Below are 72,089 nucleotides of genomic sequence, written 5' to 3' on the forward strand. Positions count from 1 at the left end.
GGGAATCAGTGAAAGGATGGCAGACTTTCCATAGTTAAATATTTCTTTGAAAAAGTTATCTCTCTCTGATGCAGTAGGCACTTCAATTTGAGGCCGCTTTTTTTCTGCTCTTTGCTTGGATCCGTCTGGTTCTTCAGGCTGTTTTCGTAACTTATTTGCCGAAGTTAAGTCCATGTCACTGACTGGCATGTACGGGATCTCTTTAACATAACTCGGCATTATCCGTTAGCTTTTTTCTCCATGTGCTCAATGGTGTTGTTCTGGTTCTTTGCGAGTGATTTACCCTCGCGGTAACAACAACTGAATTCGATTCAGCGACTTTCTTGGTGAATACAGTATTGACCCATCCGGAAACAAAGAAATTATACGCGTCTAAAGCTTTGTACGCCTTCATTTTTTCTCCTGTTGCCCACGAGGTTTGGAGGACGAGATAGTTTACAATATCCGGATATTGGATGCTCGGAAAATATCGTACATCATCACTACATTCACTATTCTTTAAAAGATATGGGTCGAAACGACATAAATTAACTTTCTGACGATATCTAGCCTTCGCAGGTCCAGTAAAAGACAAGTATTTTTGAGATAAAGCTACACCATCGTTAGTACAAATGTTTCCGTCCGCCATCTTGAATTGGTGCTATGGTCCACCAGCAATGGCGTCCCCTATTACGTAGTCGATTCTAGACACGTGATTGCAAACGAAGAATAGGTATTACCCAGAGAGAGTAAAATATAGGATTAGTGCAAAGAGGACTTTTTTTTTCAGATTTCAAATCTATGTTTTTACTAAAAAATGGACAAACTAAAGTTGCAGTCTAACATCGTCCATCAATGGCAGAGCCAAAGTGATAGAGCGATGGACACTGTAGCGCTGGGCTGAACCACTGGGTCGCTATCATTCATGGCAAGATGGTGGAAAATAACAGCAGAAGAAAGAAAATAAACTTGGTGAATGCTTGACATTTTCCTGTCCTGTCTACAAACCAAACAGATTTTTCCGAAACTGAATATCTTTGCATGAATTATCATATCGTTTGAATGATGTACTGTTCATTGACAGACGTGTCTAATTGATAGAGAGATGATAGAGATCGGATGAAAATAATTCCACGTTCCTGGTCTTAATCAATGTCCTAATCCTCCTCTGCTTCTCATTATCGATTAAAAAGAGTTACTGCTACGATTAATTTGTAAAACATAAAAAACCATGATGATGTTTTAGTGAATATGCAAACATTCGCGTCGTTAGCTCCGACGAAGGGCTAACGCTCGAAACGTCAGCTTTTTTAATCGTTACGGTGGCCAATTTACCATTTCAACTTTGTTGATGTATCCAAATTATTTCGTTACCCCCACTGACGCAGCCCCAAACAGTTTCTTTAGAAACTAACAGCCTTTAAACATGTAAATAGTTCATTAAGATATTTTTATTGTTCTTATAGTAATTGCAGTTTTAATTCATTATTGATTGTAAAACTAGCCCTTTAGTTCAGTTTCCATTCATGCAAACATGTAAATCGTTAATTAAGATATTTTTATTGTTCTTACAGTAATTGTAGTTTTAATTAATTATTGATTGTAAATTTAGCCCTTTAATTCAGTTAATTCTGCAATGTGGCAAATAAACGGAATAATATTATATTATTATTATTATTATTATTATTATTATTACTTGATAAGTCGCAGGACCTCTATGAGAAAACTCTTAGTTTGAATAGTTAAATTTTTAACGGCTCCTAGTCAAAAGTTAAAAGGATCCAGAGTTCACGCGAATCACATAAGTGACAACATTCATGATTCAGAAGGCGTGAATTTGATTCAGTCAGTGGAAAAATTAATTCTAAACGTAGCAGTCTGAATCTTAATTTGACAACAGAAAACACCTTTGTGGCCAGAATAAAGGAAAAATCCCAAAAATAAATCGTAACCTTAGTCTTAATTATTTGTCTTTAAGAGTAACAATGCATGTGGGTCATAGGAAGCTCCTTTCACTTGTTCCCAATCTCCTGTCGATTTCAGAGTATAAGGATTAATACTCACTTTTTCAGAAGTCGGGGGGGACATCCATTTTCCTCGAAATAAAAATTTGGCTGAACCAATGACTTGGCTCCGAAAAACGTATACTACCTTAAAACGTATACTACCTTAAAATACGTTGTATTTGTATGTCCTTACTTTTTTTTTCACAGTGATGAGGACAAACCAAGGAGTCGCGATGTTCGCTGGAGGTCTTCATGATTAGGCAAATATAAATTAAAAATGAGTTATTTTTAATTAGGCCTTTGTCTTATCGTTTGACTTACTGTTTTAGTTGTTCGCATTACAACAGGCATGCATATCAATTTTATATTTGTTTAACACCCTAAATGCCGAAAGCAAATAAAAGCATGTATGAATGTTGAAACGATGACCGTGGATGAGCTAAGTTCTGGGGACAGCAAACTGTGCTTATCAGTTTGAACATGGAAATGTGATTGATTCTAGAATTGAACTATTTCAGGGTTATTTTTGGCCTGGAAATAAAACAAAAATACAGTTGTAACAATACTGGAGAATTATCTATTAGAGTCTGACCATGAACTGTGCTCATCAGGTTCAGCATGGAACTATTTCAGGGATATTTTTGGCCAGAAACTGAAATAAAATACGGTTGTAACAATACTGGGGATTATCTATTAGAGTTTGATCATTTATTTTCTTGAACGAACAAGATGAATGTGAACTACCAGTTTGGTGCAAGTCGGCTAAGACTTATGCAAATTTCTGCGTTTTAGCGAACAAGCGGCAGAAACCAGATGGCACGAAGTCGATTTTGTTTTCACCAATTGCCATAAAAGTCTTCCTTAAAACCTCTCTAATCGAAGATTTCCTCGTCAGAGCCCAGTTACCAACCTCAGGTATCGTGCTATGTGATTCTTCAGCGCAACATGGACCGTGAAACTAACAGACTAACGTGTAACGACTTCTTTCTTGAATGGAGACAAACAGTTTACCGAAAATTCTATATGTTGTATTTTTGAGAGGCCTGATAGGCCTAAGTTCCAATTAAGTAAACTTTAGACTAAGGATGTATGAAAAAATGACCCATTCAGTTCATTAACGCTTGAAATTTGAAATGAGTAAGAGGCTTTATTTATCTACGTATTTTTTTTAACAAAGCAGTTGTCTAAAATGCCGTGAACCCCCCCTCCACCCCCCGCCCATTTGAGTTTGTTTAACTTGCGTATTATTCGCAGCACGTATTAAATTACCAACTATTTTAAAATCGACTTTAAATTCGAAACTCGACACATTTCTTGATTTAAATTAGGCTACCAACTTTGATATGCAGCAACAAACTTGACATTTGGTTTAGTTAGATTCAAGTAAGGCCCCCCTGAGTCTGTCCACGAGTGTGACCAATTGTGAGATTAGCGTGAAAAAGCTTCTTAAAACGTTTTAAAAATTCTTAGTCATTGTTGTTCTGTGCGCTTCTTGTCAATAAAGCAGCTGCCTATCGATGGGAAACGTTTCTTGATTTTTATTAAACTTCTGGCGATAGATTGAGATATAACTAATTTTCCATTGATGGATTGAAGACGGATAACTGACAAAATTTAAGTTTCATAACATATTTTCAAAACATTTTGAGATCTTTTTCATACCACAAGTACCTTTCCTCAAACAGTCGCCGCAATAAAAATTAGATGTGTCTGTCAATAAGCTGCATAAAAAGAGAAAAATTGTGAATAACTGCATGCATAAAAAATGAAGAAGAAGCATCTCATCAACAGTCAGTAACATCTGATCCCTGACGAGGGCAGGTAATTGAAAAATCTCAGACAGTTTCCAAACTTATTTCTCGACATCTGTTGTTACTTTACACCAACTTAGCATGACAGGTCGCTGCACAGACGATCATCTCAGCAGTGCAGCATCCATCGTTCTATCAGTGTGGTTCTCCTTGTCTGGTGTAGCCGCTGTCGCTGGAAATGTCGTTGTGATGTGGCTGTTCTACAAACACGAGTCTTTACGAACAATTTCCAACCGCTTTTTAGCCTCGTTATCCGTGGCGGACGCTTTTGTCGGCCTTGTTATAGATCCTGTTTGGATTGTTATCCGATGTTGGATTCAGCCAGCATTTGAAAGCCCTTTGTTCAAGATGACTTTAGTGTTGTGGATTCACACTTCCGCAGCCACTGCTTTGAACTCGTGCTGTGTTTCAATCGACCGTTTTATTGCGATTCGGTTTCCTTTCCGGTATCAGGACATTTTAAGTAAAAGGAGATGCTTTGCGGTCATTATTTTGGTGTGGTTTATTTCATCGAGTCTTCCTGTGTCCGCGTTGTTGTTGGGAAAAAATGATGAATGGGAACTAATGATATCCTTTGTATGTACCATAGCGTTTGTTGTTCCATTAATAGTGGTCTCCTTTTGCTATATATTCATTTTCAAATTAGCCAGAAAACAATTTAGGAGAATTTTTCCAGCCAATCCACATCCTGACTCCGGTGAAAATATAAGAGTTTGTACTATGCAAAATTTTAAAGCTATCAAAACAGTCGGTTTTGTTTTAGGTGCTTGTATCATCACATGGATGCCCAGTTTAATTATGCTGTTTGTTAGCTTATATAATTGGGAAGCAAATCGGTGTAATGATAAGAAAATTGCATATCAAGTAGGGACTTGGGTTCAGGCAATAGCTTTTACTTCATCAACAATTAACCCATTTATCTATTACTTCAGAAATAGCGACTTTCGCCGAGTCTTTCGCCGTACCTTCCGTTGGTTGCACTGCATGTCTTCATGAACAAAATGCGTCAGACCAGAGTGCATAGCCAGAGCGAAACCAGATGGTATGAAACGTCGCGACTCGCACACATGGCAACTTGGCAACTAAGAAGACTAAACTCTCAGGGCAATCCTGGCGAAAAAGCACTCTCGTGTAATTTCAAACTTGGTGCCCCTCATAAACAGTTAAAGATCAAACGGAAGCCTTAATTCCTAAGCTTGTATAATGTAACTGTTTCGTAGTAAATGCAAAGAAAAACAATAAAAATACCATTTTTTGTCATATCAAACGATTCTTTCATGACATCTAATTTTGCCCCCGTCAAATATGACAATAAATCCTGCAAGATGTATGGAGAAAACTCTTATATAATGAAAGTTTAAATTGTTTGAATCTACAAAATTAAGAAAAGAAAGAAGATTCATCATTTCTATAATCTTGGCAGCATCGTAAATATCTACTCTCAAACTTGCCTTTTCATTTTTCTGTTCTTTTTATTTTTTTCGAGTAAGGATGACGAGCTTTTGTACTTATGTTAATGTGAGCTAAATTAAAGCACTTGGGTCTCCATCTTCGATAATAGAGACCTTATACAGAGCCGAAAGAAGGCGAATGCAACGAGAACGTGGTGAAAGAAAATTAAATGTTTAATGGTCAGGACACGCCGAGCAATACGTCGGTACGACTTGTCACGGCGATAAGTCGCCCTACATATCGCCTCCTGTGACAAACTGAATGTTTTTGTAATCCGTCGGTACGACTGAGTTTTCTCAACGTACACCTGTTTCCATTCTTCTTAAGTATCGTCTCCAAAAGGTTGAGTAACTGAGGCAATGTTAAAGAAACTCTCATAAAATTTAAGGAATGTGAGGGCATTTTACGAATTAGCCAGAGACAACCAAGGTAAACATTTGTATATGAGAACGATCCTTCGCAGTAAAGCACTCTTTGAGCAATAGTGAAAATGAGACCTGAAAAAAATTTCAGGCCTGTACGGGACTCGAACCACTGACCTCTGCGATACTAGTGCAGCGCTCTACCAATTGAGCTAACAAGCCAAAAAAAAAAAAAAAAAATTTTTTTCAGGTCTGATTTTCACTATTGCTCAAATAGTGCTTTACTGCGAAGGATCGTTCTCATATACGTCTCATAACCGCAGTTCACACATATGTTTCATATGTTTGTTGTTGTTTAAGGTAAACATTGTTATCAAGAGAAAATTTTCGATCAAAATCCAAATGTATTCAAGCCGCAGTCCGTTTCAAAATCATCTATTAATAGCGACAGAGTCCTGTTCCCTTTTGATATATCCTTTGAGCCCACTCTCTCTAACCACCAAATCCTCAGATCTCACATCAGTTCGCGCCATAAGGTGTTCTGCCAGCTGCTAGTTCCAGCCTGATTCTTCTCATACTTTCCTTGCAGTGTCCCTTAAGCGGCAACAAGCGATAGGCAAGGCGAAATTCTTTATTTCGAAAGTAAATGGATTGACTGCTGACGAACTAAAAGCAATTGTATCAACCCAGGGCCATACAACAAACACAATCTATTACTTTTATCCCAGTCATTTACCATGGTGTAATAACAGTCAACAAAGAACACAACAAAACCGGGCATCCGTGTGATAATACAAGCACCCAAACCAAACCGATTAATCAAATAGCTTTAAGACTTTGCATAGCAAGAACTCTAACCTTGCATTTGAATATTTTAAGATTTTCCCCTACACATATTCTATAATTTTTATTTTCTTTCCCAATCGGCATGGCATGCAGTCTTGCACTCTTAGCAACCTAGATGTTTTGATTCAAAGAAGTAATCTGAAAAATAAGTTAACAATTTCCGTTCCGCTTGGCTTCGATCTCCCCTGACAATTTTTCCGGGAGGTTTCTTGGACATAACAAGTGAACCCTACAAACCACTCAAAAACAACTATCATTACCCTTTTGAATAGCGCTGCGCGCCAGGTCTAAAAATAGATATGTCATCTTTGGACCCCCCGCTGGTTTAGGACAAACACTCGGAGTCTTTACAAGGACTTGTATGCGAAACGTGTCAGAAGCAAGACTATTTTCGCTCAAAAAATGCTCTGACTTTCTAAAATGGTTGCAACTAGGCATTGCTGTTGGGTACATGTAAAAATGACTCAAGATATCCAGAAAGATTGCCAGATTCGCTTAATCCGCCTAAAGAAATGCTTAAAAATGGTCGGAAAGCCTTCATACCGTTCCCCAAAGCCGAAGTATGCATGACTTGGAACTTTGTCAACGCCGGGTAAATGCGTGTTCTACAAAGAATTTCTTAGTTGATAGTGTTAACTACAATACTTATATTTGTGCTGTACACTCAAATCCTTGACAAAAGCCTTTTCAAACCGCTTGTTTGGAAACGTTACATAGACGATGATCTTCTCGTTATGGAGCACAAACAAAGCAACAATAGAACGTTTCATTGAAAAAGCTAACAATCGTCATCCAACAATGAAATTTACGGCTGAAATTTCCGATAAGGAAACAACATTCCTGGTCACCTACATCTATAATTATAAAGGCGAACGATTCGAAAAGGACGCAATCCTTGATGTGCGTACTCATTTTAAACAAACTGAGACATCTCAGTATACACACTATAGTTCCTGTCACCCACAAGGAGTTAAGAAAGGCTTAATAAAAGGAGAGGCCCTTAGACTTCTCAGAACAAACTCCTCTCAGACAATATTCGAAGAGAAAATTGCAAATTTCAAAGCGCATTTGCGAAAGAGAGGCTACCTAGAGACCCTCATTAACACAACCCTTTCAGAAGTGAATTTCAAAAACAGGAAACTAGCTCTTCAACAGAAACCGAAGACGAACCAACAAATCTTGCCTTTCATTACTCAATACCAACCATCAGTGCCAAACCTAAAGCAAATTCTCATGAGACACTGGCAAAAAAATAGAAACAACCAGTACTGAGCGAACTATACAAAAATCCGCCACTCGTGTCTTAAAAGTGAGGGCGATCGCTCAAAGACATACTCGCGAGGGCCAAACTTTGAATAGGCTATTCTAAACACGCGCTGGGGAGTCGTGTAGGCCTGTCAACCCCCTTTTTACATTGATCTGTTAGATCCTTAAGTTTCACGCGATCGACTTTACTTTCCTTTAGTATCTTCGGCTGAAGCCATTTCCCATCATCTATACTTGAATCAACTACATAATGTTTTCCCGACTTAAGGCAGTCACGAACACGTGCGATGAGGTCTGCTCATTTTCCGCTCAATTTCAAGCCTCTACACTTTAACCAACGCTTCAATTGTATGGTTGTATAGTTCTCTTGGTCTTGCTCGAACTTTGAGCCAGGAACACCGTCGTTTTGATTTAAAATACGAGCTTTAGAGGCGTTTGAACTAGAGATGGGCGCATCATCGCCCATATTAATTTACTCGAGAAGCCTGTTTGTTTGTCCTAATCGCTCTAGGGGGTCAAAATTTCGTGACGTCACAAACGCGCAGCGCCATTGACCTGACCATACCAAAGTAGATCACTGTGCCGATGCTGAAAACCTTATATCAACGTACGTTCTCAATTCCAAAAGTAAAATTGTTTAAAGCACGTTCTAGAGAAAAAGAAGACCTCTTCCGCATTCTCTTCCTAACAAAGATTTAGTTGAAGTTGGTTCCATATAGGGGAACTAGGCAACTGCCATAGAGACTCGTAGAATATAATTGTAACTGATTAACGCGTAATAGTTAAGAATGATCGCGTAACTTCCGTTGTCACGCAAGGAACATTAGAAACTCAGACAAAACTAGCCTTTCATAAGCACGTGCTATCAGAACAAACGGAACGAAGGATAAAAGATCGAAAGAATAAGAGTTAAGACTGAATAAAGAGGTATGATTTGTTTAATGTGTATGCTTGTCGATTTAGCTGTAATTTGGTTCGATGTTTTTGCCTGTATCACCAGTGATTTGAGATATTTAGTAATTTTCTAGTATTGTGATACGCCCCCTGTTTCGTGTCGTCACCGTAGTAATAGGCGTTTCGTTTTAATTATCTTTTCATTTTTTTTACGTGAATCAAGCAAGTAGTTAAAGAAATTTGATAGATAGAAAGACTGGCTTGGTTCCTGATAATATTCTTATCCAACCCTATCGCGTTCGGAGCACTAATGGAGTGTAAGACCATGTGAGAAGAACTCCGTTCGTTACAATAATGTATGTGAGGACATAATAGGCATTACCAAGAGAGAGCAAAATTTAAGATTAATGTAAAGAGGATTTCTTTTTCAGATTTCAAATCTATATTTTAACAAAAAAAATGGACAAACTAAAGTTGCAGTCCAACATCTTCCATCAATGGCCGAGTCAAAGTGATAGAGCGATGGACGCTGCACTGCTGAGCTGAACTGAACCACTGAGTCGCTATCATTCATGGTAAGATGGTGGACAGCAACAGCAGAAGAAAGAAAGTAAGCTTGGTGAATGCTTGAAATTTTCCTGTCCTCTCCATAAACCGAACAGATTTTTCTAAAACTGGATGTTTTTGCATGAATTATCATATGTTTTGAATGATGATGCATTGTTCATTGACAAACGCGGGCGAAAACGGTGATAGAGATCGGATTAAAATAATTTCACGTTCCTGGTCTTAATCAATGTCCTAATCCTCCTCTGCTTCTCATTATCGATTAAAAAGAGTTACTGCGACGATTAATTTATAAAACATAAAAAACCATGGTGATGTTTTGTTGATAAGCGCAGGACCTCTGTGAGAAAACTCTTAGTTTAATTGTTTAGTAAAATTTTTAAAGGCTCCTGGTTAAAAGTTAAGAGTGGTTCACGTGAATGACGTAACTGACCACATTCATGGCTCATAAGGCATAAATTTGATTCCCATTCAGTCAGTGGAAAATGGATGTCAAATGTTGTAGTCTGAATCCTAATCTGACAGCAGAAAACGCATTTGTGGCTAGAATGAAGGATAAATCCAAAAATAAATCGTAATCTTAGTCTCAATTGTTTGTCTTCAAGAGAAACAATGCGTGTGGGTCATAAGAAAATCGTTTTATTTATACCCAATCTCCTGTAGATTTCAGAGTATAAGGACTATTACTCACTTTCCAGAAGTCGGAGGGGACATCCATTTTTTACCTAAATTAAAATTTGGTTGAACCAATTACTTGGCTACGGTTTCGTGCAGCAAACGCCTTCGGCATGGGGGCACAATAGGCGATGGCTAAATAAAAAGCATCACCAGCCCTTTCCCTTTCCCATCATCCCTTTCTAGGCCGTGCATGGCACTCTCGGGCCGCAGCTGTTAAGTAAACGATTGGAAAGAGTCAGCCTTTGGCAACCCCAAGCGCAGCATCACACAACAATTTTCACAAGAAAAGGCTTTTAATACTTAACCTAAAATCTTTTGTAGTTCACTATTTTCCTTCGGCAGAAATATATATTTTTTATTTAGTAATAAAAGTAAGTAACTAGTCAAATGAATAAATGAATAATATGTAACAATTGAATGATATGTAAAAAAAAATTAATTAAAGATAAACGAACTGATAAACACGAATAATAAACGATCTAATGAATCAATCAGGCGAAGTTCAATAGAATTCTTGTTCAGGAAACTTTTCAGTTAGAAAGATCCAAATCCCTCTCTTATCACAGTGACTACAACCTCCAAAAAGGTCTTTAACTTTTCCGTCTTTACATAGCCTCATCTAAACAAAAGGAAGGTTAGGAAAATTTGAGTGAGTTACGTATAGTCAAGACTTAACAGCGCGTGCGCGTAACTTTCTTCAATCCCCCCAACTACGCGAGCGTTTCGATGAGGCTAGGTGACATAGAAAAACGTTCTTCATTCCTTTTTCCAAAACCTGCCGTCACAACCACTTTAAAAACCCTCGTTTAAACACTCCTATCGACCAATGGGACTGTTCTACTACCTTAAAATATGTTGTGTGCGTATGTTCTAGTTTCTTTTTTTGTTTTTTTTTTTACAATGAAGATAAACCAGGGAGTAACCAAGTTCGCTGGAGGTCTTTATGATTAAGCAAATGTAAACTAAAAATGAGTTATTTTTAATTAGGCCTTTGTTTTATCGGTTGAATTACTGTTTTGGTTGGTCGCTTTACACTAGGCATGCATATCAATTTTATATTTGTTTAATATCCTAAATGCTAAAAGCAAATAAAAGCATGTATGAATGTTGAAACGATGACCGCGGATGAGCTAAGTTCTGGGGACAGCAAAAAGTGCTCATCAGGTTCAACATCATTTGTGGAAATGTGACTGATTCTAGATTTGAACTATTTCAGGGTTGTTTTTGGCCTAAAAATGAAAAAGAAATACCGTTGTAACAATGCAGTAAATGGCTTGAACCCGGGGGTAACATCAGACTACACCTTCACCAGTTGTAACAATACTGGAGATTATCTATTAGAGTTTGACCATTTATTTTCTTAAACAAACACGATGAATGTGGGCTACCACTTTAGTGCAAGTCGGCTAAGACTTTTTAGCTAACAAGGGGCAGAAACCAAATGGCACGAAGTCGATTTTTTTTGACCAGTTACCATAAAAGTCTTCCTTAAAACCTCTCTTATCGAAGATATCCTCATCAGCCCAGTTACACAACCTCAGGTATCTTGCTAATTGCTTCTTCAGCGCGTCACGGACCATAAAACTAACAGACTAATATGTAACGACTTCTTTCTCGAATGGAGACAAACAGTTTACCGGAAAATTATTTTCTAAACTTTGGAGGCCTGATAGGCCTAAGTTCCAATCAAGTAAAAATTTAGACTGATGATGTATCGAAAAAACGACCCATTGAGTTCGTTAACGTTTGAAAATTTGAAATGAATGAGAGGCTTTGTTTATTTACGTATCTTTTTTTAATTAACAAAGCAGTTGTCTAAAATGCCGTGAACCCCCTCCCCCACCGCCCACCCCATTTCAGTTTGTTTAACTTGCGTATTATTCGCAGCATGTATTAAATTACCGACTACTTTAAGATCAATTTTTGATTCGAAACTCAACACATTTCCTCATTTAAATTAGGCTACCAACGTTGATATGCAGCAACAAACCTGACATTTAGTTTAGTAAGATTCAAATAAAGCCCCCCTGCGTCTGTCCACGGGTGTGGACAGACTCAAAAACTTTTATTCATCGTCGTTTTGGACACTTCTCGTCAAGAAAGCAGCTGCCAATCGAGGGGAATCGTTTGTTGATTTTTACTTAACATCTGCCGATAGATGAGATATAACTATATTTACATTGATGGACTGTAGACGAATAAAACAGAATCTATGTTTGAAAACATATTTTCAAAAAACTTTGTGATATTTTTATTATCACAAGCACCTTTTCTCAAACAAATGCCGCAAGAAAATTAGGTGTGCCTGTCGATAAACTGCATATTAAGAGAAAATTGTGAATAATTGCATTCAAAAAAAGGAAGAAGAACCATCTCAGCGACAGTCAGTAACATCTCTTCGCTGACGACGGCAGGTAATTGAAAATTTAAGAAGGTTTTCAGGCTTATTTCTCGACTTTTGCTGTTGCTTTACACCAAGTTTACATGAAAGGTAACAGCTCGTACGAACATCTCAGTGGTGCAGCATCCATCGTTCTATCCGTGTGGTTCTCCTTGTCTGGTGTAGCCGCTGTCACTGGAAATGTCGTTGTGTTGTGGCTGTTCTACAAAAACGAGTCTTTACGAACAATTTCCAACCGCTTTTTAGCCTCGTTATCCGTGGCGGACGCTTTTGTCGGCCTTGTCATAGATCCTGTTTGGATTGCTATCAGATGTTGGATTCAGCCACCACCTCAAAGTGTTTTGTTGGTGATTAGAAGAGCGTTGTGGGTTCACACAACCGCAGCCACTGCTTTCAACGTTTGCTGTGTTTCAATCGACCGTTTTATCGCGATTCGCTTTCCTTTCCGGTATCAGGACATTTTAAGTAAAAGGAGATGCTTAGTGGTCATTATTTTGGTGTGGTTTATTTCTTTGAGTCTTCCTTTGTTGATTACGTTAAAAAAAAAAGATCGAAGGGAACTATTTATGTCCTTTGCATGTATAACGTTTGTTGTTCCATTATTAGTGGTCTCCTTTTGCTACATTTTCACTTTCAAATTAGCCAGAAAACAATTTAGAAGCATTTTAGCAGTTAAAAAGCTTCCTGATTCCGACAAAAATATTAAAGTTTGTGCTATGCAGAATTTCAAAGCTATCAAAACAGTCGCTCTTGTTTTGGGTGCTTGTATCATTACATGGATACCTAGCGTAGTTCTGCAGTTGGTAAAATTTTATAATAGAGAAGCAAAACGGGATTGCAATGTACGGCAAATTAACTTGATTGTACAGCCTTGGGTCGAGGCAGTCGCTCTTACTTCATCAGCGGTAAACCCATTGATATACTACTTCAGAAATAGCGAATTTCGCCGAGCCTTTCGCCGCACCTTCCGTTGGGTGCCCTATGTTCATGAACAAAATGCATCAGACCATAATGCACAGCCAGAGGGGAACCGGATGGTATGAAATGTTGGGACTCGTAAGCGTGGCAACTTGGAAACTAAGGAGACTTAACTCTGAGGACAATCCTAGCAGAAAAGGAATCTCGCCTAATTACAAACCTGGTGCCCCGCTGAACAGTCAATGATCAAACGGAAGTCCTTAATTTCTAAGCTTGTATTACGTAACTCTGCTTTCTACTTAATGTAAACTTATACATAATTATTTATTCATGTTTTTTTATACATAATATTATACATAATTATTTATTCATGTTTTTCTCGTTGCCATGCACCCACCAATAACGTAGCTCCATTTTCTGCCTTTAAAAGCCCACGCAACCCACAATTCCTCTATTCGCTCCGACGAAGGGCTAACGCTCGAAACGTCAGCTTTTGTAATCATTACGGTGGCCAATTTACCTATACATAATTAAACTACCTCTTTCTTTGTCATGTATGAGACAAGTCTTTCATGACATGTAATTTTTACCCAATCAAACGCCTGTCACCAAACTTTAGTTTTTAGTCAGGTAGGGCCTCTTTATTTTCGAGTGAGAATGACGAATTTTTTTGTACTTACGATGCGTTTATGTGCGCTAAAATAAAGCACTAAGGTCTCCATCCGCGATAATAGAGACCTTATAAAGAACCGAAAGACGGCGGATACAACTAGACCGTGGTGAAACAAAATTAAATGTTAAAAGGTTAGGACACGCCAAGGAATACGTTACTACGACTCGTAACGGCGACAAGTCGACATAACATATCACCTCGAGTGACATGCTGAATGTTTGTTAAATTCGTCGTTGCGACCGAATTTTTTGAGCGCACACCTGTCTGTATTCTTTTTTGAATATCATCCCCTAAAGGTTGGCTCCATATAGAGCAACTGAGTAACTGGGTCACTGCTAAGGAAACTCGTAAAGTTTAAGAAAAGGGAGGGTATAATACGAATAGAGAACTAAATAGGCAACCAAGCTAAACATTGTTACCAAGACCAAATTTTTTAATCAAATTCTAAATGTACTCAAGCAGCAGTTTGTTTCAACATCGTCTATCGATAGCGACAGATCTCACATCTTTTCCTGCCATAAGGTGTTCTGTTCCAGCCCAGTTTTTCTTGTGCTTTCCTTGCTCTTTCCACAAGGCAACAAGCGATAGCTACGGCGAAAGGCTCGGCGAAATTCTTTATTTCGAAAGTAATATATAAGTGTGTTACAATAAGTTTTAAGGGCCAATGGTCCATCCACATAGTAGGGTTCAGTCCCCTCGCGTCAGTATATATTTTAGTTTTTGCGCGAAAAGTGTCAATAATGTTATGTGGTCTGTCGTTGTATGTTCGTGATAGTGCGTTTCGAGTCTCTTTAGAGATCCAAACCGTCAGGTATGTTTTAAGCTTTCATTTCGTCTATTTATTTCGTTTGTTGTCATTTATCGTCTGTAATTAGGTTTAGTGCAATTTATTCGGGTAAAGAATAAAATGTATGGCGGGTGACCTTTGAGAAATGTTACAGGTGTGTTCGTTGCAACGTGGATTCATTATTGATGAAGTGAAAGCAATTTTATCTACCCAGGGCCACAATGCATTGGGTTTTTCCGAGTCATTAACCATGTTATAATAACAATCAACAAACAGCATAACTAAACTGGGCATCTATGTGATAATACAATCACCCAAAACAAAAGCGACTGTTTTAATAGCTTTAAAATCCTTCCGAACTCTAACATTGTCTTTAAATGATTGTAACATTTTCCCCAGCCAATATTCTATAAAACTGTTTTTCGCCGATTTGAAAATACTAATATAAGAACATGAGACCACTAGGAAAGGAATAACAAACATTATAAATGCAACGGAAATCAACAGTACTGCAAGATTAATCATCACTTACCCTTTCGGGACAAAATCTGATCCTCTATGAACAGCGTCAGGATACCGAGGAAGACCTCATGAAAGTAACCACACCCAAATTATCACTGCGTAACATCCTTTCTTTGTTACAATGTCGCGATGACGGAAAGGAAACCGAATGGCAATGAACCAACACAGCAAATGTTCAAAGTAGTGACAGCGGTTGTGTGAACCCACAACATTACTGTGAAGTCGGACAAAACGCTGGGAACGGGCGGCTGAATACAACATCCGATAATAATCGACCGAGGGTCTACAACAAGCCTAACCAAAAAGTCTGCTACCGATAATGAGGCCAAAAAAACCATTGGAAATTGCTCGTAGAGACTCGTTTTTGTAGAATAACCACAACATAACTGCATTTCCAGTTACAGATCCATAACTGCACAAGGAGAGTCACTGTGATAGAATGATAGATTCTGCACAGCTTAGAAGTTCGTCCAGGTGGCTACTGTGCATGTTAAGATGGTGTACTGCTATTAATAGTAGAGAACAAAAGTTAGCTTGGGAAATGCTTGAAATTGTCTTTTCCTCTCTAAGAGCCAGGTGGATTTTACTGAAACTAAAACGTTCTTGAATGAATCGTCATGTCCCTCTTATTCAGAGGTGCGTATGATCATGAATCTATAGACTCATTACATTAGGCATGCATATGAATTCTAAAGACCTAAAGGCCGAACGAAAGTAAAGGTATGAGACAATGATTGTGAATAAAGGAAGCTCTGTTGGACAGCGAACGGCATTCATCAGGTTCAATATGAAAACGTGAATGATTCTAGATTTGAACTACAACTGGGATATATTTGGCCTGAAACTGAAAAAAAGACGGAGATAGGAATACTGGCGATTATCTATTTTCGGAATGAAACCAATGCATATCCATGGATTGCTTTTATTTTTGCCAATAATGGGTGTGGTGACCCCCAGTATTCCTTAGTTGTTCAGTGACAATTAAGTTCTATGTTATTCCAGAGTTATTGCGTACATTGAGGTCTAGGAGAGGAATTTCGGAATTCCCCCTTACCGTAAACACGTGCCTTTGAGCAAAGAGTTGTTTATTCGAGTGTTGTTGTTGTTGTTCGCGAATAGAGAAGATTAACTACAAACATGGTGTTCGTCTCCTTTGAACACTCAGGGGGACTTCAAATATTATGAATATGAATATATCTGTGGGTGTCTTTATTTTTCGGTACAAGAAAGCTTCCTCGATTGTTCCTTATTATTTACTTACAGAATGAGTGGAAGGGCCAGACGGGAAAACATTTGACTCGAGGTTATGACGTGCGTCATAAACGAGAGCAAATTGCAGTCGAACCTATATTTAACGGCACCGTGTCAAGCGGTCACCCCCGTATTTAGTGGTCGGTTGTCAAACTACCGAGTTTTTTCCTCTTAAGTACTGTAATTTTTACCTATTAACACTGAAATGAAACTGAACATTTTACCATACGACCACTGATTAAGATTTAAAAATTTCAAAAATATAGGTAATCACTTGACTGCGAGGGCAATTTGGGATAAATCAGCACGAGTAAATTTTTCAAAAGCTAAACAATTTGGCGTATTTCAACATGTTTTTCGCCGCTTTTTCACTTGTTGCCTGATCTCTGTCAGAGCTTCAGCAGACCTGAAATAAGGGCGACATCTAATAGAACTTTACATTACGACTTAAGTCCTGTTTAAACGGTTTCAACATTTGACCAACATTCGTTCAACAAAAGTTAAAAGGATGTTGGGCAAATGTTGGACGCAAAAACAAAGTTATTCGGAGGCCTTTTCAAACGCCTTACAAAAGCCTTACAAAGGAAAAGTTGAATCGATGTTGAAGAATGAAAGTTTAAACCGATTTAAACTTGATTCAACACGCTTTCAACAAGCTTTCAACATTTTTTACGTTTTCAACAATGTTGGACGACCTGTTTAAACGCACCGAGCATTTGTTTCAACAAAGTGTTGAATGCATGTTGAAGCAAACGTTCAACCGTTTAAAAGGGCCTTAAGGGATACGAACTCAGTGAGAACAACTCAAAAGTAACCTCGGAACTATGCCTGGTCTCAAACCAGTTTGTCTATCATAAACACATGATGTCCGGGTAGAACGATTTATTTATCAGTTACTTTTTAATGTTTTCCTTCTGTAATAAACATTAGTTTAAACTTAACCGCCTCCCAGTTAGCTCAATTGGTAGAGCGCCGGACTGTTGTGTGGGAGGTCGTGAGTTCAAATCCGGCCGGACCAACACTCAGGGTCTTTAATTAACTGAGAAGAAAGTGCTGCCTTTGTAATAATATCTGCAAATGGTTAGACCTTCTAGTCTTCCCGGATAGGGAAGTTAAATAGAGGTCCCATCTCCTGCAGGGTTGGGGTAGGAGACGTTAATTTCCCACACACGAGATTACTGTGTGATGGATGTCTTCCCCGGGATGGGACGGGATGGGTGGGTAAAAAAGGGGTTAGGTGTCAATTGGAACGAAATTTCTGTTCCTTTCACCTGCCATTCCTGTGGCGAATGAATTAAACTTAAACTAAACTTAAACTTAAACTAAACTATTCAGGCCTGAATTTTTTCAGGTCTGATTTTCACTATTGCTTAAATAGTGCTCTTTACTGCGAGGATCGTGCACAAATACGTTTCTATAACCGCAGTTCATATATATGAGTTTCATATATTCGTTGTGTTTGATTTATCATCTTGCGGGTTTACGTCGGACTAATTTGATGACCTGCTCCCAGTTGGCTTGTTAGCTCAATTGGTAGAGCGCTACACTAGTATCGCAGAGGTCAGTGGTTCGAATCCCTTACAGGCCTGAATTTTTACAGTTTTGATTTTCACTCAGTTGCTTAAATAGTGCTCTTTACTGCGAGGATTGTGCACAAATACTATTTCAGGACGATAAATGGAGGTCTATTTAGTTCACCACTAAATTGTCTCCGATTCTTATTGGTTAAAATTGATCACGTGACGCGATAGTGTTCATCTGTGGAGAGACACTATCAGCCCTTATAGTTCATCATTAAATTTTCTCCGATTCTTATTTGTTAAAATTGATCACGTGACGCGATAGTGTTCATCCGTGGAGAGACATTATCAGCCCACAATGCCTATCCGCGGAAAATGCCCGGATGGTTAGTGCCCGTCCGCGGAAAATACCCGGATGGATAGTACTCATCCGTGAAAAGTTTTTAATGGTTTGACAGCCACGAAGTTGGGCAGATCGGAAAAACAGTGACCTTTCAATTCTGACAGGTATAAGGTATTATTTAGCCAATGTACGGTTGCCAATTATTGACATTTGTGACAAGCTGTACGCATGAATAAATATTTGACTGATCTGCATTTAGCGGGTTTTGACTGTTTTTCAACTGGCGCACGGAAGAAAATTTAGGGGTGAACAATAAAGACAATAGAGTTTTTATGTTTTGGAACTATCGGTCTGATAGTTGCCCCTTGGTTATTTTGATGTTCTTAAAACTAGCATATTTTCCCTCGAAGCTTCGTTTCTCCGGCAAATATTTGTTTTAAGAACATCAAATTTCCGCGGGGCAACTATCAGCCGACAGTTCCTTGACAGAAACACTCTATTGTTTAAATAGCATCACTAATACATAGCCAGTATTTCAAGACATTTACAAAGAGTTACACTTGCCAGGGGCTCGTTTCTCGAAATTCCCAGAAACTTAAAGTCCCTATGACACTTATTTTTTTATTATTTTACATCAAAATGTAATGACTCTGGAACATGTTTTAGCAACATTAGGGGTATTTTACCGTTTCCTCAATTTTTTTTTATCAAGCTCTATAATCCAAAGATAAAATGTCTGGCCAAGCAAGAGGGGACTGGGCGCACAGTAGTAAGCATATGTTCTTATCATGCAAACAAGTGGGCTTTATAATTAGTAATTTCCCTGGCTACTTCGGTGATAGTTTCGTGTCATTATGTCCGATATTTCCTGTTGTTCTGACGAAAGTTTCTTCTCCGATGACTCGGAGTTTAATTATATTCCGGAATACGTGGCGATTGAATCCGAAATTGCAACTCAAAGCGGTAAGATAGAGAACAGGGAGGACAACATAGAAGGGCCAAATTCAAACGAGCCACTAGCGTATCGAAAAAAATTGAAAAGGGACAGAATGTTAACAAGTCGTTTGAAAGGTCTCGAATCTACGGAAAGTGGTACGTTACATGAATGTTTGCCGTCTTTAGTGACCGCATGTTTAAGCTGGACACCGTCGTCTTCTCGAATCTTACATCAATATCGCTCTTATTTCTCTTATGTAAGACTTACAAAGTTTTGTAGCAAACAACTTGCAATTTGTTTGATATGGTTGGATATAAACAGAAACATAAATTTTGTAATCACCACATCGTTTTAGATCCTTCGAGCGGGAATTTACAAACTGTAATCAGTCTTCTAGTCTATGTTGCGAATGTTATTAGGTGTTGTTCTGCCCACTGATACACCGAGTTCTTGTTAATTTTAAAGAATGCCATTGATTTCAAAAGAGCGAAGAATGCATGGATTCTCTCAAATCGCCGGCTGTACTGGAAGATACGAGAGAGAGCCGATCGCTTGAGAAATCCTGCGTCTTGAAATGTACCATATTCATTTGCCTATAAGCTGAGCGATTTTTGCTCGAAAATACAATGAGAACTACTCAAACGTTAACAAGACTGGGGGTTCTGCTTACGGCCGAGTATTTCTTTAAAAAACAAAATTCTTACGAGAGAATACCGCAAATCTAATGTATATTCGGCTAAGAGCCGCGCGATCATCAACTTACACAAATTACTAGTCTTACGCAAAATTATAGTTACCCAACTACTTTTATTTGAATGGAGCCGTTTTGTTAAGTGATAACTTCAAGAATGAGTGTTTATTCGTCGTCTTCTTTTCTGTTGACCTTAAGGCCATCCTATCGTCCGCTAGTTCAAGCAATTTCATCGGTGTGAATGTTATCATCTTCTGTGCCGTTGAGCGCGTTCGAAATCCCGCATGTTGTAGATGATTTCTCCATCATCTCCTCTGGAATTTCTTCTCGAGCCCGTTTCACTTTGGATCGCTGCACAATTCCTTCACCTTTAGTCGCAGAATTTATCCGCTGATTGCATTCCCGTTAAGAATGAACAAAAGCGAGATTTACAGTAAACTGCTTTGACTTGTTTTGACAACATCAGCAACTGGCAAATCAGAAACAGCTGTTCCCAAGGTTAAGTAACACGATCTCACAGAAATCAGCTGAGGCTTTGCTTCCAAACATTGCATTTTATCCTGACTACTCTGCCCCGAAAAGGCGAAAACCACTCCAGAAGTGTTTGATTTAACACAGGATACTTTAAATACAGCTCATTTTACTGACATATTAAGTTCACCATTCGTCTCAGTTAACAACTCGCGTGGACCTTTTTACAATACTTCAACAAAAGTTTTGGTCTCGGCTCATAGACGGGATCGGCTTATAGGCAAATGATTGCAGTATTGAACATATGTATGAATTCGAAGTTGGTGTCCACTTATGGCTTATTTTTCATAAAAATCCAACAACTTCTGGAAGCTAAAAGTTTAGGGTCTCGGCTTATAGCCAGGATCGGCTTATAAGCAAATAATTACGGTATTGAACATATGTGCCAATTCAAAGTGTCCACTTAGCACACTGCGCTCAAAAACTGAATCCACCTCTTTCGCCTTTTCATACCCTCTGGACTTTGATCGCCCTCAAAAGGAATCTCGTGGAGCGTAATATTCTTTTTCGAGTCGGGGGTATTCGAACAACCCCAAGCTACACATCGAAACGGCATTTTTACGCTCAAAAGTTCGTAAACAATAGATTTCACACTCACTTTGCTTCTTTGATAAACTTGGTCTTACTACCGTGACGTCACGAATATTTGGGTACCAGTACCCTTTCACGCGGCCAAAGAGATACGGAGAGCCCAGGTTCACTTCAATTTCGGACTTTTATCGCCTCGTAAAATAATAAAAACGCAACAGAATCACTCACAAATCTTACCAGACACCCTCTACATGCCTCTATATTTATAATGTAATGCTAAAAAAATAGATGTCATAGGGACTTTAACGGACCCGAAGCCATATTTCAAGATCAAAATTTAGAAAATGGAGAGGGAGGTTCTGGCATTCTAGCCAGTCCCTTTTGTTTCTTTAGGGCCCCCATTTTGAGTGAAAACAGAACACCTCTACGGGACGTTCGAGAACCAGACTCCTGCTAAAGATTCAGCTATGCAAATATATTAGAACGGACAGAAAGTTTATGAGAGAAAAGAGTTAAAACCCCGCTAGACCGACGTGGTACACCGACATGTCCGCCAATTTATTTTTTGTATTTACCAATACGGCTGTTATGACCTCTTTTGGTGACTTTGGCGAAAGTCGGCCTGTAGAAAAACATTTCGTTCAAGGCTTATGTACATATTTTAGTCCTAGCGAACAGGCAGATGAAAACAGATGGCATGAAGTCGATTTGTTTTCACCGTTTGCCATAAGATTGTTCCTTAAAACCTCTCTAATCAATGCCACAACACAGTAACATAACCTCAGGTACCAACTACAGCCATACCACTAGCGATAATCGTCCAAAGTGAACTTTTAATGCGTCAGTGACTAGAATACAAACTGACTAACAGCTAATGACTTATTACTTATTACTGCCAAAAGATTGTACCTCCTGAGTCAACTCAAACGTGCTGGTATCTGTGCGAGTGATCTTGTTTTATTTTTTACTGTAGTACCATAAGATCGGTTTTAGAATACGCATGTCAAGTATTTCACTCCAGCCTTCCGTTCTATTTATCCGAAGAGCTGGAACGTATTCAGAAGCGCGCCTTGCGCATTATCTTTCCTTATGCAAGCTACATCAGCGCGCTCAAAGAGGCAGGCATCTCCTCTCTTTACGACAGGAGAGCATCTCTATCGTTTGATCTTTTTAATGACATTGTTCTTGACATTAATCACAAACTCGCAGGTCTGCTCCCACCTAAAGCTGAGCACCACAGGCAGCTGCGCAGCAATAGAAATTTTAACGTGCCAGTGTGCAAGACTGATCGTTTTAAAAAATCCTTTATTGTTAGCCATAGCCTAAGGATGTAAATATATATGTTTAAGTATGTATATTTTTTTAACACAAGATCATCCTAAGTGAAACTTTTTTATTAGATTTGTATATTTTTATTATTAAGATTATCAAACCATTTTAACTATGAATTTTGTTTCTTGTATTGTATATTATACACGTAATTCAGTCTTCGGACTGCGAGGTGTTTCTTTTTAATAAACGATTTATCTATCTATCGACACACAGTTTACAGCGCCATTCTACTGTATCTCTTTAGAGACCTGATAGGCATAGAAATTGAAAGTTTCAATCAAATTTAGACAAATAATGTGTCGGTAAATTATCATAAACCATTGTGCTCCTTACGGGTGAAAATTTGAAATAAATAAGATGCTTTAATTATTTATGTCTTTTTTCAACAAAGCAGTTGTTTAAAATTCCGTATTACCAGCAACACGTATAAAATTACTGACTATTTTAAGATTATTTTGAATTCGAAACTCAACACATTTATCCCATTGAAGTTTGGTTTGGTTGCCCACTGAGCCAGTCCACGAGTCTGACCAATTCTGAGATTAGTAAGGAAAAGAGGTTATTAGAAGCATTTAAACTAGTAGTTAATGATGATTTGTGTTTTTTCTTGCAGCTCCTTACTCAAAAGCAGCTGTCGGTCGGGGAGAAAGTATTATTGGTTTTCAATAAATCGCTGCAAATAGATGGAGACCTTGCTGGGTTTTGCATTGATGGAATGAAGAAGATTAAAATAAGAATTAAAGTTTCAAAGCATGTTTTCAAAAACTTTGGGATATTCATAATTTCACGCGCACCTTTACCCAATTTGACGGCAGAAAAATTAGGCGTACCTGTCAATTGTAAACTGCATATTGAAAAGGAAAGCTTTGAATAATTCTATGCAAAAAAGGAAGAAAAAACATCGCAGTAACATCTGTCCCCTAACGAGGTCAAGCAAGTGAAAGTTTCAGACTGTTTTCAGACCTATTTCTCGCTGGACTTCTGCTGTTGCTTTACACCAACTTAGGATGGAAACTTTAAACTGCTCGGACAAATATCTCAGCAGTACAGCCTCCATCGTTCTATCAGTGTGGTTCTCCTTGTCTGGTTTAGCCGCTGTAACTGGAAAGGCAGTCGTGTTGTGGCTGTTCTACAAAAACGGGTCTTTACGAACAATTTCCAATCGGTTTTTGGCCTCGTTATCCTTTGCAGATGGTTTGGTGGGCCTTGCCATTGATCCTTTTTGGATTGTCACTCGATTTTGGATTCAACCTTCCGTCTATAATAATTTGTTTAGGATGACATTAGTTCTGTGGGCGCATACAACCGCAGCCACTACTTTGAACTCGTGCTGTGTTTCAATCGATCGGTTTATTGCGATTCGGTTTCCTTTACGTTATCGGAACATTTTAAGTAAGAGGAGATGTTTTGTCGTCATTATTTCAGTGTGGTTTATCTCAGTGAGTCTTCCTTTTCCGTTATTGTTCTTTCGACCAGGGGAGGATCGAATACTACTAGTTACAGCCATGGTATGCACAGCGTTTGTTTTTCCGTTAATAGTGATCTCCTTCTGCTATATTTTCATTTACAAATTAGCCAGAAAACAATACAGAAGAGTTTTGGAAGCTGAAGGACCCCCTGACTCCGGTGTAAAAGTTCGTACTATGCAAAATTATAAAGCTATCAAAACAGTCGGTTTTGTTTTAGGTGCCTACACCATCACATGGATTCCCAGCGTGGTGCTATTGTTGTTTAACTTTTATATCAAGGTAAATCGATGTAAGAATAGGGAAATTAAATTTCTTGTGTGGCCTTGGGTTGAGGCAATCGCTTTTACTTCATCAGCGATCAATCCATTGATTAACTACTTCAGAAATAGTGAATTTCGTCGAGCCTTTCGCCGCACCTTCCATTGGATACCCTGTGTTCACGAAAAAAATGCAAAACCAGAGAGAAATCGAAATCGAATGGAACAAAACATTGGGACTTATGGCAACTTAGGTACTAGGGAGACAAAACTCTGAGGACTATTTAAGCGGAGGAAAAAGGATCTTCTTTTAAAACAAGCCGGCTTGGCGTTCATAATACGTAATTTTGCCTGCGTCTAAGGCCCATTACCGATTATTGGTTGTTTGTCAGATATGTCAATATTGCTGTTATAAAGACGTATCAGGAACACTCTTATATAACCGAAGCTTAAACAGTTTCAATCTAATAAATTGAGAGAAGAAAAACGACTTTACGCTTTTGTTAAGCGGCGATTTTCGTAGATATCTACTCTAGAACTTGCGTTTTTTATCGCTCCGTTCCCTTTTTTTTCTCAGATTGAGGATGGTGCACTTTCGATGCAGTAACGGGAACGCTTAGGTTTCCATCCCAGGTAATAGAAAATATTATACAAAGAAAGACGATGAATGCGAAGAGATCGTGATGAAACAAAATTAAATGTTCGAAAGTTAGGACACGTTAAGAAATAAGTTGCTACCGGACTCTACACGGCAACAATCGCCTCGTATGACATGCCGAACCTTTGTCGCTGCGACTAAATTTTGTCTGTGCGGCCAGTCTCCCGAATTCAAACTGATTTAATTCGTGCAACTGATCGTATTGACTAAATGACAGAAATCACCGTTGTCACAGCATTCTACCAGTCCATAATGGTGACTACACTTGAGGGAAGTAAAATCTTTGAGCAATCCTAGGATTCTTCTCCCTCAACATGGAAGGTGGAAATAACAGGTAAATTAACATTTGAAGTTTGAAAACTACTCCAACAACACTTTCTAAAAAGCATTTGGATTGACCTAATCATTCCCGCCGGGATCGCTGAGTCGATGCTGAATTTCCTAAGGGCGTTTTCAATTACAAATGGGACATTGCATCATACAGTTTCTGGGGAAAGTGAAAACCATTTTTCATTCTTTTTCCAAACATCTTCTAAAGGTTGGCTCCATACAAAGCAACTGGATAACTAGGACACTGCCGAAGAAAATCATAGAATTTAAAGGCCCATTTTCATCCGAGATCCTTTGCAGTCGTTTGTCTTTGTTTTGGAATCGCGCTATTGTGAAATGGCGAACTCTGATAGTCATTCACAAACACTATTAAAAAGAAAAACAAAGATTTGGTGAAGAACACAGTATTCAAATTTGCAGCTAATTATTTGAGACTGAAAAATCATAAATCGAGTCTGTGTATAAAACTTGTACAAGGCTTACTTGATGTTGAAGGAAATTGTCCGGCTTCAACACTAAATAAAATATAAACAAATAACCAGTATTGGCCAAAACGGATTTACTTTACGCATTTCAATTATAGAGTAATGACTTGTACAAATGAGATCGCTTACATACATATCTCAGGATCTCAAGTAAAAATCTGTCAAATAATTATTCTCACCTCGAAAAAATCTCCCCGGAGTCTCTAGTTCCATCGTAGGAACAATGCAATAACATTTCTGCAAAAGCACTGTCTGTCGTGTTACCGAAACCCATTGTTGTTTTCCTTGCCCTCCATAAAGCATACACAGAATCTCGAAGTCGAATAACCTTTGCCGAGCCGGGCAGACCCGGCCTTCCTCTAGACTGCTTCTTCGGCGGCATCAACTTTTCAAATGACGTTTTTCACCGTCATACATGTAAGAATTAAAAACTATTTACTGATATGGATACTTCGATAGCTTGTTGTTCACACATGATTCAAGATGGAACTTTGAAAGCCCTAATTAGTAAGATGGAAGAAGATATCAAAGCGATTCCGCAACTTCGAGGAAAATAGCGTATTTTTCATATATGAAAAATGATCTGGGCGCGCAAGGCATCTCGGTTGAAAATGGGCCTTTAAGGAATGTGAAGGTACAACTGGTGATAAAAATTACCAAGAGTCAACCAAGTAAAGCATTGTAACAATACATGGTTGTAGATTCACACAACCGCCTCCTCTGCTATCACCATTTGCTCTCGACCGGTATTGCCATTCTGTTTACTTTCCGTTATTAGCCCATCATAACCAAGGAAAGATTTAACACAGTCATTATTTTGGTGTGGCTATTTTTATTGAGTTTTCCTTTGCTAACGTTGTGTGCACATGGTAAGCTTTTGTCCGAAGAGGAATATATTAATCTTGCATTGCTATGGTTTCGGTGGCATTATGATTTTTTTTTGTCCCATTATTAGTAATCTCAAGTTCTTATTTTTGTATTTTTGAATCGGCAAAACAATTTCAAAGAATATTAGTAGGAGAAAATCTTACAATATACAAAAATGATATTAGAGTTCGTTCTATGCAAAGTTTTAAAGCTATTAAAACAATCGGTTTTGTTTTGGGTGCTGGCACTGTCACATAGATGCCAAGTTTTGTTGTGCTGTTTGTTTACTTGTTATTTTACCCCGATAAAATGAGTTGAGACAATCTCTCTTACTTCATCGGCAATCAATCCATTTATATAATACTTTCGACGTATAACACTTTCGTTTATATAATACTTTCGTTTATATAATACTTTCGTTTATATAATACTTTCGTTTATATAATACTTTCGTTTATATAATACTTTCGTTTATATAATACTTTCGTTTATATAATACTTTCGTCTTTCGGCGTACCTTTCGTTGGTAACCCTGTGGACACACCGAGTAACCTCCAAGAACAACTGAGCTGAGATCAGCTGGAAACCTGATGGCGCGAAATGGTTTCAGATCTGAAGATATGGCGATTAGAGGGACAAAGCTCTGACGACAGCTTAAGGAGAAAGTAATCTGCCTGCCATAAATAGATGATGTTGAAACAAACTGAAGCTCTATTTAGTGCATATATTTGAAATTGCTCGTAGAGACTCGTTTTCCTTGAAAAACCCCAATATGAGGGGGATTCCAGTCAAAGCTGCAAAACTGTACGAAAAAGCCGACCATGAAAGAACAATTGACGCTGCAAAACTGAAATGTTCTTGCGGGTGGCTATCATTCATGGTAAGATTATATACAGCTAGAGCAGAGAAAAAAAAGGAAGCTTGGGAAACTGAAACTTGCATGTCCTCTTTACAAAACAAGCACATGTTACTGAAAGTGAATTGCTTTTGCATGAATCATCATATTACTTTTATGCAGATGTTCTTTTCAAGTCAAATTTGGACTCGCGATGTATCTGTAAATGGCCCATTCAGTTCATCTTTTAAGCAATTGTTTCAAATGCCGTGGACGTGGCCTCCCCTGATTGAGTTTACTAAAATTAGGAATACGCACAACCTGCATCGAGTATAAAATCACGTATTACTTGGACACTAATTTTGAATTCGAAATTCAACACATTTAACCCACTAGTATCACCCTGTCTAGACGCTCTTGTATGATAATGATAATTTACAGTAGTCAGGATTAAACAGGGCAAGCATGTTATGATACAAACACTCAAAACGATTCCAACTGCTTTTATGGCTTTGAAAGTTTTTATCAGCTCGGAGTTTGTGGTGATTGGAGTTTCCATTTTTCTTCTTTTCTCTTCTGTATTGTACTCGGGCTGCTTTAAAAATGAAAATATAGCATAATGTTACCACAAATACTGAAAAGAGAATTTTAAAGAGGTGAAGAAAAACCCGCATAGTTCTGCACGATGACACTATTTAGTTCATTCTTTACAATCATCATTAAGAAAGTAGACGGCAGTGATATAAGCCAAACCGCAGTTATCGCTCTATAATAACATTTCTTGGTTACAATTTCTTGATAGCGCGGGAAAGGAACCGAAAGGCGATCAACCTGTCAACGGAAACACAGGAAAAACTCAACGATGTGCAGGCTGTAGAGTGAATCCATAAGATATGTTCAATCACTGTACTGTTATATGAGGGCTGAGAGAAATATCCAGCCATAATCAAGGGATCCGCAACAAGTCCAGGCAAAAGTTCGCCAAGGGAAGCGAGGCTCAGAGACGGCTGGAAATTGTTTGTTAAGACTCGTTTTTCACCAACCACAATACAACGGTATTTCCAGCAACAGTAGCAAAGCCAGACAAGGAGAACCACACTGATAAAACGATGGATGCTGCACGACTGAGATGTTCGTCCGGGCAGCCAACATTCGTTACCTTCAGTCAAAGAAAATCAAGGATCAGACTTATTACAATCCAGTGTGGACAGTTTATTCCCTTGAATTGAAACTGTAATTCGTATTCATAGTCTTTTTTAGAGCTTACGCAAATAAAGAAAAGTGAAAATTAGATCAAAACGTATCTTTAGATTGAAAATATATTCTAGATATCTTCTTGGCCGATTCTGCATATTGTTCATACTTTTCTCTATTCCTATTTCATTAATATAACAGAGAGAGTTCATTTATCGAGCAGAATCTTCTTCGACTGGCACTCATTTCCTATTTCCGTGTCTTTTATATTTGATTCATAGGTCATATTGCAAGAAGAAATAAGATGCTGCTCTTAAGGTTTTAAAGGTAATTATTAAGGAAATAGTTTAACCAAAATTAAGAATAACAGAGATTGGGAACAAAGTACAATTGTAGAAAGAATACCCAAGGAAGTTCTCTTGTACACTGCACCGAAAAAATGAAGATATGCCTCTACAAATGTATTTTTAAGTATCTGATTTGATTTCCCCTTTTGACAAAAAATCAAAACAATACATGGGTGTGACTCATTTTCATTCCGAAAATAAATGATCTCCAGTATGGCTATAACTATCTTTCTTTTTTCAGTTTCAGGCCAAAAATATCTCTGAAATATTTCAGATGAAAATAAATTATCAGTATGGCTATGACAGTTTTTATTTTTTTTTAGTTCCAGGCCAAAAATATTCTTGACGCGTGCGTAGATCCGTTGAACCAGTTTCATGTTAAACCTGAAGAGTACCCTTTGCTGTCCACTAGAATTTCGTCCTTTCACTGTCATCGCTTCAAAATTTGTACTTTTATTTGCGTTCGGCCTTAGGGAGTTTAATAAATGAAAAATTCATTGGATGGCTAATGTAATGCGTTTATAGCTCTCGAAAGCATTTGCATTTCCGCATAAGATTAATATGACGACTCGTGCAAAGAAATTTCAGTTTCAATGAAGAATGTCTGTCTGGTCGGTAGGAAGTATGGAAAATTTGTATTTTCAAACTTTCTTGTACACTCGCTGTAAATCAGCTTATTATGAATATAGCTACCAGTGCAATATATCTTATTAACCAAGCACGAGGGCCGTACTGGGAGAATATCGGTCAGAGGTCTTGACAGTACGGACCGACCGCAGCGAGGTCCGTACAAAAAAGACCAAGGGCCGATATTCTTCCAGTTCGGTCCCGAGCAAGCTTGGTTAATAAGAGATTTATTATACGACTGAAGTTCAAAGGGACACAAGAGCAGTATCATTCGGGACCATTCGGGACAGTGCCCGGTCCAATACTGAGAGAATATTGACCGGCAATAGAGCATTTTGATTGGTTGATTTTAGTTATTGGCCCTCTGACTGCCCGAGTCGTGTAATAAAACCTCTTAACGACTCTTCCGTCTTCCTATAGCTTGCTCCTACAAACGTACTGTCTGAAGCAGGATGTGAGATTAAGAGAGGATAATCTGCAAATTGATGAATGAAAACACATTCCGCACAATACGTTATAGAATTTTAAAAATTGGCAACAGTTGAATCTTTTTTGCGTGCTTATCTTGAGAGAATAATAGAAATAATGAGTCCATTTTTCCTTGTACCCTGACATAAGGGTAAGCCAGCTTGCGTGACTGGTGTAAGAAGGCAGAAAGATAAAACCCTCTCACTTATATTATCGTTTCCGTTCCCCTCATTGTGTGCCAACCACCAATGACATAGAGACAACTTGTCTAAGTCAAATCTTTATTCATTATTCTAATAATTCATTCCTATTTGTTGAGGCCATAGTGTTATACGAAGACCTGCGAGAAGGGAATCCGTGGACGGCTAATTGGGCGGCAGACCCGATTCATTTTAAAGGTCCACAAGCAGCTGTAAAGAGAAACTCCTCAAGAAGTGCTCCGCCAAAAACACCGCCAAAGCGATGAGGCGGTGAAGATAGCGTACACCCACAGAATATCCTCAGTTGCGATTCTCCTAAAGAAATAATTTCCACCAGATCGAACACACCACCGCCAGAACAAATTATAACAGATTAGTATTACGAATTACTTTAGGAGGCATACTTATAATTAATTCTAGACACAGATAGAATTTCTGTTGTCAGATTGGACTTCAGACTAACATTAAGATTCAAATTGGTCATACGACTCGGTGCATTCAGACTCACGCCTCCTCACGAATTGTTTGTGATTATTTAATTTGTTCATGTTGTCCTTCAACAGCATTGTTAAAATATATACAAACTATTTATAAAAAATATTTACCTTTTACAGAAGTTTAGGGCCTCAATCGATTAGTTTGTAGATATTTGTGATTAGTGTTAAACTGCAGTTAAATTTTAAACAGGGGCCGTTAATAATATGAGTACCCAAAATTAAGAGTTTCATATAGACACCCTGTCGCTGAAACAGCTGCTTGTCAAAGAAGACTTTTCCTTTTAATTTTTTTTTTTTTTTCATATTTCCCACAAAGTCAATCACATCGGTGATTTTCTTTATCGATAGTGAGAGTTCGGGAAGGTTTAGACATTCATGGAGAGTACGTAACATTTTCATAGAGATAATCTTCTACCATTTTCGGGATTAATACATGACATGCCTGTCAACAAAAGGAATATCTGGATAAATTATGATGATGATTCATGCGAAAACATTTCTGCAACATCTGTTTGGATTGTATAGAGGACGAAAATGTTGCACGCATATCCCAAATTTACTTTCATTTCTTTCCTGTGCAGCTGAAAAACGATCCCATCATGAATGAAAGCCACCCGAAGGTTTATCTCAGCAGTGCAGCATCCATTGTTCTGTCAGTGTGGCTCTCCTTTTGCAGTTTTATAGCTGTAAGTGGAAACACGGTTATGTTGTGGTTGTTCTATAAAAACAAGTCTTTACGAACAGTTTCCAATCGGTTTTTAACATCGTTATCCATAGCGGACTTTTTCGTTGGCCTTGCCATAGATCCTGTTTGGATTGCTATCAGATGTTGGATTCAGCCACCACTTCATAGCACTTTGTTTGATTTTACTTTGGCATTGTGGATTCACACAACCGCCGCCACCACTTTCAACATTTGCTGTGTTTCTATTGACCGCTTTATTTCGACTCGGTTTCCATTTCAGGACATGGTAACCAAAAAAAGGTGTCACACAGTGATAGTTTTGGTGTGGTTATCTTCATTGGGTCGTCCTTTCTCGACGTTGTATATAACGACCGAGCTTTTATCAAAAGAGAAAGTTTTAAATGTTGCTGTTCTGTGTATTTCGATGGGATTTATTGCATTTTTTATTCCGCTACTAGTAGTTTCATTTTCTTATCTTTTTATTTTCAGATCGGCAGAAAAACAATTTCTTAAAATATGAGCAGGAGAAAACCTTCAATGTACAACGACAATTTTAAAGTTCGCTCTCTGCAAAGCTTGAAAGCTATGAAGACAATCGGTTTTGTTTTGGGGGCTTATAATATCACATGGATGCCCAGTTTAATTCTGCCGTTTCTTGACCTTTGTTATGCTTTGGTAAAGGGGGACCGGATAAATTCAATGCATTGATGTTTACTGTGTGGCCTTGGGTTGAAACAATCGCATTTACTTCATCAGCAATCAATCCATTCACATATTACTTTCGAAATAAACAGTTCCGCCAGGCCTTCTGCCGTACCTTTCAGCAGGAAACCGCTGATGGTACGAAAGATGAAAGATCAAGAGATGTGGCGGTTAAAGAGACAGAGCTCTGAGGACACCTCAGTAGAGGAAACAGGACCCTACCGTTGATAAATAATGTTGAAACAGTCTCCAACTTTAATTTGTACATTAAAAAAGGAAGATTTGAAATAACAGCAAAAATAAACGGCTTGAAGATTTTTTTTAAACGCTAATCTCAAACATGTTACACTCAAAGACCAGCTCAGTGGGCTCTTGAATAAAAAACATAAAAGTCAACAGCTAAAAGATTTCTTTTTTAACGCTGATCTCAAACGTTTCATACTCATAGACCAGCTCAGGGGGCACTTGAATCATAAAAAAAACATATAAAAGTCAACAGCGCTAGCTAAAAGATCTTTTTTAACGCTGATCCCAAACGTGTCACACTCTTAGACCAGCTCAGAGGGCACTTGAATCTACCCAAAACAAATGTCTAATTTGAAGCTGAATATCATAGTAAGTAGTCTCATTCAACAATAAAGGGGAGAAATGTAGTAAGCTTCGAATTAAAAATTAATCTTAAAAAATAGTCGGTAATTTCATCGAGTTCTGCATAATTTACAATTTAAACAAATTCAAGCTAAGGGCCCATGATATGCTGGAAAACTGCTTTGGATTTAGACTATCACTTTTGCTGTATTAGAAATCAATCCATTTATATATTACTTTCGAAATAAATAGTTTCTCCGAGCCTTTCGCCGTACTTGACTCTGCAAGCCATGTGCATATAACGAGAAAGTACAAGGAGGAAAGGAACAAACAAAACGAATTTCTTCATTTACGCCTGAAGACAAATTATTACAAATTAAAACTAAATATTTTTTGGGATTACTACTTCATTCTTGTCTAGTATCAGATTAGGCTCCTTAAAATCCGTCCACTGACTTGCTCGGAATCGGACCCGCGCCTTTTGAACCAAGAATACGTGTACTTTTTTGATGAGCTCAAAATCCGTTGAACTGTTAACCAGGAGTCGCTAACAATTTGAGTTCCTACAATCAAGGGCTTTCTCGTAGACATCCTCTCGCTAAAAGCAGGTGCATGTCATGGGAAACTTTCCTGTTCATATTGGTTTTTTATTATTTTCTACGAAATCAAACGTAACGGTGATTCTTCTTCAGCGATAACGAGCAATAGGGAAAGATTAAGACATTGATTAAGATTTCAACACATCCCAGAGAGGAGATGTCCTTTGCAACTCTTTAGCCGTTTTCGGGAGCTTCAGAATTCAGATTAATGAGACATGCCTGTCAATAAATAGAGTATCTATCAAAAAATGCAGAAAAATTCTAGTTCATTTCAGTAACATTTTTTTTTTGTAGAGAGGACAAGAAAATTTCTAGCATTTCATTTCCAAGCTTACTTTCTTCTTCTTTCATGCTGTAGCTGAACACCACTTGGTCTGTGAATGAAAGCCGCCCGCTCGAAATTTTCAGCAGTGCCGCATCCATTGTTCTTTCAGTGTGGCTCTCCTTGTCACGGTCCAGTTTTCGATTTCAGCCGTGACTAAAAATGCAGTTACGTTATAGTTGCTCTAAGAAACTATTACCACTTCTTGGCCTCTTTGTCCGTAGCAAATTTTTCCGTCGGGCTTTTTGTAGGTCCCGTGTGGATTGTCATCAGATGTTTGATTCGTCTCATCCATGTCTTAAAGTTTTTCTCAACGTCACAAAAGGGTTAAGGGTTTACGCATCCACCGCCACCGTTTTCAGTATTCGCTATGTTTCTGTCGACCGGTTTAATTTATTACGATTCGGTTTCTATCCCGTTATCAGGAAATTGTATCCAAGAAAAGATGTCACACAGTTATTATATTGGTTTGGTTGTCTTCGGTGGGTCTTCCTTCTCGAGCTTGCCGGTAAACGACGAGGATAATATTTATGTTGCATTGTTGTGAACTTCGCTGGCATTTGTAACCAGTCTTAGTCCAATTTTGGTACTCTCGTAGTTACCTAGTTAAAACTAATCATGTTCTTCTGTTTTATTGATCTCTGTTGTGTGGCCTTGGGTTGAGACAATCGCTTTTACTTCAGCAGCAATCAATCCGTTTATATGTTATTTTCGAAATCAAGAGTTCTGCCAAGCCTCTCGGTACATCCGCTTCCGCTGGTTACCATGCGGAAACAACATGAAAAGCAGAAGAGCAAGCGGACTGAGATAAGCTGGAAACGAGCATGTTGGCACAAAATAGTATGTTATCTGAAGATATAGAAAATAACTGAGGAAAGCGCTCTGAGAACATCTCAAAGGAATCAGGACTCTGCCTGCAATTGAGAGATGGTGGGCGAACTATAACTTTCATTTGTAATTTTTTTTGGAAAAGTAGAGATTTGGATTCTAATTAAAAATTCTCTGTGCATTAATTCTTAAATCTGCTTTTTCTTGGTATAATGCACGAATTATGTCCCCACTTTGGTCAAATCTCCTTTTTGGGCACTTACCTGGTTGCCCTATAGGGAGCCATCTTAATTATATATGTCTTTTGAAATAAACCAGTTTTTCCTCAGTGAACCCCGCCACCGCCACCCCCTCCCCTCCCCCCTCGGTTTGAATTTGTTTAACTTGCTCATAACCTGCCACGGGTCTTAAATTACAGACGTTTTTTAAGCTCAATTTTGAATTGGAAACTTAGCACATTTATCCCATTAGCTTCAAATTTAACATTTGGTTTGAGTGGATTCAAGCAAGTAAGTAACCCCCTGGCCATAATTATGTGTGATTTACGTGGGAAAAAATAGGTTTTGAAAAGTATTTAATTTTTTCCGTTTTCTTGTGCATTTCTTGTGACGGAAGCAGCTGCCTGTCGAAGGGGAAGTTCAATTGAATTTTTTTTTTTTTCTATTTTGGCGAATAAATTGGGATCTCGCTGTTTTGACACTGATGGACTGCGGAGGATGACATAAAATGTAAGTTTCAAAGCATGCTTTCATAAAAACTTTCGATATTTTTAATTTCATGGGTACCTTTCCTAAAACAGAAAGCTCATAAACTGAATGAACCTGTCAATATATAAATGAGGAAAATCGTGAATAATCCTATGTAACTGAAACGAAAAGGCAACATCGCTTCATATTCAATAACATCTTTTCCCTAACGAAGGCAGACAATTAAAAATGTCAGACTGTTCACAAACTTATTTCTCGGCTACTGCTGTTGCTTTACACCAAATAAGCATGGAAGTTTTCTGCCTGCAGGAACATCTCAGTAGTGCAGCGTCCATTGCACTATCAGTGTGGTTCTCCTTCTCTGGCTTAGCAGCTGTAACTGGCAACGCAGTTGTGTTTTGACTGTTCTATGAAAAGGAGTCTCTAAGAACAATTTCCAACCGGTGTTTAACCTCAGCGGGGGATGGTTTGATTGGCCATGTCATAAAGTATTTTCCGGATCGTTGTCGAATGTTAAATTAAGCCATTAACTTATAGCAACTTGTTTATGATTATATTAATGTTGTGGATTCAAACAACCGTGGCCACTGTGTTTCAGTTGACCATTTTATTGCGACTCGGTTTTCTTTCCGGTATCAGGACAAGCAAGATGAGATGCTTTGCGGTAATTATTTTAGTGTGGTTTATCTCATTGAGTCTTCCTTTTTCGATAACGTCCTTTCGACTACTAAGAAAGGATAAAAAAGCGTTACGTTCATTGTATGTGCAGCGTTTCTAGTTCCATTATTATTAGTCTCCATTTGCTATAATTTCATTTTCAAACTAGCCAGAAATCAATTCGGGGGCATTTTAGAAGTTTCCTGACTCAGGCGAGAATATTAGAGTTCGTGCCATGCAAAATTTAACAGCTTTCAAAATAATCGATTTTGTTTTTGCTGCCTGCATCGTTTGCTGGATGCCACATGTAGTTCTGCTCTTTGTTAAATTGTACAATATTAAGGCGAAATAGAAGTCTAGTCAGCGTAGGGCAATTTAATTGTTGAATGGCCTTGGGCTTAGATAATCGATTTTTCCTTATCAGCGATCAACCCATTGATTACTACTTCAGAAATAGCGAATTTCGCCGAGCCTTTCGCCGCACCTTACAATGGCTGCTCTGTCTTAAAAAAAAAAATTGCTTAAGACCTTAGTTTAAAACCAAATCTAGAGCGAAACTGGATGGTACGAAATCTTGGAATTCGTGGCAACTTAGTAATTTAGGAGGCAAACTTCTGACGAGAATTAAGGAGGCTCGAAAGGGTTTTCCACAATTTACAGCAAGTGCCAATCAGTAAAAGATATCAGGACTGTCAAACTTATCATCAGGATAATAACTTGACATATGCATAAGACTATGTTAGGGCAATCTTTTAAGGGGGTTCGTCAGGCATTATCTGTTGCCACGGCAACAGTACAGTAGTGCTAAAAGACCTTCTAAATCTTAGTTTTTGAAAGACATCTCAAAAACCAAGTCGGTGACCTAGTTTTTTTTTTCAAATTTCTTAAACATCATCACATTCTCTACCTGTATACGTGGTATGAAAAAAACTATCTAGTAGAACTTGAATTATTTAAGAAAATGCTGTCTTAAAATGTAAAAAAATTCCCACCAGATAATTTTTTTAAAAATTTTCCTCAGGAATGAGTAATGATGAAAATAATTTGTACACAAAAAATCAGGGTAGGTCACCGCACTAATTTTCGAGATATTACTTCATCAACTCAGCCAGGTTTATTTCTGGTTTTTGCAAATTTAGCTCACACTTTTATATCCGGTCACGTGTTTTAAAGGATACCGCTGACTCAAGGGCTAATTTTCGCGAGGACGAGTCCGTGTCCGCGCGATTAATCGACGGATGCCCTCAGCTCGGAAAAAATTGTTCATCCTCAAGATGGATTCACATTGTCTTTTGATTGTACACATTCCTGAAAAATAAGTCATCATTTGAGACTCAGACTGCTTACCGTTACGACAGTTGGAAATGAACTTCGGAGAGAAACTCCGGAGAGAATTCTCTTGCGGAATTCGATGTATAATGACAAGTTGATTTTGCAGATGGCGCCAATACCAGTTCTCCATTGAGGCCGTTAATGTTGAGTTTCTCGTACAGAGATTGTAGTGTAACATGAGACAAACCAGCATCTGCCAGCTTCTGGACCATGTTTGTCGAAAGGTGAAGTTTTCCATCGAACGTATGGATGGTATCTTGTCGTTTTTCCGCGGAGATGGCTTGATCGAAGGCCTCATTCGGCGATGCACATGTACCATAATTGACCAATATAATTGTTCATGTGCAATTTGAAGTGGAGGAGTGAAAAGAATTTGCTTTGACGTCTTCCAGATTGTCATGAGCGTCAAACTTAGCAGAAATCAGGGTTTCATTTACATCAGTAATTTGTTGGACGTCATATATTTCGCGAATTTCTTTAAATAAATTTCGAGGTACTAGAGGTATGAACAAGCCTTGCTTGATTTTTTTTTTTTTTCTCTTTGCCACTGTCAGAACCGTAAAGTTTCATTATTCCGTTTTAAATAGTAAAAAAAACATTTTTCAATCCTTTCTTAACAAATGCGAGTTTTTTCGTAGTTGTAATTTACAGTTTAGCGAGCGAAATATCAACAATCTTTCTCACAAGTTTATAATTGAGATGAATATTTTATTTTAATTTTACTGTCTATGGTTGAATTAGAATTAAAGTCTCGTCTACATTCTTACGAAAAATTATGTTTATTTTTATGGCAACATTTACACCTCTCCATTTTCGTTTATAAACTGTCAATGTTTACAATCCTGCGGATCCAACAGTGATTTTATTTTCCTTTTCATCTTCCAGTGAGTTGTTTAGGAAAGTTCTTAGTCATTTAGTTTTATTAGGAATCAAATTCAATGCGAAACAAATCGTAGCATTCAGAGCTATCAACTTAATTTTTTCGCGGAACAAATTAAGACCTACCGAATGCACTCGACGCGACTTTATTGATGAGTGTCGACTTCACCATCCTCCTTTAGCTCGTTATGGGGATGTGATGTGGAATAAAGTGCTTGGGTCTCCATCTCATCCAGTAGAGACCTTGAACCAAGAAGGACGTCGAAAGTAACTAGAACGTGGTGAAACAAAATGCTTGAAAAGTAGAATAATGGCTCTGCACTGAACATTTCTTGGGCGACCCCTATAAAATTACAGAGTGCACGTTCACCAAAGTTTACATACATTTTTCGAACGGAAACCCCTGAAGGGGAATTACCTATTCACGTATGTTCCTGTTTGAAAAATAAGCCGTACTGTTCTGACTTGTTTCACTGAAGAGAGAGTTTTACTCATGTATATATATTTGCGGAACGAAACCCCGAAGGAAAATTGCGCTTCAACGCTGATTGAACTTGCTATATTGAAAATAGAGCTCTGACGCCGCCTGAGAGTACAATCACTTGAAAGCTAAGTCTTAAATAATCAAAAACGTGATCAATTCGTGGTTTCGTAAACTCTTCAGTCTTTTTTTCACAATCAAAGCTAAACGAGGTTAGTATGATTGAAACTGCTACACATTTATTACATGGCTAACGACTGTCGCGATGAAAGCGAGGTTTGCATCTTCCCAAGTCTTGTTGTTATGATCAACACAATGCGATGAAAGTGTGGTTTGCATCTCCTCGAGTTTGGTTGTTAGGATCAACACTTATCGTGTTCGTTTCCAGTCCGAATAATAAGTTAAACAATGTTGTTTTGATTTAAGTGTGGTTTCCATTATCACAACTTCAGTAATTGCCGAAATTCAAAATGGTCGTCGCCGCTGACTTGACATTTGGCGCATTCTGCTAGAGCCTTCGTCACAAATCAACTCATCCGGACATCACTTAATCAAGGGGCGAACTCGACTTGGTGGGGTCGAACTCGAAAAGTATGGGGGCGAACAAGGCATAAGTTATGTGCGAACTCGAAGGGGCGAACTCGATAGGGGGCGAACTCGATAGGGGGCGAACGCGGTGCAAACCGTTTGTGAATGTCGGGCATGTGGTTGTCATTTGCATTTATGATATGTGTAACTCCCAGGCTTTACTTGTAACTACTTTCTGTCATATTTTTTCGCTCAAAGCAGCCAGAAAACCAATGTAGAAGAATATCATTCGGAGAAAATTATCAAAAGCACGCGGAGTATGAAGATTACAGACTTAGCACTGAGAAAAATTACAAAGGTGTTAAAACAGTCGGGTTTTTTTGTAAGTGTTCACATTGTTTCACGGATGCCCAGTTTAGTCTTCCTTTTTGTGAAGTGTTATCGTATGGTAGCAAATAACCTCCGTGATGCTACCAAAGTAGACTTCGGTTGAATGGTGTTGGGGTGAGACAATCGCTGTAACTTCATCAGCGATTAATCCATCGATATACTACTTTTGAAATAAAGAGCTTCGCCTCCTGTTCCACCGCACCTTTCTGTGGTTACCCTTAAAACTAACAGTAGAGAATAAACCATATTGTAGTCTGCAGTCGGGCCGAGGCCCAGAGAGACACAGATAGAGCTCTGAAGGCAACTTCAACGAAACAGGACTATTTTATTGACATACAGGTAGCAAGCTATTAATGAATGATGCTAACAGAACGCTCTAATGTTACTTTTAGATATACGTTTATTGGTTTTGTGCAAAAATTGAGTGCGTAAGAACTACAACTTTTCTATTATTTTGGGAATAATGTATACATTGGCTATTTATTCGCGTCTCTCACTTCAATTTTTTTCTTCCAGTCAACCAAAATCTGTTGGCGAAGAGCTTTCACGTTTCTATTCCTTTTTGTTTATTTCAATGGGACAGAAAAACCCTGTGGGGACCACGGGTACATTAAGAAAGGAATTCAGTTCGGAAGTGAGCAATTTGGTAGAAAGAATAACATCTTGGAACAACTAGTGAACGGTTTCAGGAAAAGCTTTCTATTTCGAGTAGATGTATGCAATTTTATCAGCCTTTAGTGTAATCGCTCAGGCGATTATGGAGACTTGATTGGTCTAGGATGGCGTCATACGTCAAACGTCTTGGTTTTCTGTGATGCTTTTTCCATGTAAGTCATTAATAAGTAATAACATGATTTCTCGTGCAGTTTCATGTAAATAAACCCCTGTAAATTTTTCAAAGACTGCAAATTACACTCACCTTACGGGCTCGAGTAATTTTGTTGCCTTTGAAAAATTTACTCTTGCTTATTAACCAAATTGAACTCAAAATCATGTTATTACATTATGAATTCGAATGCACCTGAGTAGTTATACTCAAAAGATCATTTGCCTTCCTACACAGTGAGCATTGATAAGCTCGACTTTTTCTCCGGGATAATTTAAAATTATAATCCACTCATTGATTTTCCAGCAACTCTACGTCGCGTGCCGCATAATCACCGGACAGTTATCACGCAGTAAACCCCATTTACTTCCTTTTTTGTCCTCCAATTATTTCCGTCGAAAATAAACAAAACCAGCCTAAAAATTCCACTTTTTCAACTTGATCGCTTTCTATTGAAGAAAGAAAACTTGTGTTGTAGAGTCCACTGGAGCTGCTAACAAATGCTGCCTCGGTAAAAAAAAGAAAAATGTCACACAGACTTCAGATTGATGAGACGTTTTTGTCAAGAAGTAGAATATTTACATGAAATTAGAGTGATGACTAATGAAAAAAAAGCCGAAAAGTTTCAGTGACATCTGTCTTTTTTGTTGGGAGGTAAGACAATTTCAAGCATTCACCAAGCTAAATTTCTTTTCTCTACTTGTTCTGTCCACCATCTTAACATGGATGATAGCCACCCGCACGAATATCTCAGCAACGCAGCGTCCATCGTTCTATCACTGTGGCTCTCCTTGTCTAGCTTAGCAGCTGTAACTGGAGATGCAGTTGTGTTGTGGTTGCCTTACAAAAACGGGTCTTTACGTACAATTTTCAACCGCTTTTTAGCCTCGTTGTCAGTAGCAGACTTGATGGTTGGGCTTCTTGTAGGCCCTGTGTGGATTGTCATCAGATATTGGATTCAGCCGCCAGTTTACACAGTTTTGTACGAGTTAACAGAGCTGTTGTGGATTCACACAACCGCTGCCACTACTTTCAACATTTGCTGTGTTTCTGTCGACCGATTTATTGCCATTCGGTTCCCATTCCGTTATCAGGACATTGTGACCAAGAAAAGATGCTACACGGTGATAACTTTGGTGTGGTTATCTTCAATGGGTCTTTCGTTCTCGGCGTTGTCGGTAACTGACGAGGAAAGTATTCATATCTCCATGCTATGGATTTCTTTAACAATTATTATATTTGCGGTTCCATTAATTGTAGTCTCGTGTTCCTATATTTATATTTTCAAATTGGAAAAAAAACAATTTCAAAGAATACGAAGGGCAGGAGAAAATTCTACAATATACAGCAACAATTCTAGAGTTCGTAGTATGAAAAATTTCAAAGCTATAACAACAATTGGTTTTGTTTTAGGTGCTTTTATTATCACATGGATACCCAGTTTTGTTGTTCTGTTTGTTGATTGTTACTATATCGTGATAAATGACTGGGATAAAAGTAATAGATTATACTTTATTGTGTGGCCCTGGGTTGAGACAATCGCTTTTACTTCATCAGCAATCAATCCATTCATATATTACTTTCGAAATAAAGAGTTCCGCCAAGCCTTTCGACGTACCTTCCGCTGGTTACCCTGTGGACGCAGTAAGGAAGGCACAAGGACAACCGTGTTGAGGTCAACTGGAAACCCAATGATACGAAAAGGTTTGAGACTTGGTAATTTAGCGACTAAAGAGACAGAGCTCTGAGGACATCTGAAAGGAAACAGGAACGTCTGCCTGCTATTGAAAGATGATGCTTTAACAGACTGAAACTCCAGTTTAAACATGTTTTCATAATAATACGGTAATATGGAATCAGATAAAAAAAATACTCTTCTTTGCCACAATGGCTTAGCCTGGCTTTCTCTCAGTTGGTAATTCGTATTATGTCCTCACACTCCATAAATTGTACTTGTTATCTAGTTGCTTCATATGTAGCCCGCTTCAATTAGATTTTGTTAAAAAGAATGCAGAGCAAGTTTTTCCTTCTCTAATTTTACATTTGTAACTGAAATATACGCAAGAGTAGAGAGCGCTCTCTACTGCGAGGATCGTGCATCATACGTATCTATAACCGCAGTTCAAAATATATGAACTTCATATATTCATCGTATCTGATTTATCATCACGGGTTTATTATGAATCAACTTAACAGTCTGCTCCCAGTTGGCTTGTTAGCTCAATTGGTAGAGCGCTGCACAAGTATCGCAGAGGTCAGTGGTTCGAATCCCGTACAGGCCTGATTTTTTTCAGGTCTGATTTTCGCTGTTGCATAAATAGCGCTCTCCACTGCGAGGATCGTGCATCATACGGTGCTCATCATGTTCAACATGCAAACGTGACTGATTCTAGATTTGAACTATTTGAGGGGTATTCTTGACCTGGAAAAGAAAAAAATACGGTTGTAACAATACTGGTGATTATCTATTAGAGTTTGACTATAATTTTTTCTTAAACGAACATGATGAATGTGAGCTACCAGTTTGGTGCAAGTCGGCTAAGACTTATGCAAATTTTTGCCTTTCAGCGAATAAGCGGCAGAAACCAGATGGCACGCACGAAGTCAATTTTTTTTAACCAATTGCCATAAAAGTCTTCCTTAAAACCTCCCTAATCGAACATTTCCTCGTCAGAGCCCAGTTACACAACCTCAGGTATCGTGCTAATTGCTTCTTCAGCGCGTCACCATAAAACTGATAGACGAACATGTAACAACTTCTTTCTTGAATGGAGACAAACAGTTTACCAGAAAATTCTATTGTATTCTTGTGAGGCCTGATAGGTCTAAGTTCCAATCAAGTAAAATTTAGACTGATGATATATGGAAAAAACGACCCATTCAGTTCATTCAAGCTTGAAAATTTGAAATAAACGAGAAGTTTCATTTATTTATGTATTTTTTTCAACAAAGCAGTTGTCTAAAATGCCGTGAACCCCCCACCCGCTCACCTCCCCATTTGAGCTTGTTTAACTTGCGTATTTTTCGCAGCACGTATTAAATGACCGATTATTTTGAGATTGAGTTGAAATTCGAAACTCAACACATTTATTGATTTAAATTAGGCTACTAACTTTCATATTCAGCAAAAAAGTTGACATTTGCTTTAGTTAGATTCAAATAAGGGCCCCCTGTGCCTGTCCACGAGTGTGACCAATTGTGAGATTAGAGTGAAAAAGCTTCTTTAAGCGTTTTAAAAACCTTTATTCGTTGTTGTTTTGTACGCTTCTTGTCAATAAAGCAGCTGCCTATCGATGGGAAACGTTTGTTGATTTTTATTAAACTTCTGCCGATAGACTGAGATATAACTATCTTTACACTGAGAGACTGGAGACGGATAAAACAAAATTTAAGTTCCATGGCATATTTTCAAAAAACTTTGAGATATTTTTAATGTCACAAGTACCTTTCCTCAAACAAACGCCGCAAAAAAAATTAGATGTGTCTGTCAATAAGCTGTATATTCAGAGAAAATTGTAAATAATTGCGTGCCTAAAAAGGGAAGAAGAAGCATTCCAGTAACTGTCAGTAACATCTTTTCCCTGACGACGGCAGACAACTGAAAATTTCAGACCATGACAGGTAACTGCACAGACCAACATCTCAGCAGTGCAGCATCCACCGTTCTATCAGTGTGGTTCTCCTTGTCTGGTTTAGCCGCTGTCACTGGAAATGTCTGTGCGTTGTGGCTGTTCTACAAAAACGAGTCTTTACGAACAGTTTCCAACCGCTTTTTAGCCTCGTTATCCGTAGCGGACGCTTTTGTCGGCCTTGTCATAGATCCTGTTTGGATTGTTATCCGATGTTGGATTCAGCCACCACCTCAAAGCGCTTTGTTGATGATTAGACAAGTGTTGTGGGTTCACACAGCCGCAGCCACTGCTTTCAACGTTTGCTGTGTTTCAATCGACCGTTTTATCGCGATTCGCTTTCCTTTCCGGTATCAGTACATTTTAAGTAAAAGGAGATGCTTTGTGGTCATTATTTTGGTGTGGTTTATTTCACTGAGTCTTCCTTTGTCGACGATGGCGTTGTTAAAAAAAGGGGATCGAAACTGCTTGTATGTATAGTGTTTGTAGGTTCATTAATAGTTGTCTCCTTTTGCTATATATTCATTTTCAAATTAGCCAGAAAACAATTCAGGAGATTTTTTCCAGCCAATCCACTTCCCGATTCCGGTGAAAAAATAAGAGTTCGTACTATGCAAAATTTTAAAGCTATCAAAACAGTCGGTTTTGTGTTAGGTGCTTGTATCACCACATGGATGCCCAGTTTAATTCTGCTTTCAATAAAATTTTATAAGAAGAAAATAGAACCGAAATGCAATGCAAAGCAAATTTGGTTTGTTGGAATGGCTTGGTGTGAGGCAATCGCTTTTACTTCATCAGCGATGAACCCATTGATCTATTACTTTAGAAATAGCGACTTTCTCCGAGCCTTTCGCCGCACCTTCCGTTGGCCACCCTGTGTTCCCGAACAAAATGCATCAGACCATAATGTACAGCGAGAGGGAAACCAGATGGTATGAAAAATTGGGACTCGTAAGCGTGGCAACTATGGAGGCTAAACTCAGGCTATGGAGGCTAAACTATGGAGGCTAAACTCTGAGGACAATCCTAGCAGAAAAGGAATCTCGCCTAATTACAAAGCTGGTGCTCTTCGTGAACAGTGAATGATCAAATGGAAGTCCTTAATTTCTAAGCTTGTGTTAAGTAACTCTATTTCCTAATAAATGCAAACCAAGACATTATTAAAATACCTGTTTCTTTGTCAAGTCAAACACATCTAATTAATGCCTTTAATGACATATAATTTTGGCGCACGTTTTGGCAAACGCTTGCCACCAAACGTTGGTTGTTAGTCTGTTAGGGCTTTTTTTTCTTTTTCTTTATTTTTTTTTTTTCGAGTGAGGATGAAGATTTTTTTGTACTTACGATGCGTTTAAGTGAGCTAAAATAAAGCACTAAGGTCTCCATCCCCGATAATAGAGACCTTATAAAGAACCGAAAGAAGGCGGATGCAACTAGACCGTGGTGAAACAAAACTAAATGTTAAAAGGTTAGGACACGCTAAGCATTACGTCGTTATGACTCGTCACGGCGACAAGTCGACGTAATATATTGCCTCGCGTGACATGCTGAATGTTTGTTAAATCCGTCACTGCGACTGAATATTCTCAGCGCACGCCTGTTTGTATTCTTTTTAAATATCAACCCCTAAAGGTTGGCTCCATATAGAGCAACTCAGTAACTAGAGCACTGCTAAAGAAACTCGTAAAATTTAAGAAAACGTGAGGGTATAATACGAATTACAAATAGACAACCAAGCTAAACATTGTTACCAAGACCAAACTTTTAATCAAATTCCAAATGTACTCAAGCAGCAGTTCGTTTCAACATCGTCTATCAATGGCGACAGATTTCACATCATTTCGTGCCATAAGGCGTTCTGTTAAAGTCCAGCCCAGTTTTTCTTGTGCTTTCCTTGCTGTTTCCAGAAGGCAACAAGGGAAAGGTACGGCGAAAGGCTCGGCGATATTCTTTATTTCGAAAGTAACATAGAAGTGTGTTACAATAAATTTGAAGGGCCAGTGGTCCATCCACATAGGAGGGTTCAGTCCCCTCGCGTCAGTGTATATGTTAGTTTTCGCCTGTAAAGTTTCATTAATAATATGTAGTTTGTCGTTGTACTTTCGTAATGCTGCGTTTCGTGTCCCTTTAGAGATCCAAACAGTCAGGTATGTGCACACACCCGCTGTCACTACTTTGAATATGTGCTGTCTCTGTCGACCGCTTTATCGCCATTTGGTTTCGTTTCCGTCATCGCGACATTGTAACAAAGAAATGATGTTACACATTGATAATTTGGGTGTGGTTGTTTGGGTGTGGTTGTTTGGGTGTGGTTGTTTGGGTGTGGTTGTATGGGTGTGGTTGTATGGGTGTGGTTGTTTGGGTGTGGCTGTTTGGGTGTGGTTGTTTGGGTGTGGTTGTTTTCATTAGGTCTTCCCATCCTGACCCTATTCATAAATTAAAGGATAAGATTTTGTCGAAACGGTAAATGATTAATCTTGCAGTGCTGTGGATCTCCGTTGCTTTTATAAATACATCTTATTAACCAAGCGCGAGGGTCGCACTGGGAGAATATCGGCCCGAGGTCTTGACAGTACGGACCGAGCGCAGCGAGGTCCGTACAAAAAAGACCGAGGTCCGATATTCTTCCATTGCGGTCCCGAGCAAGCTTGGTTAATAAGAGATTTATTATACGACTTAAGTTCAAAGGGACACGAGTGCGGTATCATTTGGGACCATTCGGGACAGTGCCCGGTCCAATACTGAGAGAATATTGACCGGCAATAGAGCATTTTGATTGGTTGATTTTAGTTATTGGCCCTCTGGCTGCCCGAGTCGTATAATAGTGTTTGTTATTCCTTTGCCAGTGGTCTCAAGTTCTTATATTAGTATTTTCATTATCGGTACCAGACTTTTTGGTTAGGCTTGTTGTAATGAGCCTCGGTCGATTATTATCGGATGTTGTATTCAGCCGCCCGTTCCCAGCGTTTTGTCCGCGTAATGTTGTGGGTTCACACAGCCGCTGTCACTACTTTGAACATGTGCTGTGTGTGTCGTGTGTGTGTGTGTCTTTATATTTCAAAAGATAAAATTACATATCTAATGTTACATCTAATACAGGAAGTACACTTTCACAAAGCTACATTATACTTAAAAACAATTCTATTAAAAAATGTATTCTTAAAACGGTTTGTGCGAATAGCGGGCATGACAGGGGATTTATTTCTCAAATTATACCTCGTAATCTTGGTCTCAGGGAAGTAGGCTCTAAGAGGATGGCTCAGGATAGTTGAAACCTTGCGACAAATTTTGTGATCTTGCGTTTTAAGTAAGTCACCTATCACTAATTTCTTAGATATGTATTTACGTTTAAAACAACGATCTAAAAACTGCTGGGCTATAGTTAGCTCTGACTCAGAGGCCCCATGCACAGATAGAGCATAAGTGATATTAGGTAGGACAATGGAATTAAATAAAACATCTACTTCTGCTTGGCTACATCCTTCCTTGCGGAGGCATCTGATAACGTATAACCCTTTATTAGCTTTACCTAACTTTTCTTTTAGGTGAGTACTGAATTTGCAGTTCGGCTGAAACGTGAGACCAAGAATGGCTGTGTCTCTGTCGATCGGTTCATTGCCATTCGGTTTCGTTTCCGTCATCACGACATTGTAACAAAGAAATGATGTTACACAGTGATAATTTGGATGGGGTTATTTTCATTAGGTCTTTCAATCCTGACGCTGTTCATTTAGGATCAGATTTTGTCCAAAGGGTACATGATTAATCTTGCAGTACTGTTGATTTCCGTTGCATTTATGTTTGCTGTTCCTTTGCTAGTGGTCTCAAGTTCTTATACTTGTATCTTCAAATCGGCAAAAAAACATTTTTATAGAATATTAGCAAGGGAAAATCTTACAATATTGAAAGACAATGTTAGAGTTTGTACGATGCGGGATTTTAAAGCTACTAAAACAATCGGTTTTGTTTTCGGTGATTGTATTATCACATGGATGCCCAGTTTAGTTATGCTGTTTGATGACAGTTATTATAACGTGGTAAATTACTACGATAAACCTAATGCATTGTGGCCCTGGGTTGAAGAAATTCCTTTGACTTCATCAGCAATCAATCCACGTTGTAACGAATACGCAGGTAACATTTCTCAAAGGTTACCCAAACCACACATTTTATTCTTTACCAGTGGTTTCTGAAACAGAATAAATTACACTAAATCTTACTATCGACGGTAAATGACAACAAACGAAATAAACCCGGCGAAATGAAAGCTTAAAACATAACTGACAGTTTGGATCTCTAAAGGGACACGAAGTGCAGCATTACGAAAGTACAAGGACAAACTGCATATCATTAATGAAAATTTAGGGGCGAAAACTAACATATACATTGACACGAGGGGACTGAACCCTCCTATGTGGATGGACCACTGGCCCTTGAAATTTATTGTAACACACTCATATGTTACTTTCGAAATAAGAATTTCGCCGAGCCTTTCGCCGTACCTTTCGCTTGTTGCCTTGTGGAAACAGCAAGGAATGTACAAGAAAAACTGGGCTGGAACTAGCAGAACACCTTATGGCACGAAATGATGTGAGATCTATCGCCATTGATAGACGATGTTGAAACGAACTGCTGCTTGGTTACATTTGGAATTTGATTAAAAAAGTTTGGTCTTAGTAACAATGTTTAGCTTGGTTGTCTATTTGTAATTCGTATTATACCCTCACTTTTCTTAAATTTTACGAGTTTCTTTAGCAGTGCTCTAGTTACTGAGTTGCTCTATATGGAGCCAACCTTTAGGGGTTGATATTTAAAAAGAATGCAAACAGGTGTGTGCTGAGAATATTCAGTCGCAGCGACGGATTTAAGAAACATTCAGCATGTCACACGAGGCGATATGTTAGGTCGACTTGTCGCCGTGACGAGTCATACCGACGTAATGCTTAGCGTGTCCTAACCTTTTAACATTTAGTTTTGTTTCACCACGGTCTAGTTGCATCCGCCTTCTTTCGGCTCTGTATATGGTCTCTATTATCGAGGATGGAGACCTTAGTGCTTTATTTTAGCTGACTTGAACGTATCACAAGTACAAAAAAAATCGTCATCCTCACTTGAAAAAAAAAAGGCCCCAACTGACTAAAAACCGGCTAAAGTTGGGTGACAGGTAATTGATGGGGGAAAAATTATATGTCACGAAAGACTTGTCATATATATGATAAAGAAACAGGTATTTTAATAATGTCTAGGTTTACATTTATTAGGAAACAGAGTTACGTAATACAACCTTAGAAATTAAGAACTTCCGTTTGATCATTAGCTATTCACGAGGGGCACCAGGTTTGTAATCAAGCGAGATTCTTCAGATGTCCTCAGAGTTTAGCCTCCATAGTTTCCAAGTTTCCACGCTGACGAGTCCCAATACTTCATACCATCCGGTTTCCCTCTCGCTGTACATTATGGTCTGATGCATTTTGTTCCTGAACACAGGGCAGCCAACGAAAGGTGCGGCGAAAGGCTCGGCGAAAGTCACTATTTCTGAAGTAATAGATCAATGGGTTCATCGCTGATGAAGTAAAAGCGATTGCCTCACACCAAGGCATTGCAACAAACCAAATTTGCTTTGCATTGCATTTCGGTTCTGCATTTTTCTTATAAAATTTTATCGAAAGCAGAATTGAACAGGGCATCCATGTGATGATACAAGCACCTAAAATAAAACCGACTGTTTTGATAGCTTTAAAATTTTGCATAGTACGAACTCTTATATTTTCACCGGAGTCAGGAAGTGGATTGGCTGGAAAAAATCTCCTGAATTGTTTTCTGGCTAATTTGAAAATGAATATATAGCAAAAGGAGACAACTATTAATGAACCTACAAACACTATACATACAAGTAGTTTCAATCCTCTATTTTTGGACAACGCCATCGTCAACAAAGGAGGACTCAGTGAAATAAACCACACCAAAATAATGACCACTAAGCATCTCCTTTTACTTAAAATGTCCTGATACCGGAAAGGAAAGCGAATCGCGATAAAACGGTCGATTGAAACGCAGCACGAGTTCAAAGCAGTGGCTGCGGAAGTGTGAATCCACAACGCTAATCTCATCTTTAACAAAGGGTTTCCATGTCGTGGCTGAATCCAACATCGGATAACAATCCAAACAGGATCTATGACAAGGCCGACAAAAGCGTCCGCCACAGATAACGAGGCTAAAAAGCGGTTGGAAACTGTTCGTAAAGACTCGTTTTTGTAGAACAGCCACAAAAAAACGACATTTCCAGTGACAGCGGCTAAACCAGACAAGGAGAACCACACTGATAGAACGATGGATGCTGCACTGCTGAGATGTTGGTCTGTGCAGTTATCTGTCATGCTAAGTTGGTGTAAAATAACAACAGAAGTCGTCGAGAAATAAGTTTGGAAACCGTCCGAAATTTTCAATTGTCTGCCCTCGCCAAGGAACAGATGTTATTGACTGTTGCTGAGATGCTTCTTCGTCCTTTTTTATGAATGCATATATTCAAAATTTTCCTCTTAATATGCAGCTTATTGACAGGCACATCTAATTTTTTTGCGGCGTCTATTTGAGGAAAGGTAATTGTGACATCAAAACTATCTCAAAGTTCTTTCAAAATATGCTATGAAACTTAAATTTTGTGTTATCCGTCTCCAGTCCATCGGTGTAAAAATAATTATATCTCCTTCTATCGGCAGAAGTTTAAAAAAAATGAACAAACGTTTCCCATCGATAGGCAGCTGCTTTATTGACGAGAATTGCACTAAACAACACTGAGTCAGAGTTTTTGAAACGCTTTAAGAACCTTTTTCACGCTAATCTCATAATTGGTCACACTCGTGAACAGACTCAGGAGGCCCATATTTGAATCTAATTAAACCAAGTGTTAAGTTTGTTGCGGCAATTTCAAGTTAGTAGCCTCATTTAAATAAAGAAATGCGTTGAGTTTTAAGTCGAATTAAAATAGTTGGTCATTTAATACGTGCTGTGAATAATACGCAAGTTAAACAAGCTCAAATTGGGGGGAGGGGGTGGATGGGGGGGCTAACGGTATTTTAAACAACTGCTTTGTTAAAAAAAAATACGTAAAAAAATTAAACTTCTCGTTTATTTCAAAATTTCACATGTGAATTAACTCAATGGGTCGTTTTTTCGATACAACATCAGTCTAAATTTTACTTGATTGGAACTTGGGCCTATCAGGCCTCACAAGAATACAATAGAATTTTCTGGTAAACTGTTTGTCTCCATTCAAGAAAGAAGTCGTTATATGTTAGTCTGTTAGTTTTATGGTCCGTGATGCGCTGAAGAATCGATTAGCACGGTACCTGAGGTTGTGTAATTGGGCTCTGACGAGGAAATCTTCGATAAGAGAGGTTTTAAGGAAGACTTTTATGGCAATTGGTTAAAAATAAAAAAATAGCCTTCGCGCCATCTGGTTTCCGCCCCTTGTTCGCTGAAACACAAAAATTTGCACAAGTCTTAGCCGACTTACACCAAACTGGTTGTTCTCATTCATCTTGTTCGTTTAAGAAAATAAATGATCAAACTCTAATAAATAATCTCCAACATTGTTACAACCGTATTTTTTTTCATTTCCAGGCCAAAACTGCCCTTTAAATAGTTCAAATCTAGAATCAGTCACGTTTCCACGTTGAACCTGATAAGCACCGTTTCCTGTCCCCAGAACTTAGCTCATCCACAGTCATCGTTTTAACATTCATACAATGATTTTATTTGCTTTCGGTATTTAGGGTATTAAACAAATATAAAATTGATATGCACGCCTAGTGTAATGCGACCGACCAAAACAGTAAGTCAAACGATAAAACAAAGGCTTAATTAAAAATAACTCATTTTTAGTGATCATAGTATGAATCATCTCATTGGTCGATAGGCGTATTTAAAGGAGGGTTTTTAAACTTGGTTGCAACGGCAGGTTTTGTAATAGGAATGAGGAACTTTTTTCTGTGTCACCTAGCCTCACCAAAACGCTCGTGGAATTTGGAGGATTCACGAAAATTATGCGTACCCGCTGTTAAGTCTTGACTATACATAACTCACTCAAATTTTCCTGACCTTCCTTTTGTTTAGATGAGGCTATGTAAAGACGGAAAAATGAAAGGCCTCTCATGGAAGTTGTAGTCACTGTGATACACATTACTGTGTAGTCGGACAGAAACGCTGGGAACGAGCGGCTAAATACAACATCCGATAATAATCAACCGAGGGTATGCAAAAAGCCTAACTAAAAGTCTGCTACGGACAATGAGGCTAAAAAACGATTGGAAATTGTTCGTAGAGACTCGTTTTTGTAGAACAATCACAACATAACTGCGTTACCAGTTACAGCTGCAAAACTGCACAAGGAGAGCCCCTGTAATAGAAGAATAGATTCTGCACAGCTTAGATGTTCGTCCAGGCGGCTATCATTCATGTTAACATGGTGTACTGCTAATAGTAGAGAACAAAACGTTAGCTTGGGAAATGCTTGAAATTGTCATTTCCTCTCTAAGAGTCAGATAGATGTTACTGAAACTCAAACGTTCTTGCATGATTCCTCATATCCATCTTCTTCAGATGTGCATATGCTCATAAAAGATATAGACTCATTACAATAGGCATGCATATGAATTCTAAAGACCTAAAGGCCGAACGAAAGTAGAGGTACGAGACGATGACTGTGAATAAAGGAAGCTCTGGTGGACAGCGAACGGCACTCATCAGGTTCAACATGAGAACGTGAATGATTCTAAATTTGAACGATGAATGGGATATTTTTGGCCTGAAACTGGAAAAAGGACGGAGATAGTAATACTGGCGATTATCTATTTTCGGAATGAAACCGAAACATATCCATGGATTGCTTTTATATTTACCAAAAGGAGTGTGGTGACTCCCGACATTCCTTAGTTGTTGCGTGACGATAAAGTCATGGAATATTCTAGAGTTATTTCGTGACATTTAGGTCTAGGAGGGGAATTTCGCAATTCCCCCCAATGGTAAACACGTGCCTTTGAGCAAAGAGTTTTTATTCGAGTGTTGTTGTTGTTCGCGAATAGAGAAGATTAACTCTTTTTGGTGCTCGTCTAATTCGAACACTTAAGGGGACTTTAAATATCATAAACACAAATATGTGGATGTCCTTATTTTTCGGTACAAGAAAGCTTCCTCCAGCGTTCTTATACTTATGTACTTATAGACTGAGTGGAAGGGCCAGAGGGGAAAGTATTTGACTCGAGGTGATGACGTGCGTTATGAACGAGAGGAAACTGCGGTCGAACCTGTATTTAACGGCACCGTACTAAGCGGTCACCCTGTGCTTAGCTGGTCGGTTGTCAAAATAACGGGATTTTTCCTCTTAATTACTGGAATTTTCACCTGTTAACACTCAAATAAAACCGAATATTTTACCACAAGATCACTGGATAAGTTTTGAAAATTTCGAAAGTATAAATAATAGCTTCACTGCTATGCAATTTGGGATAAATTAGCACGAGTAAATTTTTCAAAAGCTAAACAATTCGGCGAATTTTAACAAGCTTTTAATATAACTGATCAGCCCTATGTAGATACCTATCTATATTTATTTAGTAGTATAACACGCGAAACAAAGAAAGTCGCCAAAAACTGATACTTCCCAATTGGCATGGCAGGCATTCTTGCACTCTCGGCAACCTAGATGCTTTGATTCAAAGGAGTAATCTGAAAAATAAGTTAAGAATTTCCGTTCCGCTTGATTCCGATAATCTGCTGAAAATTTTTCCTGGAGGTTTCTTGGACACCAACAAGTGAACCCTGCAAAGCACTCAAACAGAACTATCACTACGCTGTTAAATTTACCTGACCTTATGTGACGAATCCGCTCCACAAAGGTGGGCGCCCTCCACCGTACACAAAACATGAAACATAAACAAGCCTGAGAAGACACGCCACAACGCAATTATTAAAACGTAGACCTAGAAATATTTGTTACTCTAAGTAAGACAATATAGTAATTAACAATTACAAATAACTACAAAAAAACAAACTAAATAATTTACCCTAATTACATTAATACGATAAAACTAAATTGCTGAATTATTTACCTAAATTACTTTGGACGTGTTTACAAGAACATAATAATTTAAAACTAGGATGCGCTGACTATATTTACAAGAGTATTATTAAGATAAAAAGATAGGGTTTTTTTTTCAGTTCAGTTCGGTTTGGTTTCACCTTACGCCCGCGTCCGTGTTCTTGTCTTGTCAACAACTCACCACGCTCCACCAACAAACGGTACCCTGCCAAACCAAACTCCCGTTTCTCCAACCAGGTTCCCGTCTCAGAAGTTTTCAACTTTGCTCGTTTCCTTTTGAGCTTTGCTTCGTCTTCTGAAAACTTTGCAGTTTTCAACTTTTTACTTCTCGTAACTTGACTCACTCAAACTTCTCGTAACTTGACTCGCTCAGACTTTTTGTTGAATCAGTTACTATCTCTTCTTCCTTTAGCTCACAGTCTGGTAGATTCTTTGCACACCCGTTCCCCGGCAAATGGTTTTCTACCGTGAAGTGGAACGATTTTTCTGAATGAATTTGTCAGAAATTATATTGTACCGTGTCACCGTTCCCTAAAATTTTTCCACGCTCTTCGCTCGTAACTCACAAACCTTCACCTTACTTCTTCGTAACCGTGCCCAAATCCTTCATTATATACGGATGCAAGGTGCGAGAAAAAAGGGAAGAAAACTATAAGTGAATATATTGAATAAATGTTAATTACACGAGTAAAAATGTGAATTACGTGTTAGATACAAATACCACACACTAGACATATCCTAAGCAGTGGCGGATCCAGGGGGAGGGTCCGGGGATCTGGAACCCCCCACCCCATCAGACATGACGCTTACAACTTTGAGACAGGATCGTATATCACCTTTTAACTGGCTGATTTTTTTGATGAATCCAAGTAAACGGTAAGCGGCCAAGGAATTATAACGTGAAATGGCGACTGGTGGGATGGGGTGTGGGGGGTTTGGGGGAGAAGCAAATTGCCTGAAAAGAGTCCAACAATCCTTTCTGAACCAAAGTTTGGACCCCTCAATCAAAAATTCCTGGATCCGCCTCTGTTAAAAGAGTAAAAAAAATGCATTACATAATCCTGAGTTAATTCTTTTGAATGCTATCATGAAACCATACCAAAGGAGATCGTTGAGTCGACGCTGAAAACCTAAAATCAACGGAAGTTCTCAATTCCAAAAGGAAAATTGCTTAAAGCAATTTCTAGAGAAAGAGAAGACCTGTTCCGCATTATCTTTTTAACAAAGATTTAGTTGAAGTTGGTTCCATATCGGGGAACTGGGCAACTGCCATAGAAACTCGTAAAATATAAATAATGTGAGGACATAATTCTTCGTTTGCACGTGACGTCACACCTAATTATGCGATCTCTGAAAACCGGAAGTCGGCCATTGCTGGTGGACCAGTGCCGTATGCAGACAAAGCGAAGCAAAGACTTTTCGTCACAGTTGTTGAGTTTTTGTAGTTGTTTTATTTGGCCATGGGCTATATTTGTGCTGTCAAAGACTGCGGTAACAAAAGTAACAAAAAGAAAGGGGATTCTTGTATACAATATTTTCGCTTTCCCGCAATAAGAAAGAACGGAGGAGATAAACTACGCAAGCTTTGTGAAGATCGTCGACGACAGTGGTTGGCAAACATTCGGAGAAAGGATTTAGATGACAAGAAGGCTGAAAATACGCGTGTTTGCAGCGAGCATTTTGTTGACGATGAGTAAAAAGATAAGGAATAGATTCATGTTTAGGAAAATGCACGCGATACGATTTACGCAAAGATTTTTACGGACCTCAAGTTGATCGCACGTGTTATCATTGCATTTTAAGTTCGCCTTCTAGTGTTTGGGATACCACAGATCCTGACTGGGCACCAACTCTTAAAGTAGGCCATGGTGATATATGCAATTCTTCAATAGCAGTTGAACGCAATGCTCGCGCAAAAAGCAGAAAAAGACGTAGACAAGAAATAGCTTTCCTACAAATATATTTCCTACAAAAGCTTATCTTGTGGTGTTATTATTTTGAATGTTTTAATCTACAGTGCGTGATTCAAGTACTTTAAGTGACAACAATTGCCAGGCAGAACAAGCTACTACCAGAGACCAGGAATGCCAAACAGACATAGACCTTACCCAAATGGAAAATGAAAAAAACTACCTACAACACTTGATAGAAGAACTATCCAATTTAAGGAGTCAACTCCTATCTGCTCGATTTTCAGAACAAATATTTAAGAACAATGATGAAAAAACTAAATTCTACACTGGCATGCCAAACAACAAAACCCTGATGAGTGTATTTAGTCTTACCTCTCATTGTATCAAGAGAAACTTTCAGAATGGTCTTGAATCATTTGGTGAGTTTATTCTAGTTCTCTTAAGGTTGAAACTTTATCTCACACTTCAATACTTGGCTTACAGATTTGATATTTCAGTAGCAACCGCATCAAGAATATTTGATCGATAGATCCATGCACTAAGTATTAGATTGAAATTTCTTGTATATTGGCCAGAGCGTGAAGAACTGCAAGCAACTATGCCTAGAGTATTTCAAAAAACTTTTGGCAAGAAAGTTTCAGTTATTATAGATTGTTTTGAGATATTTATAGAAAGGCCAAGTAGTCTATTAGCAAGGGCAATGACTTGGTCCAACCATAAGCATCACAATACCATAAAGTTTTTGATAGGCATAACCCCTCAGGGTACTATCTCCTTCATATTCAAAGCATGGGGAGGCAGAATTTCAGACAAACACCTGACAGAGCACTCAAGAATACTACGAAAGCTTTTACCTGGTGATATTGTACTAGCTGACAGGGGCTTTGACATAGAAGATAGTGTTGGCTTTTATCAAGCCAAACTACACATTCCAGCCTTCACAAAAGGAAAAAAACAATTGTCTGCTGTCGAGGTTGAGGACACAAGAAAAATTGCAAATGTACGCATACATGTACGCATACATGTTGGGTGATCGGTCTGGTCAGAAGGAAATAGAACATTATGCAAGGGATACTACCTGTACAGTTGGTCACGTCACGAAAAGGAGATGACCTTGCACCAATAGACAAAGTAGCTATTATTTGTTGTGCACTGACAAACTTGCCTGGGTCAATTGTTCCATTCCAATAAAAATTCTTTTTTAATGACAAGAGTATTTAAATATAGAATACATATGTAGTCATTATATCTGACATACACTTTGCTAACAAGAAAAGTGAAAATGTCTGTGTTAATTAGTTCAATTTTGTATAATTTTTGAACAAAGTGTTACAGTGATAAACTGAATGCACTGTACTGTCTAGAAGTTGAAAGTTTGACAAGGTAATATATATATACATATATAGTGACCAGTATAACATAACTATAATATTTACATGTTCAGTACTAATCCCATATTTGACAAGACTCTAAAATCTATGAAATATACATTGTCATTTCAATTGAATGTCAAAAAAAGTTCTTTTAAGTCCTGGCTAATAATACTTTTTGTAAATAATTTTAAAAATAGAAATTGCTGCAAATTTTAGAATTTCAGAAATATTAAAATCCCGCAAACTGGGACAAAGTTGTTGATTGAATACCATAAATGATTACTTTTATAGGGATTTATATTAAAAACTTCAAAGAAAAAAACATGATTATAACCTGTGTTTGGTACAAGAGGGTCACACCCACATCCCTTCAGGTACACTACCAAGTCCCACACACTCCATATGAAACCACTCAACTCTGCAGTTCCTGGCACAGGCAATCAGTGTGCTTTCACACTTGTCCTCCTGGCAGGTGCACCATGGCCCGTCCTCTTCACTGTCTGATGGTAAATCACAGCCAGATGTTGGTTGACAGCCCCTTATAACCTCATGTACAATGCTTTTTTTTGTAAAAAGAAATGGCCTTTGGTAAATTTACATTCCAGAAGTGTTCATCAGGCATTAATCTTTGAACAAATAGGTGACACTCTGTCCAAACAACAAAATCGCAGTAGGCCATTTCAGTGATAAATAATTGACACTGCACCTGATAATAATATTGGTGCTTGTTGTCAAGTTCTAGTTCACTGTCGTTGAACCTTAAGCAGAAATCCTTGTCACTGTTGGCAGCTTCTTGAATAGTGGACTTTCTGTGCTTGTATGGACATTTCATTTCACAAAGGCCAATGCCACAGCATTCACACATAACTAGCCTATCAGGGGATGCTCCTAGAAATGGCAACCTTGGATTTAAATGCAGACCGCGGTCAGCTACAGAAAGATTTGAATGTTCTTTAGCAATATTGAATATATAATCTTCTCTAGCTTTACTTTCATGATCAATACCCCATTTAGTAGCAGCACTGCTAAAGCGATGGGCTTCGGGATAACACACCGTCTTAGTTAAACTCTTTAATGGTTTTTCTGGATTACTGCGGCACGTTGACTTAAATTTTGAGGCTGTTATTCTAGCAGCTCTTTGCGTATACCACAATTTTGCTTCATTCTGGTTTCTTGTGGCACTTTCAACTGTCTCTGCTTTTTTGGCATTGACATGAAGAGCAGAAAATACTTCGTCAATCAATTCTGGCTCTTCTAAAGTTTCTGAAGAGCATCTGGACTTGACTTGGTCTGCTACTAATTCAGGCAGTCCAGCAACCTGCTCTTCATGAAAAATAAAAGATGAATTGTATAGGGGAATCAGTGAAAGGATGGCAGACTTTCCATAGTTAAATATTTCATTGAAAAAGTTATTTCTGATGCAGTAGGCACTTCAATTTGAGGCCGCTATTTTTCTGCTCTTTGCTTGGATCCGTCTGGTTCTTCAAGCTGTTTTCGTAACTTATTTGCCGAAGTTAAGTCCATGTCACTGACTGGCATGTACGGGATCTCTTTAACATAACTCGGCATTATCCATTAGCTTTTTTCTCCAGTACATGTCACCGAATCCCTCATTCGATATCCAGCTTCAACTGCGAATAATAGGGCACCAATATGAGAACATGCTTCGCAGAGGCCGGCCATACAATCACAGTGTCCTAGAATTACCTCACCACTCATGTCGGCGAGAAGCCATGTGCTCAATGGTGTTGTTCTGGTTCTTAGCGAGTGAATTACCCTCGCGGTAACAACAACTGAATTCGATTCAGCGACTTTCTTGGTGAATACAGTATTGACCCATCCGGAAACAAAGAAATCATACGCGTCTAAAGCTTTGTGCGCCTTCATTTTTTCTCCTGTTGCCCACGAGGTTTGGAGGACGAAATAGTTTACAATATCCGGATATTGGATGCTCGGAAAATATCGTAAATCATCACTACATTCGCTATTCTTTAAGAGATATGGGTCGAAACGACATAAATTAACTTTCTGACGATATCTAGCCTTCGCAGGTCCAGTCAAAGACAAGTATTTTTGAGATAAAGCTACACCATCGTTGGTACTAATGTTTGCGTCCGCCATCTTGAATTGGTGCTATGGTCCACCAGCAATGGCGTCCCCTATTACGTAGTCGATTATAGCCACGTGATTGCAAACGAAGAATAGGTATTACCAAGAGCGAGTAAAATTTAGGATTAGACCAAAGAGGATTTTTTTTTTTCAGATTTCAAATCTATATTTTTACTAAAAAATGGACAAACTAAAGTTGCAGTCTAACATAGTCCATCAATGACAGAGCCAGAGTGATAGAGCGATGGACACTGTAGCGCTGGGCTGAACCACTGGGTCGCTATCATTCATGGTAAGATGGTGGAAAATAACAGCAGAAGAAAGAAAATAAACTTGATGAATGCTTGACATTTTCCTGTCCTGTCTACAAACCAAACAGATTTTTCCGAAACTGAATATTTTTGCATGAGTTATCATATCGTTTGAATGATGTACTGTTCATTGACAGACGTGTCTAATTGATAGAGAGATGATAGAGATCGGATGAAAATAATTACACGTTCCTAGTCTTAATCAATGTCCTAATGCTGGGTTTTATTCGTCGCACTATCAGCGGAAGCAAAATTTTATTACCAACTCTGAGATCCCTTTATGTGGCTCTCGTCCGTTCTCACCTTGAGTACGCCTCTGAAATCTGGAGCCCAAAATCAATTACTATGATAAAAAGAATAGAAGGGGTGCAACGACGTGCGACTCGGCTTATGTTACCCGATTTTAGCTATAATGAACGCCTAAAACGTCTCAACCTGCTACCACTGGTTTACCGCAGAGAAGTCAAGGATCTTTCAACTTTTTATAAACTGAAGTGCGGGCATTTTAACTCTTCACTTAAGTCGTATTTTCAATTTTGTTCAGATGAGAGATTAAGATCGCATGCAAGTAATAAACTAAGAATTAATAGATTCAGGACGGAACTTTTTAAGGGAACATTTTTTAATAGGATTCCGTATCTATGGAACAATCTGCCTGATGCGTTGAGGACGGCTAGCTGTAGTGTTTCTACTTTTAAAAGACTATGCACTAATTTTTATAACGATAGGGTTTTCGACCCTGAGCACCCATGTACCACCTGGGCTAAACCAGCACTTAGTTAGTAAGGTTGTTAGTTAGTAAGTTAGTTAGATTACTCAGTTAGGTAGTTAGCAGCTAGCCAGTTACATACCTTGATTAAGTTTTTTATATATCCGTATATTTTCTTCATAATGGGTTGACTAGCACGTATGGTTCGTCAGTTCCCTTCTAGTCTTCCCCACTGCCTTGTTATGTAACCCAATTTGTTATTATTGTGTGATCTTTTGTTTTATTTTCCCATGTAATTGCAGTGAAATGGAATAAATGAAATTAATCCTCCTCTGCTTCTCATTATCGATTAAAAAGAGTTACTGCTACGATTAATTTGTAAAACATAAAAAACCATGATGATGTTTTAGTGAATATGCAAACATTCGCGTCGTTAGCTCCGACGAAGGGCTAAAGCTCGAGACGTCAGCTTTTTTAATCGTTACGGTGGCCAATTTACCATTTCAACTTTGTTGTTATATCCAAATTATTTCGTTACCCCCACCGACGCAGCCCCAAACAGTTTCTTTAGAAACTATCTGTCTTTAAACATGTAAATAGTTAATTAAGATATTTTTATTGTTCTTATAGTAATTGCAGTTTTAATTCATTATTGATTGTAAAATTAGCCCTTTAATTCAGTTTCAATTCATGCAAACATGTAAATCGTTAATTAAGATATTTTTATTGTTCTTACAGTAATTGTAGTTTTAATTAATTATTGATTGTAAATTTAGCCCTTTAATTCAGTTAATTCTGCAATGTGGCAAATAAACGGAATATTATTATATTATTATTATTATTATTATAATTATTTGATAAGTTGCAGGACCTCTATGAGAAAACTCTTAGTTTGAATAGTCAAATTTTTAACGGCTCCTAGTTAAAAGTTAAAAGGATCCGGAGTTCACGCGAATCACATAAGTGACAACATTCATGGTTCAGAAGGCGTGAATTTGATTCAGTCAGTGGAAAAATTAATGCTAAACGTAGCAGTCTGAATCTTAATTTGACAGCAGAAAACACATTTGTGGCCAGAATAAAGGAAAAATCCCAAAAATAAATCGTAATCTTAGTCTTAATTATTTGTCTTTAAGAGTGGCAATGCATGTGGGTCATAAGAAACTCCTTTCACTTGTTCCCAATCTCCTGTCGATTTCAGAGTATAAGGATTATTACTCACTTTTTCAGAAGTCGGGGGGGACATCCATTTTCATCGAAATAAAAATTTGGTTGAACCAATGACTTGGCTCCGGAAAACGTGTAGCAAACGCCGTCGGCATGGCGGCGCAATAGGCGATGGGTGAATAGAAAGTACTCCCTACTCTTTTCCTTTCCCATCATCCCTTTCTAGGCCGGGAATGGCACTCCCATGCCGCAACTGTTAAGTAAACGTTTGCAAAGAGTCAGCCTTTGGCAACCCTAAGCGCAGCATCACACGAAAATTAATTGTTACAAGAAAAGGCTTTTGATACTCAACATAAAATCTTTTGTAGTTAGCTATTTATCCTCGGCAGAAAAACATTTTTTTTTTATTTAGTAATTAAAATAAGTAGCTAGTTAAATGAATAAATAAATGATACGTAAGAAGTAAATGATATGTAATAAAATAAAAGATAAACGAACTGGTAAATACCAATAGTAAGGGGTTAATGAATCAATCAGGTGAAGTTCAATAGAATTCTTGTTCAGGAAACTTTTCAGTTAAAAGATCCTAATTTCTCTCTAATCACAACGACTACAACTGCCATGAGAGGCCTTTAATTTTTCCTTCTTTACGTAGCCTCATCTAAACAAAAGGAAGGTTATGAAAATTTGAGTGATTTACGTATGGTCAAGACTTAACAGCGCGTGAGCATAACTTTCTTCAATCCTCCCATCTACCCGAGCGTTTAGATGAGGCTAGTTGACACAGAAAAAAGTTCCTCATTCCGTTTACAAACGTGCCGTCATGGCCAAGTTTAAAAACCCCCGTTTAAACACGCCTATCGACGTGGAGGTCTTCATGATTAGGCAAATATAAATCAAAAATGAGTTATTTTTAATTAGGCCTTTGTCTTATCGTTTGACTTACTGCTTTAGTTGTTCGCATTACACCAGGCATGCATATCAATTTTATATTTGTTTAACACCCTAAATGCCTAAAGCAAATAAAAGCATGCATGAATGTTGAAACGATGACCGCGGATGAGCTAAGTTCTGGGGACAGCAAACTGTGCTCATCAGGTTCAACATGGAAATGTGACTGATTCTAGAATTGAACTATTTCAGGGTTATTTTTGGCCTGGAAATAAAACAGAAATACAGTTGTAACAATACTGGAGAATTATCTATTAGAGTCTGACCATGAACTGTGCTCATCAGGTTCAGCATGGAACTATTTCAGGGATATGTTTGGCCAGAAACTGAAATAAAATAGGGTTGTAACAATACTGGAGATTATCTATTAGAGTTTGATCATTTATTTTCTTAAACGAACAAGATGAATGTGAACTACCAGTTTGGTGCAAGTCGGCTAAGACTTATGCAAATTTTTGCGTTTTAGCGAACAAGCGGCAGAAACCAGATGGAACGAAGTCGATTTTGTTTTCACAATTGCCATAAAAGTCTTCCTTAAAACCTCTCTAATCGAAGATTTCCTCGTCAGAGCCCAGTTACCAACCTCAGGTATCGTGCTATGTGATTCTTCAGCGCAACATGGACCGTAAAACTAACAGACTAACGTGTAACGACTTCTTTCTTGAATGGAGACAAACAGTTTACCGAAAATTCTATATATTGTATTTTTGAGAGGCCTGATAGGCCTAAGTTCCAATTAAGTAAACTTTAGACTAAGGATGTATCGAAAAAATGACCCATTCAGTTCATTAACGCTTGAAATTTGAAATGAGTAAGAGGTTTTATTTATCTAAGTATTTTTTTTAACAAAGCAGTTGTCTAAAATGCCGTGAACCCCCCCTCCACCCCCCGCCCCTTTGAGTTTGTTTAACTTGCGTATTATTCGCAGCACGTATTATATTACCAACTATTTTAAAATGGACTTTAAATTCGAAACTCGACACATTTCTTGATTAAAATTAGGCTACCAACTTTGATATGCAGCAACAAACTTGACATTTGGTTTAGTTAGATTTAAGTAAGGCCCCCCTGAGTCTGTCCACGAGTGTGACCAATTGTGAGATTAGCGTGAAAAAGCTTCTTAAAACGTTTTAAAAATTCTTAGTCATTGTTGTTCTGTGCGCTTCTTGTCAATAAAGCAGCTGCCTATCGATGGGAAACGTTTGTTGATTTTTATTAAACTTCTGGCGATAGATTGAGATATAACTATTTTTCCATTGATGGATTGAAGACGGATAACTGACAAAATTTAAGTTTCATAACATATTTTCAAAACATTTTGAGATCTTTCTCATGTCACAAGTACCTTTCCTCAAACAGTCGCCGCAATAAAAATTAGATGTGTCTGTCAATAAGCTGCATAATAAGAGAAAAATTGTGAATAACTGCATGCATAAAAAAGGAAGAAGAAGCATCTCATCAACAGTCAGTAACATCTGATCCCTGACGAGGGCAGGTAATTGAAAAATCTCAGACAGTTTCCAAACTTATTTCTCGACATCTGTTGTTACTTTACACCAACTTAGCATGACAGGTAGCTGCACAGACGATCATCTCAGCAGTGCAGCATCCATCGTTCTATCAGTGTGGTTGTCCTTGTCTGGTGTAGCCGCTGTCGCTGGAAATGTCGTTGTGACGTGGCTGTTCTACAAACACGAGTCTTTACGAACAATTTCCAACCGCTTTTTAGCCTCGTTATCCGTGGCGGACGCTTTTGTCGGCCTTGTTATAGATCCTGTTTGGATTGTTATCCGATGTTGGATTCAGCCAGCATTTGAAAGCCCTTTGTTCAAGATGACTTTAGTGTTGTGGATTCACACTTCCGCAGCCACTGCTTTGAACTCGTGCTGTGTTTCAATCGACCGTTTTATTGCGATTCGGTTTCCTTTCCGGTATCAGGACATTTTAAGTAAAAGGAGATGCTTTGCGGTCATTATTTTGGTGTGGTTTATTTCATCGAGTCTTCCTGTGTCCGCGTTGTTGTTGGGAAAAAATGATGAATGGGAACTAATGATATCCTTTGTATGTACCATAGCGTTTGTTGTTCCATTAATAGTGGTCTCCTTTTGCTATATATTCATTTTCAAATTGGCCAAAAAACAATTCAAGAGAGTTTTGCCAGCTAATCCACTTCCTAACTCCAGTGAAAGTATAAGAGTTCGTAACATGCAAAATTTTAAAGCTATTTTGTGTTAGGTGCTTGCATCATCACATGGATGCCCAGTTTAGTTATGCTGTTTGTTAGCTTAAATAATTGGGAAGCAAATCGGAAGTGTAATGATAAGAAAATTGCATATCAAGTAGGGACTTGGGTTCAGGCAATAGCTTTTACTTCATCAACGATTAACCCATTTATCTATTACTTCAGAAATAGCGACTTTCGCCGAGTCTTTCGCCGTGCCTTCCATTGGTTGCCCTGCATGTCTTCATGAACAAAATGCGTCAGACCAGAGTGCATAGCCAGAGCGAAACCAGATGGTATGAAACGTCGCGACTCGCACACATGGCAACTTAGCAACTAAGAAGACTAAACTCTCAGGACAATCCTGGCGAAAAAGCACTCTCGCGTAATTTCAAACTTGGTGCCCCTCATAAACAGTTAAAGATCAAACGGAGGCCTTAATTCCTAAGCTTGTATAATGTAACTGTTTCGTAGTAAATGCAAAGAAAAACAATAAAAATACCATTTTTTGTCATATCAAAACGATTCTTTCATGACATGTAATTTTGCCCCCGTAAAATATGACAATAAATCCAGCAGATGTATGGAGAAAACTCTTATATAATGAAAGTTTAAATTGTTTGAATCTACAAAATTAAGAAAAGAAAGAAGAAAGAAGATTCATCATTTCTATAATCTTGGCAGCATCGTAAATATCTACTCTCAAACTTGCCTTTTCATTTTTCTGTTCTTTTTATTTTTTTCGAGTAAGGATGACGAGCTTTTGTACTTATGTTAATGTGAGCTAAAATAAAGCACTTGGGTCTCCATCTTCGATAATAGAGACCTTATACAGAGCCGAAAGAAGGCGAATGCAACGAGAACGTGGTGAAAGAAAATTAAATGTTTAATGGTCAGGACACGCCGAGCAATACGTCGGTACGACTTGTCACGGCGATAAGTCGCCCTACATATCGCCTCCTGTGACAAACTGAATGTTTGTGTAATCCGTCGGTACGACTGAGTTTTCTCAACGTACACCTGTTTCCATTCTTCTTAAGTATCGTCTCCTAAAGGTTGAGTAACTGAGGCAATGCTAAAGAAATTCTCATAAAATTTAAGGAATGTGAGGGCATTTTACGAATTAGCCAGAGACAACCAAGATAAACATTGTTATCAAGAGAAAATTTTCGATCAAAATCGAAATGTATTCAAGCCGCAGTCCGTTTCAAAATCATCTATTAATAGCGACAGAGTCCTGTTCCCTTTTGATATATCCTTTGAGCCCACTCTCTCTAACCACCAAATCCTCAGATCTCACATCAGTTCGCGCCATAAGGTGTTCTGCCAGCTGCTAGTTCCAGCCTGGTTCTTCTCATACTTTCCTTGCCGTGTCCCTTAAGCGGCAACAAGCGATAGGCAAGGCGAAATTCTTTATTTCGAAAGTAAATGGATTGACTGCTGACGAACTAAAAGCAATTGTATCAACCCAGGGCCATACAACAAACACAATCTATTACTTTTATCCCAGTCATTTACCATGGTGTAATAACAGTCAACAAAGAACACAACAAAACCGGGCATCGGTGTGATAATACAAGCACCCAAACCAAACCGATTAATCAAATAGCTTTAAGACTTTGCATAGCAAGAACTCTAACCTTGTATTTGAATATTTTAAGATTTTCCCCTACACATATTCTATAATTTTTTTTTCTTTCCCAATCGGCATGGCATGCAGTCTTGCACTCTTAGCAACCTAGATTTTTTTATTCAAAGGAGTAATCTGAAAAATAAGTTAACAATTTCCGTTCCGCTTGGCTTCGATCTCCCCTGACAATTTTTCCGGAAGGTTTCTTGGACATAACAAGTGAACCCTACAAACCACTCAAAAACAACTATCATTACCCTTTTGAATAGCGCTGCGCGCCAGGTCTAAAAATAGATATGTCATCTTTGGACCCCCCGCTGGTTTAGGACAAACACTCGGAGTCTTTACAAGGACTTGTATGCGAAACGTGTCAGAAGCAAGACTATTTTCGCTCAAAAAATGCTCTGACTTTCTAAAATGGTTGCAACTAGGCATTGTTGTTGGGTACATGTAAAAATGACTCAAGATATCCAGAAAGATTGCCAGATTCGCTTAATCCGCCTAAAGAAATGCTTAAAAATGGTCGGAAAGCCTTCATACCGTTCCCCAAAGCCGAAGTATGCATGACTTGGAACTCTGTCAACGCCGGGTAAATGCGTGTTCTACAAAGAATGTCTTAGTTGATAGTGTTAACTACAATACTTATATTTGTGCTGTACACTGAAATCCTTGACAAAAGCCTTTTCAAACCGCTTGTTTGGAAACGTTACATAGACGATGATCTTCTCGCTATGGAGCACAAACAAAGCAACAATAGAACGTTTCATTGAAAAAGCTAACAATCGTCATCCAACAATGAAATTTACGGCTGAAATTTCCGATAAGGAAACAACATTCCTGGACACCTACATCTATAATTATAAAGGCGAACGATTCGAAAAGGACGCAATCCTTGATGTGCGTACTCATTTTAAACAAACTGAGACATTTCAGTATACACACTATAGTTCCTGTCACCCACAAGGAGTTAAGAAAGGCTTAATAAAAGGAGAGGCCCTTAGACTTCTCAGAACAAACTCCTCTCAGACAATATTCGAAGAGAAAATTGCAAATTTCAAAGCGCATTTGCGAAAGAGAGGCTACATAGAGACCCTCATTAACACAACCCTTTCCGAGGTGAATTTCAAAAACAGGAAACTAGCTCTTCAACAGAAACCGAAGACGAACCAACGAATCTTGCCTTTCATTACTCAATACCAACCATCAGTGCCAAACCTAAAGCAAATTCTCGTGAGACACTGGCAAAAAAATAGAAACAACCAGTACTGAGCGAACTATACAAAAATCCGCCACTCGTGTCTTAAAAATGAGGGCGATCGCTCAAAGACATACTCGCGAGGGCCAAACTTTGAATAGGCTATTCTAAACACGCGCTGGGGAGTCGTGTAGGCCTGTCAACCCCCTTTTTAATTGATCTGTTAGATCCTTAAGTTTCACGCGATCGACTTTACTTTCCTTTAGTATCTTCGGCTGAAGCCATTTCCCATCATCTATACTTGAATCAACTACATAATGTTTTCCCGACTTGAGGCAGTCACGAACACGTGCGATGAGGTCTGCTCATTTTCCGCTCAATTTCAAGCCTCTACACTTTAACCAACGCTTCAATTGTATGGTTGAATAGTTCTCTTGGTCTTGCTGGAACTTTGAGCCAGGAACACCGTCGTTTTGATTGAAAATACGAGCTTTAGAGGCGTTTGAACTAGAGATGGGCGCATCATCGCCCATATTAATTTACTCGAGAAGCCTGTTTGTTTGTCCTAATCGCTCTAGGGGGTCAAAATTTCGTGACGTCACAAACGTGCAGCGCCATTGACCTGACCATACCAAAGTAGATCACTGTGCCGATGCTGAAAACCTAATATCAACGTACGTTCTCAATTCCAAAAGTAAAATTGTTTAAAGCACGTTCTAGAGAAAGAGAAGACCTCTTCCGCATTCTCTTCCTAACAAAGATTTAGTTGAAGTTGGTTCCATATAGGGGAACTAGGCAACTGCCATAGAGACTCGTAGAATATAATTGTAACTGATTAACGCGTAATAGTTAAGAATGATCGCGTAACTTCCGTTGTCACGCAAGGAACATTAGACACTCAGATAAAACTAGCCTTTCATAAGCACGTGCTATCAGAACAAACGGAACGAAGGATAAAAGATCGAAAGAATAAGAGTTAACACTGGATAAAGAGGTATGATTTGTTTAATGTGTATGCTTGTCGATTTAGCTATAATTTGGTTCGATGTTTTTGCCTGTATCACCAGTGATTTGAGATATTTAGTAATTTTCTAGTATTGTGATACGCCCCCTGTTTCGCGTCGTCACCGTAGTAATAGGCGTTTCGTTTTAATTATCTTTTCATTTTTTTTACGTGAATCAAGCAAGTAGTTAAAGAAATTTGATAGATAGAAAGACTGGCTTGGTTCCTGATAATATTCTTATCCAACCCTATCGCGTTCGGAGCACTAATGGAGTGTAAGACCATGTGAGAAGAACTCCGTTCGTTATAATAATGTATGTGAGGACATAAAAGGCATTACCAAGAGAGAGCAAAATTTAAGATTAATGTAAAGAGGATTTCTTTTTCAGATTTCAAATCTGAATTATATTTTAACTGATCTATATTTTAACAAAAAAACGGACAAACTAAAGTTGCAGTCCAACATCGTCCATCAATGGCCGAGTCAAAGTGATAGAGCGATGGACGCTGCACTGCTGAGCTGAACTGAACCACTGAGTCGCTATCATTCATGGTAAGATGGTGGACAGCAACAGCAGAAGAAAGAAAGTAAGCTTAGTGAATGCTTGAAATTTTCCTGTCCTCTCCATAAACCTAACAGATTTTTCTAAAACTGGATGTTTTTGCATGAATTATCATATGTTTGAAAGATGATGCATTGTTCATTGACAGACGCGGGCGAAAACGGTGATAGAGATCGGATGAAAATAATTCCACGTTCCTGGTCTTAATCAATGTCCTAATCCTCCTCTGCTTCTTATTATCGATTAAAAAGAGTTACTGCGACGATTAATTTGTAAAACATAAAAAACCATGGTGATGTTTTGTTGATAAGCGCAGGACCTCTATGAGAAAACTCTTAGTTTAATTGTTTAGTCAAATTTTTAAAGGCTCCCGGTTAAAAGTTAAGAGTGGTTCACGTGAATGACGTAACTGACCACATTCATGGCTCAGAAGGCATAAATTTGATTCCCATTCAGTCAGTGGAAAATGGATGTCAAATGTTGTAGTCTGAATCCTAATCTGACAACAGAAAACGCATTTGTGGCTAGAATGAAGGAAAAATCCAAAAATAAATCGTAATCTTAGTCTCAATTGTTTGTCTTCAAGAGAAACAATGCATATGGGTCATAAGAAACTCGTTTTACTTGTACCCAATCTCCTGTAGATTTCAGAGTATAAGGACTATTACTCACTTTTCAGAAGTCGGAGGGGACATCCATTTTTTACCCAAATTAAAATTTGGTTGAACCAATAACTTGGCTCCGGAAAGGTGCAGCAAACGCCTTCGGCATGGGGGCACAATAGGCGATGGCTAAATAAAAAGCATCACCAGCCCTTTCCCTTTCCCATCATCCCTTTCTAGGCCGTGCATGGCACTCTCGGGCCGCAGCTGTTAAGTAAACGATTGGAAAGAGTCAGCCTTTGGCAACCCCAAGCGCAGCATCACACAACAATTTTCACAAGAAAAGGCTTTTAATACTTAACCTAAAATCTTTTGTAGTTAACTATTTTCCTTCGGCAGAAATATATATTTTTTATTTAGTAATAAAAGTAAGTAACTAGTCAAATGAATAAATGAATAATATGTAACAATTGAATGATATGTAAAAAAAAAAATTAATTAAAGATAAACGAACTGATAAACACTAATAATAAACGATCTAATGAATCAATCAGGCGAAGTTCAATAGAATTCTTGTTCAGGAAACTTTTCAGTTAGAAAGATCCAAATCCCTCTCTTATCACAGTGACTACAACCTGCAAAAAGGTCTTTAACTTTTCCGTCTTTACATAGCCTCATCTAAACAAAAGGAAGGTTAGGAAAATTTGAGTGAGTTACGTATAGTCAAGACTTAACAGCGCGTGCGCGTAACTTTCTTCAATCCCCCCAACTACGCGAGCGTTTCGATGAGGCTAGGTGACATAGAAAAACGTTCTTCATTCCTTTTTCCAAAACCTGCCGTCACAACCACTTTAAAAACCCTCGTTTAAACACTCCTATCGACCAATGGGACTGTTCTACTACCTTAAAATATGTTGTGTGCGTATGTTCTAGTTTCTTTTTTTGTTTTTTTTTACAATGAAGATAAACCAGGGAGTAACCAAGTTCGCTGGAGGTCTTTATGATTAAGCAAATGTAAACTAAAAATGAGTTATTTTTAATTAGGCCTTTGTTTTATTGGTTGAATTACTGTTTTGGTTGGTCGCTTTACACTAGGCATGCATATCAATTTTATATTTGTTTAATATCCTAAATGCTAAAAGCAAATAAAAGCATGTATGAATGTTGAAGCGATGACCGCGGATGAGCTAAGTTCTGGGGACAGCAAACAGTGCTCATCAGGTTCAACATCATTTGTGGAAATGTGACTGATTCTAGATTTGAACTATTTCAGGGTTGTTTTTGGCCTAAAAATGAAAAAGAAATGCCGTTGTAACAATGCAGTAAATGGCTTGAACCCGGGGGTAACATCAGACTACACCTTCACAAGTTGTAACAATACTGGAGATTATCTATTAGAGTTTGACCATTTATTTTCTTAAACAAACACGATGAATGTGGGCTACCACTTTAGTGCAAGTCGGCTAAGACTTTTTAGCTAACAAGGGGCAGAAACCAGATGGCAAGAAGTCGATTTTTTTTGACCAGTTACCATAAAAGTCTTCCTTAAAACCTCTCTTATCGAAGATATCCTCATCAGCCCAGCTACACAACCTCAGGTATCTTGCTAATTGCTTCTTCAGCGCGTCACGGACCATAAAACTAACAGACTAATATGTAACGACTTCTTTCTCGAATGGAGACAAACAGTTTACCGGAAAATTCTTTTGTAAACTTTAGAGGCCTGATAGGCCTAAGTTCCAATCAAGTAAAATTTAGACTGATGATGTATTGAAAAAAACGACCCATTGAGTTCGTTAACGTTTGAAAATTTGAAATGAATGAGAGGCTTTGTTTATTTACGTATCTTTTTTTAATTAACAAAGCAGCTGTCTAAAATGCCGTGAACCCCCTCCCCCACCGCCCACCCCATTTCAGTTTGTTTAACTTGCGTATTATTCGCAGCATGTATTAAATTACCGACTACTTTAAGATCATTTTTTGATTCGAAACTCAACACATTTCCTCATTTAAATTAGGCTACCAAATTTGATATGCAGCAACAAACCTGACATTTAGTTTAGTAAGATTCAAATAAGGCCCCCCCCGAGTCTGTCCACAAGTGTGGACAGACTCAAAAACTTTAATTCGTTGTCGTTTTGGACACTTCTTGTCAAGAAAGTAGCTGCCAATCGAGGGGAATCGTTTGTTGATTTTTACTTAACATCTGCCGATAGATGAGATATAACTATATTTACATTGATGGACTGTAGATGAATAAAACAGAACCTACGTTTCAAAACATATTTTCAAAAAACTTTGTGATATTTTTATTATCACAAGCACCTTTTCTCAAACAAATGCCGCAAGAAAATTAGGTGTGCCTGTCGATAAACTGCATTTTAAGAGAAAATTGTGAATAATCGCATTCAAAAAAAGGAAGAAGAACCATCTCAGCAACAGTCAGTAACATCTCTTCGCTGACGACGGCAGGTAATTGAAAATTTAAGAAGGTTTTCAGGCTTATTTCTCGACTTTTGCTGTTGCTTTACACCAAGTTAACATGAAAGGTAACTGCT

At 38.3% G+C, this 72,089-nt stretch overlaps 3 protein-coding genes and 4 pseudogenes across 4 annotated transcripts; 6 read left to right on the plus strand and 1 right to left on the minus strand.

The window, feature by feature from the left end:
- The first annotated feature begins 11,974 nt into the window (after positions 1 to 11,974).
- On the plus strand, positions 11,975 to 14,053 carry LOC148723976 (histamine H2 receptor-like). The gene has a single exon (XM_088733789.1). The coding sequence runs from the start codon at positions 12,346 to 12,348 to the stop codon at positions 13,303 to 13,305; it is 960 nt and encodes a 319-aa protein (XP_088589915.1). The 5' UTR covers positions 11,975 to 12,345; the 3' UTR covers positions 13,306 to 14,053.
- Positions 14,054 to 30,729: 16,676 nt separating this feature from the next.
- On the plus strand, positions 30,730 to 32,245 carry LOC148723977 (histamine H2 receptor-like; annotated as a pseudogene). Its single transcript, XR_015991862.1, has 2 exons — positions 30,730 to 30,914; positions 31,114 to 32,245. The product of XR_015991862.1 is annotated as a histamine H2 receptor-like (transcript).
- An 8,314-nt stretch (positions 32,246 to 40,559) lies between these two features.
- On the plus strand, positions 40,560 to 43,095 carry LOC148723978 (beta-4C adrenergic receptor-like). The gene has a single exon (XM_088733660.1). The coding sequence runs from the start codon at positions 40,779 to 40,781 to the stop codon at positions 41,802 to 41,804; it is 1,026 nt and encodes a 341-aa protein (XP_088589786.1). The 5' UTR covers positions 40,560 to 40,778; the 3' UTR covers positions 41,805 to 43,095.
- Positions 43,096 to 43,670: 575 nt separating this feature from the next.
- Positions 43,671 to 45,115, plus strand: LOC148723979 (adenosine receptor A2a-like; annotated as a pseudogene).
- A 3,781-nt stretch (positions 45,116 to 48,896) lies between these two features.
- Positions 48,897 to 50,363, minus strand: LOC148723980 (beta-2 adrenergic receptor-like). Its single transcript, XM_088733574.1, has one exon. The coding sequence runs from the start codon at positions 50,060 to 50,062 to the stop codon at positions 49,109 to 49,111; it is 954 nt and encodes a 317-aa protein (XP_088589700.1). The 5' UTR covers positions 50,063 to 50,363; the 3' UTR covers positions 48,897 to 49,108.
- A 13,100-nt stretch (positions 50,364 to 63,463) lies between these two features.
- On the plus strand, positions 63,464 to 65,004 carry LOC148723981 (histamine H2 receptor-like; annotated as a pseudogene).
- Positions 65,005 to 71,983: 6,979 nt separating this feature from the next.
- LOC148723982 (adenosine receptor A2a-like) overlaps positions 71,984 to 72,089 on the plus strand; it is a 1,270-nt pseudogene continuing 1,164 nt past the window's right edge.

Source organism: Stylophora pistillata, chromosome 9, assembly GCF_964205215.1.
Source record: "Stylophora pistillata chromosome 9, jaStyPist1.2, whole genome shotgun sequence".
In the NCBI taxonomy this organism is placed as follows: domain Eukaryota; kingdom Metazoa; phylum Cnidaria; class Anthozoa; order Scleractinia; family Pocilloporidae; genus Stylophora; species Stylophora pistillata.

Excerpts from the sequence above, each read along its gene's own strand:
- LOC148723980 (XM_088733574.1), bottom strand. The coding sequence starts at position 50,062 with ATGACAGATAACTGCACAGACCAACATCTCAGCAGTGCAGCATCCATC.
- LOC148723978 (XM_088733660.1), top strand. The coding sequence starts at position 40,779 with ATGGATGATAGCCACCCGCACGAATATCTCAGCAACGCAGCGTCCATC.
- LOC148723976 (XM_088733789.1), top strand. The coding sequence starts at position 12,346 with ATGAAAGGTAACAGCTCGTACGAACATCTCAGTGGTGCAGCATCCATC.